Source organism: Carcharodon carcharias, chromosome 21 (genome assembly GCF_017639515.1).
Source record: "Carcharodon carcharias isolate sCarCar2 chromosome 21, sCarCar2.pri, whole genome shotgun sequence".
NCBI classification, from domain to species: domain Eukaryota; kingdom Metazoa; phylum Chordata; class Chondrichthyes; order Lamniformes; family Lamnidae; genus Carcharodon; species Carcharodon carcharias.
The window spans coordinates 66000091-66072179 of NC_054487.1; the positions used below are offsets into that span (position 1 = coordinate 66000091).

The 72089-nt window shown below is 43.3% G+C and overlaps 1 protein-coding gene across 1 annotated transcript; it reads right to left on the minus strand.

The window, feature by feature from the left end:
- Positions 1 to 12815: 12815 nt before the first annotated feature.
- slc6a15 (solute carrier family 6 member 15) lies at positions 12816 to 45135 on the minus strand. Its single transcript, XM_041215943.1, has 11 exons — positions 44764 to 45135; positions 43872 to 44029; positions 36738 to 36864; positions 36464 to 36645; positions 25385 to 25495; positions 23172 to 23413; positions 22891 to 23083; positions 21967 to 22159; positions 20008 to 20167; positions 18258 to 18420; positions 12816 to 15235 (listed from the first exon to the last, which is right to left on the minus strand). Exons 1-11 carry the CDS (start codon positions 45053 to 45055, stop codon positions 14867 to 14869), a joined length of 2190 nt encoding a protein of 729 aa, XP_041071877.1. The 5' UTR covers positions 45056 to 45135; the 3' UTR covers positions 12816 to 14866.
- Positions 45136 to 72089: the final 26954 nt, after the last annotated feature.

The following is a 72089-nucleotide window of genomic DNA, read 5'->3' on the forward strand; positions in this document are numbered from 1 at the left end:
AGGTGAGCATTAAACCCAAACTTAGACTTAGAGCTTTCCCATGTTTAGTGACACATGAGGCAGACAAAGCACATACTTCTGTTTATTTCCTTGGTTAGTTTATTTCCTAGAACAGGTCACTAGTCTGTTGCAAGAGGCTATAGCTTGAGGGGCACCACACTGCATCAAGCATAGCTGACCAAGAGACTCTCCTACTCTTATCACCTACCATGAGTATATTGGAAGGATTTGCAGGTTGATAATCAACCTATTTTGGCCATGTTATGAATGCCATCCTGTCTTGGAGGGGGACTTGAACCGGGAGCTTCAGACTCAGAGGCAGGGACGCTACCCACTGCACCGCAAGACCTTCCCATTAATCCCAAAACAGCTCCAAAAATGAATTACCCAGACTGTAATTAAATGTACGTTGTAATTCAGCTCACTGAAATCTAAGAGCAATTGGAGAGGGTCTCTGTCTTAGCGAAAGTGGCCGTGGAACCATGAATATGGAAGTCCAGCTCCCACACCTGGCCCCCGCAATTTTCGCGGTGAGGATAATGGGGATGGGTTTTAAATAGCACATTCATAATTTGCAGAGGTAAGTATACATCTTAAACGCAGCTGCCTCAGTCAGATCTGATTTTTATCAGTGGAATGTCCAAAACATGACTTGTGCAGTTTAGACCTGGTAGGGGAAGGTCTAAACTTACTGGAGTTCTTTGGAGTGATAGGGTACCCTTTTGGAGAGCTAATGTACCCTTTGGGATATGGTCCCGGGCACCTTTGGGAGAGGTCAGGTGCTCCTTGGGACTGTTAAAGTAGACATGAGTGTATGTAAAAAGTGGATAAACTTATTGGAACTATCGAACTCATTGGAACTGTCAAGAGAGCTGTCAAGCTATCAGGGAGTTTAAATCTCCTACGATTTAGATTTAAAAATAAACTATCTTCAGTGTTAAAACAATCAGTGCTTGCTATTTCACTTTGTCTGATGACATAAGCCTGAGGGGTGCCAATAAAGGATTAGTGTTGCGTGACTGATCTCAAAATCTATCATTATCACAGTAGGATGCCAGTTACTTCAGTTTGACTGACAGCTGTAAGCACTTATAAAGTCTTTGATGTGGGATTATGAATATGAATGCTTGTTTTTATAAGGGATTAAAGGAAGTTAAATGTAGCAAATGATTTTTAATCTCTGAGAGTAATTTTTTTAATGGTGAATTCATCAATAGACTGAAGACGTTTATTTAATCTCAGCATGGGTCCTGAGGTCTACCAATGGTGGATACTAAGTGAGTTGACATGCAGGGTGCAAGGTTAAAGGGTGTTGGGTGGGGGTCATGGATTGGCATGGAGGGCATGAAGTGCCAAGGTATGGGTGGGGGCTTCAGGTAGCATGGGTTGGCATATAGTGTATGAGGAGCCATGGTGGTGAGTGGAGGGGAGGATGAGGTGGCATGTGTTGGAATGGAGGGTATGAGGGGTTTTGGGTGTGGGTGGAGGCATAATGTTGCATGGGTTGGCATGGATGAGGCATGGGGAGTGTGTGTAACAGTGAGGGCATGTGTAGGATGAGGACTGCTTTTTGTTTTATTCCTTTCTTTCATAGCTTTCTCAAAATGCCAGGGCACCGAGGCCAGTTTTTCACCCCAGCATGCACCTACCAGCAGCCTCCAAAATCTTTCTGGGGTTGGCAGGTATGACTCTCATTTTCACGCCAAACTCCCCACCTGCCCCCCAACACCCCACTGCCACCCCGGAACGAAAATCCAAATTTCCGGAGCACTTTCTCCCAGATATGGATTGCAGAGTTGGGAATTGTCCCAATGCTGCATTCCCAAGTCAGGGGTGAAAAGTCAGGCCTAAATCTTTTACTTTTGTGGAATACAAATATTTTATTTGGCCAAAATGATATGGAGAGAAACAACTAAATTGAATGCAATAGCTTTAGCAAACACCAGATGAAAGTCATGCCATCAATTGCCATTTGTTTGAATGCCACACGATCAAGTAACACGTGAACAAATAACACAAGCTCAATCAGGATTGGCAATCGTGTCCCTAAAACAGAAAAGCAATTGCAGAGGTTCTGACCACAATCTTTTCAACATTGTTGGAATTGGAAATGGTGGCAGGGGATTGCAAGGTAACAACTCCCATCAATAAAGGGAAACAAAGCATGAAGCTATAGACCAGCAGATAAGCTTCTAGTTACCTTTAAACGGGTTTAAACTAATGTTCACTCAGTATCACCACCTTGCAAGTTTATTCACGTCCTCCTTTAATTTATTTCATTTCTCCTCAGCTTGACTATTCTGCCCTTTCCAATTTAGTGTCATGTGCAATTTAGAAATTATATTTTTGATTCCAAAGTCCAAATCGTTAATGTAAATTGTGAACAGCAGTGATCCCAGCAGTGATCCTAATGGAAAACTTCCCACGTTATGCTATTCGGAATAACTACCCTTTAATCCCACTCTCTGCTTTCTGTCTTGAAGCCGGTTAGCAACGATTCTGCCATTTGTCCTTTGATTCCATATTCTCTGACCTTATTCATTAGCCTATAAGGTGCACCTTATCAAAAGCCTTTCGAAAAACCAGATAAATTACATCCACTGAAGATAAGTTTCTCTCTCGCTCTGTACCGTCCCCTCCCCCCTGGCCATTTTCTCTCTCTTTTGTTTTTTAGAGAAAGAAACTGGTATTTGTGCACAAGGGCACAATATGATGTTTAGCAAAGAGTTGGCACAGATATGTTGGGCTGAATGGCTTCCTTCTGTGCTAAAACCTTCATTTCTTCCAAGTCATCACAGGTCCCTATTTCAATTGGAACAATGCATTCTGGCAGTTTTGATGCAAGTGAAAGGGATACCCACAATTAAGACAATTGAGTCATCGAATTGTGCACATCCATGAAAACCAATCTCTGCTACTGTTGAAACCACAAAGGTCATGGGCTGGGGGTAAAACTATGTACTTGCCTTGGGCTGCGCTCTCCTAAAGTAAAAAAACCTTCAGGGGATATGTAAAAGTGAGCTGGCCTCTCATTTCTCTGTTGGTCGTGGAGGATAGCACTATTCTGCTTCAAGCAGAGGAGCGACCTCCCAGCCTGTCACTCTGCAATACAGGGCAGAATTTTCACCTCGGTAGGCGGGTGTATGCCCAATTGTTGACATCCCAATTGTTGGCAATTTTACGTTGCCCATTCGATTTCTTGGCCGTCGCATGGGCAAAACGGGCAGGCGGGCAGGCCACAATTTGCAAAACCTCATCCAAGGGTGGGATAAGAGGGGTCAGCAGTATTGTCAATATGAGCAATGAGGAGTTTTGGAGATCACATGCTGCTGGTTACTCATTTGAACTGAACAGCTTCATCTCGCTTCAGAACTGCATTCTGAGCATTTCTAAGCTACATTTCAGGACTCATTGTTGTCTTCCAGGCGTCGGGAGGATTCAGACCGTGTGGACCCTTCCAGGTATCAGACAGCCTTCCATGACCCTAGTAATGTGGATTGTGGTGTCCGCTGGTGGCACCTCCTCTGAGAAGGAAGAGAGGGGCAGAAGGGAGAGGAGGCCAGGTGACCCAATGCAGCTTCCAGGGGAGGGACCTGTGGGAGGAGAGGCACAGGCACAAGTCCAAGGCAGAAGGGGCCACAGAAGAAGCCATTTTCCTTCTGCTACAGGCGGCGATACAGCTACCTCAATATGTCTGAGGTGCAATGCTGAAAGAGGCTCCTCAGGGAGACCATTAACTCCATTTGTCAGGTGATCGGGCCTGAGATTAGTTCTGACTGTGTGGGTGGGCACCCCATGCCAGTGGCTCTGAGGGTTACAGTGGCCCTCAACTTCTATTCCCCAGGCTCTTTCCAGGGCTCAGTAAGGGATCTGTATGGAGTCTCCCAATTAGCTGTTCACAGTTGCATCAAACTGGTGACAGAAGCTCTGTTCAAGCAGGTATTGACTTTCATTCATTTCCACATGGATGAGACCAGCCAGGCTGAACGAGCCCGAGGCTTTGCAGCGATTGCTGAGTTCCTCCGCGTCCAGGGTGCCATCGACTGCACACATGTGGCCAATAAGGCACCAGCGGGTGAGCCGGGTGCTTTCGTCAACAGGAAGGGATTCCACTCCATGAACGTGCAGATAGTGTGTGACCACAGGATGCAGATTCTGCAAGTCTGTGCAAGGTACCCTGACAGCTCCCATGACGCTTACATCCTGAGACACTCCCAGGTGCCGAGGCTCTTCAGTGCTCCAGCCCGACTGGAATCATGGCTGCTGGGCGACAAGGGCTATCCCTTGAAGAGGTGGCTCATGGCGTCTCTCCTCCAACCAAGAACAGAGGCAGAGTGGTGATACAACAGGAACAACACCTCCACAAGGGCGGTGGTAGAGAGGACCATTGGTCTTCTCAAGATGCACTTCCGATGCCTGGACCGCTCAGGAGGCACACTGCAATACCCCCCAGAGTGGGTGCCACTGATCGTGATTGTATGCTGTGCTCTCCACAATCTGGCATTGGCAAGGGGGACCCAGTGGAGGAAGAGGGTGTTGACGCAGCTCCACGGGCAACAAATGATGAATCCAGTGGTGAGTCCGAGGGCGAGCAAGGTGAGGAGAATGCTGAGGGCATGGAGGCAGACCTGGGTAACCTCCACGGAGGCAGGGACACCCGGGATGCTTTGATCTAACGCTCCATCAGCTAAACTACCAAATAAGAACCACCACCACATGCCAGGGCTGCTGTCTCCATCCTCAGTCCCAGAAAGGAGCATTTCCTTGGCCACCAAGATACGCTCAGTGTCTGTGCAATAAATTTTGAAGAGACACATGTTCATCATTAAATATTAGCCTACCCTGCACCTACAGAACAAATGAAGCATATTTAGGCCAATGACACAAAATCAAATGTCATTTAATTTTGGAAGTGACAGATTCCTGAACTAAAAAATAACCAGTGTTGGTAGTCACACCATTAAAAAACTAAAAGCAAAATGGGGGAACAAAATATCACCCATGACCAGCCCATCTTGTGCTTAAGGTGTTTTAAACTTATGTCTAGATGCTCCCCCCTTGCTGGCACCAGCATTGGATGCAGCCTGCTTTTGTTGCCTTGATGACGTTGGTAGTCGTCCTCTGGCCAGTGCAGCCTGTGGTGGCCCCGACTGGGAGGGAGAGGCCAGTGCCACAGCTGACATTTCCCCAGTCGCTGCAGCCTCATCAGATGGCATGGTCACTGGTAGAGGGGCAGAGGAGCTGCTGATGTCAACTGGAGCGCCCTGAGAGGAGCCCACAGAGATGACAGGCAGCTCGTGCACCAACATGAGGTCGCTCTAGACCTTCCTGCTCACCATTGATGGACGGACGCCTAACTGGGATACTGGGTGCCTCATCCAGCTCCCACACTGGCACTGACCACCTGAGGTCATTGCCTGTGTGAGGGCTTGCAGATCTGAGCACATCCCTAGGACCTCCTGATTCTGTCCCTGGAGCAGTCACTCCATGAGGGTCGCCATTCTCTCCATGGAGGAGGCATTGCGCTTGGCCATGAGGGTCAACGCAGTGGTCGTGCTCTGCAGGGACTCCTCCAAAACAAAGCCCATGGCACACATATCCTCATGGATCTCCACCAGGTCCTCCTGCACACCCCGTTGGACACCCAGCATCTGCTGCCTAATGAACAACTCCAAAGGCCCATCACCAGCCTTTGACTGAGAATCGTCCTGGTCATCAACAGTCCTTTGATTACCGGAGCCCTGGGCGCTCTCTGCCTCCACTTGCACCTCAAGTGAGTTTGAAGTGCCCTCACCAAGGTGCACTGAGATACTAGACGGTGATCTAATGCCCACTGAGGTGCTGGTATCTGCACTGGTGCCTGCTTGAGAGAGTGGGTGTGGCGCAGGTGTATGGGGAGCATGGTGGTCCTCTGGGGTCAGGGGTGGGCCTTCAGGGTGAGTGCGACCGCCTGCTGGTGAACCTAAAAGGGAGAAGAAGAACATGCCATTAGTTTAAGTCATCACACTGTCACTGTGCATGCCAGCACCCTGGTGAGACAATGGAGTTCTGCATCATGGTGCCATCATCTTTCAATTATCAATGGGTACTCCAGGTTCAAGGCTCACATCAATGAAGAGAGTACACTAATATGGTTGCACAAGCCAAAACTCCCTCCTCAGTGCACTGCGCTCTTACCTTCATCTGACATCCCAACCTCATTGTGGCTGGTTGACTGAGGTGCATGGTGCCTCTCAAGCTCCAAGGCCTCCTGCTCATAGCAGGAAAGGATGAGGAGGTGTGGAGCTCCCCTGACTCATGCCAACACAGTGCTCGCCCTTCCCGAGCGCAGCAGATCATTCAAGTGCTTCCAGGAATGGAGCCAGGTGCGTTGCACCACGTTGTGGCTGCTCACCCAGGATGCCACCTCCTCCTAGACCTTTCAGGCCTGTTTGCAGTGGCCCCTTTAAAGGCCCAATTACGTTGCTCAATCCTTGGTTCTCCCAGAAAGAACATGCAGTTTGCCCTTTGAGCCTCCACAATTGTGTTGGGTTCCTGCAAATGGCATCGGATCCCAAATTAAATATTTCACAAAGGGCTCCCATTGGCATCGGGCGTCATGATGGGCATGAGCGGACAATATGGCGGGGAGTCCAAAAATCGGTTTTGCGCCATTGTGAAACCAGTTTGCAATTGTCCACTCCACCTATCAATGGCGGGCTGCCTTTTCCACCACAGGATGGCAGGGATGTCATTTTAATACATCTGCCTTTCAAATAATTTCTGCTCGCCAGAATCATCTCCCCATGTTGGATCATCCGAACACGCTGGCGTGTTTCACGACTGTACCTAAGTGATGTGCACCTGGCAAGCTGCACTTTACTCGGGACTGCGATGTTTGTTTGCCTGCCTTTCTTCAGGCAGCGCTCATTGTCATCAGCGCCAGGCTTCATAGGCAGCACCACATCACTTTTAGGCAGGCTCACGGCCAGGTCTCTACCTACCAAACGTGCCATAAGGCAGGTGTGGCTTTTCAACTGCTGCAGGGCTAGGGCTTGCTTGGAGAAGGGAGAGAAATGGCCTCAGGCAAGGGAAGAGGCTGCAGGGTGAGTGCTGTACTGGGGAAGGGGGGCATCCCAGGGTGTGTCGGGGGGGGGGGCACATGTTGTTCTGTGCAAGTCGTCTCAAGATGGTGAGGGCTGAGGAGGCAGTCTCCAGAGGAGATGAAGCCAGATGGAGATGTGAGGGTGTACGTGAGAAAGCGAGTGTTGATGTCTCTTGAGCTGGCAGTGAGATGCCAGTGAATGCCTGATGCCTTGTGAGTGGGTGAGTTTAGAATGATGAGGTGGTTGACTTACTCTGGTGGCACGGATGAGATCATTCATCAGTTTTCAGCACTGGATGGCCAACCTCTTGTGTGCAGCATTGGCACTGACCGCCTCTGTCACCACCTCCCAAACCAGCATGGTGGGGCTGATGGGCCTCCTGCAGCCAGAGCTGGGGGTAGAGGACATCATGGAGGGCGTCTGCAGTGTCCAGGTGTCCCAGGGATGCATAACTGAATTGGGTGGCTGCACTCTTCTTGGCTTTTGGGGCCATGTCTTCACCGGTGCCCTCCTGGGCTGCAAGCATTGAGAACAGTGGTGATGCAGCAAGGTAATGGCATGGCGTGTTTCCTGTGGTTAATGAGGTGGGAATGGGACGATACTGCTCGAAAACCCACTATTGTGGCCGGCAAGTAAGACGGCCTTTCTTCCATCCGCTAACGCACTTCGTGCAAATCTTGGACGATTCCGCCCAAAGTCTCCCGCCTATTTTGTGCAGGAACACTGGCCATTTATTTTGAGGCCCAGTCAAGTCAGGGCAGGGAGCCCAGGGTGAACAGTAGGTTTTAATATTTTATCAGCTTCCTTTTTTTCAGCATGAATGGGATGGTAGCAGGTGTAAATCACTCTCCTCCTAACTCTATTCCAAAATGTACAATAAAATGAGTTACCTTCTCCCAAATGATTCTACAATGCTTCTGAAAGTGTACACCTCACATGCGTGAATTTAATTCACAAGTAAGGCTTTCCACTATGAGCACAAGGTTGCAAAATGATATCATTGCTTGTTGGAAGTTGAGGAAATAGGATACAGCAACTATAAGGGGCTAGATATTACTGTGATGAGTTAAAAAATATCCAAGGCCGGGATTTTCTATGCCCGCCAGCATCAGGCGTGTTCAGTGGCGTGAGCGGACAATATGGTGCAATCAATTTCATGATGGCGTGAAACCAGTTTGCAATTGTCCGCTCAGCCCGCCAATGGCGGGCAGCATATCCCACCATTGGACGTTGGGAACCTCACTGTATACGTCAGCATATCATTATAAGGTCAGCCCGCCGGAATCATCCGTCCATATCGGCGGGAAAGCACGCCGACTCATTTCACAACAGCAAATGAAAGGCGTGCACTTGACGGGCTGCACTTTGAGGGCAACTCGGAGGTGAGTACACAGCAATGATGTGCAGCACTCTCCAGGGTCGCCTGTTGGACTTCAAGCTTAAGGCCTGTTGGTGGGGAGGGTGGGGGCAAGGACTGCCTTGTTGTTGAATGTAGTGCACAGGCATTCAGGGTGGGAAGTAGGGTGGACGAGGGAAGCGGCCACGCATTAGGGACACTTTATGTAAAGTGACCATTCCTCTGCAACTGAGACAGTTCAAGCGCAGCCATTGATATGATTGGAACCGGGCTTCTAGCTTACCTGCCCACTCAAAAAATGCAGAGGCATCGAAGTGGCACCAAGTGCTCCAGAGCTTTTCAAACCCCAGGGCACAGACTGCAAAATCATGAGGGTTTTAGTGTACTACGCTCCTGATCTACGGGCACTTGGTGCGGAGTGGGGCTGGGAGGGAGGAGTATCTCCTCATGAACCTGCTCCTGGGCCTGGCCAAGTTGACCATTAACAGGTACAGGCAGCGGGTGATCGAGGGGGTTGTCTGGCCTGGCTGTCTGCCCCTCTTCTACGGCTATGTTCGCGGCCAGGTATCCCTGGAGAGGAGCACACGGTGTCTGCCAGCACCATCGAGGCCATCCATGTGCAATGGGCACAGTGGGAACTGGGGTGCTTTATTGAGCCTTTTCATCACGCTTTCGTTTAATGTTTGTAAGTTTCAATTAAAATTTGTTTTTTGTTTTTGCAGTTTTCCCTTTAAGGGGCTGCCTTTTACTTTGTCCCTGGTTTTGTTAATTTAGTTTATTTGTTTGTAACCTGAAAGAGTTACATCTTCGTACCCTTTAGCACAACGCGGAGGGGTTTCCAGTACAAGCTGCTGCTGCACACCCTTCGCTTCCTCGCCCTCGCCCTCACCCGGACACACCCTGGTGTGCCTTGTTGCTGTCCGGCAGCGGCGATCCCCAGTGGATGGCCATCTATGGGGGTGTCCTCCCACTTTTCATTGGGACCTGGGGTGGAGGGTGTTGCACGCAGCAATCCCATTCAACCATAGGATGTGTTAGTTCACAGACTCCCAAGACGCCTGCATTTTTTGCGACCTTATGGAGCCAGTGGACCACGCACATGTAGTATGCTGCACCCTCTTTTTAGTTATTTGAAAAACTTTTTGCCTTTGTTTTGTTTACACTTCAGTCCCACGCTCCTGACCTATGGACACCTGGTGCGGAGGGGGGCCGGAAGGGAGGAGGACCTCATGAACCTGCTCCTGGGCCTGGCCAATTGGCCATTAACAGGTCCAGGCAGCGGGTGATCAAGCGGGTCATTTGACCCGACTGCCTGCTGCTCTTCTGAGGCTACGTTCGCGGCCAGGTATCCCTGGAGAGTTAGCACGCGGTGTCCGTTGGCACCATCAAGGCCTTCCATGCTCGATGGGCACTGTGAGGATAGGGGTGCTTTATAGACCCCTTTGATTACATTTGATTTAATGCCTGTAAGTTTTCTTTGAATTTGCAGTTTCCCTTTAAGGGGCTGCCTTTTAATTTAATTTATCCCTGATTTTGTTAATGTAGTTTATTTGTTTGCAACTGAAAAGAGTTACATCTTCTTGACCTTCCTAACCTTGCCACTACATCTTGGTGCTCCCCAGACATCCAGAGCAGAGGTGCAGGCAGCCTGCTGTTTAAAACGCCCTGTCTGCAATTATCTTGGTGGGTGTCTTTTGGAGGGCCAAGGTCTGGAAGGCCCTGATCCGCTTTCGGGGACCTGCTGTGTAGCAGTGGCACCTTCCTTGGCCTGTGGAGCTGGAGCTGCTGAGGTCATAGCAAGACGAGATTCGGATGGGCTGGACACTCCTGATGTCACCTGGATGGATAGCACCGGGGTGTGCTCTGCTGATCCTCCTCCCTATGGGTGTCCCAGGGCCCCTGGCTGACTCCTGGAGGAGAAGGGATAGCTGGAGTGAGATCAAGCTGCCCTGCATCCCTCTCATGTACACACTGTTGGAGGCCAACTATGGCATCAGCAATGGAGTTAAGCCTGTGCTGCAGTGCAGGAGCGAATTCCTGGACCAAGGTCTCCATAACGGCAGCCATCCTACCAGTGTTGACCTCGGTGTGTTGGCATGCTGCGCTATCACCTCAGCCTAAAGACGGACAGACCCCTCCATAGTGCCTTGCAATCTGAGGAGTGCAGCGGGCATCCCTTCCTGGTGTTCCTGAGCTTGCCTTTCAGCTCTAGCAAAGCTGGATCCCACTGAGGTGTGTGTCTCTGCGCTGGTGGGGGGTGTGGGTGAGCGCTGTGATGGAGGGTGCCTCCAGATTCCTCTTCAGAGGTTTCGTCAGGGCTTGATCAGAGGCCCTGGGTCATGGACTCCGTTGACTGTTTCCCAGATGTGCCTGTAGAAGCAAGGGGAGATAATTATTGCATGGCAGTGGCCTGTGAACACATTACTCACAGCGTGATTGTCTGGCAGATGTTGCACAGCTGGACCCTCACTTGGTAGAGCATCATCGACCTCAGCGTCAGCACAGGACCGGTCCAGATCCTCGCTAGTCAGCTGGATGGCTCTGTTTTCAAAGTCCACGAGGACCCTGATTTCAGGCATTCTGCCACCAGTCTGAGACCTCTCCCTCTTGTTGTCTGTCAGCTTGTCCTGCTTAACTAATGATGGAGAGAGTGTAAGCAGGACGCCTGCCAGGCCAGATGATAGGGATGTCTGGCATGTGTGGGTGATGAGTGGTCCCATAGAGAGGATGAGAACACTGACGGTGAGTGTGAGACAGTGAATGGTGATGTCCCTTGAACTGGCAGTGAGTGAGGGCCCTGTCGATGTGTGATGGGTTTGTGAGTGTGTGAATTGAGAGTGACGAGAAGAGTGACTTACCCTGGCGGAACGGAGGAAATCATTCAGCCTCTTCCAGCACTGGGCGGCTGTCCTCTTTTGCAGGGCATTGGTGCTGACTACTGCTGCCACCCTCTCGTGAGCCTGGTTGGTCATGCCGTTGCCCATCCTGCGGCCAGAGCAGGGGTACACGACATCCCGGCGGGCCTCCACGGCATCCAAAAAGCGTTCCAATGCCATGTCACTAAACCTGGGGGCCGCAATCTTTTTTTGCCTTTCGTGGGCATCTTCCCTGCAGCACTCTTGGGCTTGAAGCACTGAGATGTGGTGCGCGCAGCTGGACTTTAAATATGGCGCCCGAGGTGATGAAACAATGGTGTGGCAGGTGAATGAGAGCCCGCCCAGCATCGAAACAGCGTGTTTCCCGGGAATGTATAAATAACGTGGTGGGTTTGGGACGATACGGCATGAAAAGCTGCCATCGCAACCGGAGGATAAAACGTCATTTTACCTGCTGCTAACACCCTTAGTGCAAATCTGGGATGATTCTGCCCTTAGAATGCACTGCCTGATAGGGTGCTGGATACAGATTCAATACTAGCCTTCAGAAAGGAATTCAATAAATACTTGAGTGAGAAAAGGTTGCTGGGATATGGAAAAGAGCAGGGGATTGGGGTTAACTGGATCGCCCCTTTGAAAGAGCCAGAACAGACTCATGGGCCAAATGGCCGCCTATTCTGTGATTTTATGTTGTTATACAGCCACCTAATTGAAAGGTTGACCTGTTCAAATTAAAAGAGAATTTAATGTGCAAACGTTAATCATTCACGAAATAATACTGCTGACACTAAGAGCGAGATTTTTTAGGTCCTGCATCAACGGAACTTATGCTGGTCCGTCAAATTTTCCATATCGCCCATGGCGATTCCCGTGGTGGACGGGACCAGAAAATATGCCCTAAGTTCCAGATGATGAAGTATCTATTTAAACTTGTTTTTGTACTTACTTCTCCTAAAGCTTTGGAGATAAAAGTCCAGATCATTCATTGCACTTATGCCAGGGATAGGGCATTACCCACACACAATGCAATGGAGCTCCTCACTTGCCCCTGCCATGTGGAACTTACTGTCAGGAAAGGCAGGTGGTGAGGGGATAGGTGTTTGCGATCGTATAATTCCATTCCAGTTTGGTGCAAGCATATTCATAAGCTATTACGAAAATGTTGCAGGTGACATCCTTTCCAGCTGAGCAAGTGCAAAGCATCGCAATGTACGGTAAAAGGAGAAATGTATAAATTTCAAGGCCTTTGCAATTGATCACAGGATAAGAGAAGGGAGAATTATGCCCGAGTGATCTCCAGCTTCTCCTGGTGACAAGCTGGAGGATCTGAATAGGCTAAACATCTCTTATTTCAATGGCAAATCAGGTGGAGAATGTAAATAGGGTAAAAAAGCAAATGATCAAAGCACACTAATTAAGTTCGAACAAACCTCTTTAGAAACAAGTACAACCACAACAATAAAATGCACAAATGTAGTCCCAAGCCTATCACTGGGTGTTTAATTTCACATGAATTATAACAAAGGCTACAGAGCTCCAGAAGAACTCAAGATCCTAAACCTTCCTCTGCAGGAAAAGTAAAGTGGTACCTTTACTACAAGGAAACCAACTTAACAAAATTAACAAAGAATTTAATCAAAGGCCTTATCAGTGTTGAAAAAAGCTTTTTTGCATCAAAATGTTCAAACAAATCCAGGCAAATATACATATATACACTTTGCAATATGCAATATAAATATATAGCTTATTCACTAAATATTCTAAACCACAATAAATATCTAAAATAATTAGGCACCAAATTAACTGTACTGATCAGTTTGATAGTAGTCAGTTTTGACTCTTGAAAATAGGACTTTACCTCTTCAAATTAATAATAGCAAACACTTTACACAAAATATACAGCCAGTTTTAAAATTACAGCTCCCTCTAGCTATCTGTAGCTCATGCCAGCCACTCACTTGTGGTCACACAGCAAAAAAAGCACATAACCTCTATTTTACATACAACTGTTAAAGGGTAGATGCTGTTATCAGTCTATCGAGGGAGAAGTTCCTCTCCTCAGAAACATCAATGGGAGTAAGCCTGTTTTTCATCAGAATTAACAAACTAGCTAAAATAAATTGTAGTAATGCATGGTGTTGATATATGTAAATTTTGAGAATATTTTGTTAGGTTACCAATTATGGAGTATAACTGGAATTCTTAGGGAAAAATTCCATGGTGCTGCTCCTCCTCAACAAGAGGCTGCAGTGTGGGTGGCCCAGAAATTCGACCTCCCCAGATACTGGACCTCAGCCTCATTGTAACAGCTCGCTGGCAAAGTGTAGTGAACAATTAGAATGCTGCTATAGTGCTAGTGGTACATGAATCCAGGGGAAAGGGACTGGAAAGTGATCTAGAATCTGGCTGGGGTGAGTGCAAGGGCGTGGGAACATGGGGACAGGGAGCTCAGCCTGGATTAGGGACAATGTTGGAGATCATTGCCTGGAATTGCAAGGATTGGGAGTAGTGGTGATTGGGCAGGGAAGTGAGGTGGGGGATCCTTTTAATAGAGTGTGCTCCTCCCCACTCCACAATCAAGCTATTTTACTTACACTTTTTGCTGACTCAGAATGAACCAATCTCGGAAAGGTGACTTTAAACAAGTGCTTAGACTATTTGCATATGCAAGTAACAGGCCAAACTCCTGCTTTGTATTCATTTGTGGGATGTGAGCATTGCTTGTAAAGCCAGCATTTGTTGCCCATCCCTAATTGCCCTTGAGAAGGTGGTGGTGAGCTGCCTTCTTGAACTGCTGCAGTCCATGTGGTGTAGGCACATTGCTGTTGGGAAGGGAGATACCTCTTAACAATCCTTATCCAGTACAGCAGGCAAAGTACTTCTGACTAGAAAACTGCCCATGCTCGCTGCCCACCATATTGGGCTTTAGTGGTCCGAGTAGCATCCAAAAATGGGTGCTGCGTGAATTAATTCCTGGGCTTGTGTGTCAGAGAACTGAAACCTCAACAACCATTCATGTCCCCTGCGGATAGGATTGAGAAATTACCCCTTACATGGCAGAAAAAAAAGTGTTCCCACTAAATGTCTTTTTTAAAATAAAATTCTGAGAACGTACTGTGGTTTGATAAGCTACTAAATAATTTAGGATAATATCAGTTTGTATATTGATTCAGTGTTGAAATCCATTTCAAATATTTGCATAAGTTACAGAAAAGTTGAGGAGTGAAAAACTCAAATTTACTAATCTCAGTGACATGGTGAGAAAGAATACTCTTAACTAGGAAGTAAATCGGTGTCCTTTGAGAAAAACAACCTTTCTTTTTCCGTAGAGGGAACACTGAATAAAATCTGTCGGATGCAGAAATGTATAACGTTCAATTTTGCTCACAGCTACTTGTATTTCAGACAGTATCATTAATATGGAAAAATATAGTCTATCTACAGGATATACATGATACGTGTGCCACATCAGTACTTTGCGTGCTTTTGAGTGGCAATTCTGCTCAATGTAGCAACATACATATAGACGGGCAAAGCTTGCTCAGACGCTACAAGTCTGATTCAGGCATGTCAGCCATTAAGTACCCAATGCCATAGCGGCCGTTTGGAGCTGTGTCTGCTTCTGGGGTGGGGGATCCATTTTGTTTGCGGTAGATGCTATTTCCAACCATTGGGGAGTGCATCTCACTTGAGGTCTTGCTGTGTAGAAGGCTGGCGTCGTCTTCCTCCAGGTTGGGGTTCTCTTTCAGAATCCGTCCTTTCTTGTATGAGACCGAGGCCAGGGAGTTGGAGCCATCATCGATTATGTTAAAACAACGGATGATAAAGACCACTGGGACAGGGAGTATTGCCACTACCACAAGGCAGATACAGACAGTCAAGCCCCATGTTGGGTAATTCAGAAATTTTTCACCGCCCTAGGAAAATGGATAGAAGAATTCTGTAACTGAGTCACTTGAATAATCAGTCATTTGGTTTTATCATGGATTCAGTAATTCCTCGATTTTGTTTTGAATTAGTACTAATTCTCAAGGGGAGTGAAATTGGTCTGCACCAGCGCTCAAAACAGGTTCATACAGGGAATGGGCAACCTCTCCTCGTTCAATGCAAAATGGCTTGAAGCAAGCTGCCGACTCACTGTAAGACTGTTTCGCATTCCTGCTGTAGACAAATATTGCCCCGCAAAATCTTAGATTTTACAATCTCACTTTACAGTTTTCAGTATTTCTAAAACTGAGTTCGACTCCATCGCTCAAGCACCTTTGGTGGAATCTAATGTGGAAATGACAGATAAACAAATGAGATGCACACAACTATTCAATTCAAAGATCTAAAGGCTTCACATAATGAATTAGGGACATTTCAGGTTTAAAATTTGCCAGGGCTTACTCTTAAAGCATGCAACTAACAAGGATTTGGCCCCAAGATGAACTTCTGACTGCACATCACCATAGACTATGCCTATTTCCACCTCTGTAACATTGCCCAAGTCCACTCACCTGCTACTAAAAACCTCAACCATGTTTTCATAACTTTAGATTTGACTATTTTAATGCACTCTTAGTTGACTTCCATTTTCCACCCTCCATAATTTTAAGGTCCTCCAAAACTGCGGCCTGAGTCCAAACCTGTGACAGGTCCCATTAGCCCAACATCCCTGTCCTTGCTGACCTGCTTTATCTCCAAGAGGCGCAATGCATTGGTTTTAAATACGGTCATCCTTGTTTTCAAATCAGTTTATGGCTTACCCCTACTACCCTACAACAATCCAAAATATCTGCGCTCCTCCAGTTCTGGCCTCTTACGCATCCCCGATTTTAATCTCCACCACTGGTGGCTGTGCCTTCAGCTGCCAAAGATTCAACCTCTGCAATTCCTTCCCTACACCTCTCCAACTCTCTACCAAATTTTCCTCTTTAAGTCACTCCAAGACAGAAAGCGACAGATTTCTGGAGACCACTGATATCAAGGGATATAGAGACAGTGCAGGAAAGTGGCATTGAGGTAGATGATCAGCCATGATTAAATTGAATGTCGGAGCAGGCTCAACAGGCCAAGTGGCCTACTCCTGTTCCAATGTTCTTATGTTCCTATGTTAAAACCTAACTCAGAACAAGCTTTTCACCACCCACTTGGAACGTTTTACTATATTAAAGCCACTATATGAATACATGTTGTTGTTTATTTTGGAGAGTAAGCTCTTCCCTGAGAGCTCTGAAAGTGACACATATAAGAACATAAGAAATGGGGGGGGTGGTGTCAGTAGGCCATTCGGCCCCTTAGGCCTGCTCCACCATTCAATACAATCATGGCTGATCTTATTGTGGACCTAACCCCAATTTCCTGTTTGTCCCCCCAAAACCCTCCACTCACTTGTCAATCAAAAATCTGTCTAACTCAGTCTTGAATATATTCAATGGCCCAGCCTCCACTGCTCTCTGTGGAAGAGAACAAGGTCCTCCTCATCTCTGTCTTAAATGTAACACCCTTTATTTTGAAACTGCGCCCCTTAGTTCTAGATTCCTCCACGAGGGGAAACACCATCTCAGCATCTATCCTGCCGAACCCCCTCAGAACCTTACATGTTTCAAAAAGATCATCTCTCATACGAGCACCATTACTTTCCAGGTCTTTTATGTAAATCTGGTGCCTTCCCCTGTCTAAAGCCAAACAATTTCTGCTTCATTTTGGAGTAGTATTAATTTATGCTGCTGACAAACGTACCTTTCTAAAACCCTATTCAAATAATTGGATGAAAATTAATTGAATCCTGATTTTAATTAAGGGGAAGGAGGTGGGTAGTGAATTGTGGGTGAGCGTACTGAAGCAGGCGGCAATCCGTTTGGCCCTCTATTTTAACCCCAGAGCCCTATTAGTTGTTTCAACATTGATTTCTGGCAGGAATGACGGCCACAGTGTCAGGCAGGAGTAGCTATTTCCAGGGAGTCCAGCTGCTGCCGAGGACCCACAGGAACAATTCCCAATAAGTTAACGGGACGGGGAGGGAATTGGAAAAGTTCACCTTTGGGGATGGGGCAAAGACAGAGGCAAGGGAGGCCTAAGGTATCTTTATGGGGTCCTTTATGAATTCCTGCTTCACCTGTAAAAAGCCAAAAGTATAAACCTGCCTGGGCGTCCTGTGGTCAGGATGTTGCCTCTCGCTAGCTTTTGTTGGCAGGTCAATGACTGCGACCCTTGGTTCACCCACCGTTAAACTGCTGTATGTGGCCTGATGGCATACATGCCGAACATACACACAAAATAGGAGCAGAAATAGGCCATTCGACCCCTCGAGCCTGCTCCTGTTTGTCTTTCGAATTCCACATTCCCATCTATCACCAATGACCTTTGATTCCCTTGCCTAACAGGAATCTATCTACCTCCACCTTAAAAAAATGTTCAATGACCCATCATCAAGATGTGATTTAAATTAAGCCCCGCTCCTTTGTGACAGGTCGATTTCGGGCAAGTTAGGATTGCGGGGGCAAATTGGCAACCCATTGCCAAAACAATGCTATCTTAATACCTAGCCAGTGTTCCCACTTAAGTCCCCCTTTTGAATTCAAACTCCGAACACAAATAAAATATTTCCTTTGTAGATCTCTAACTTGTCTATCCTTTCCTTAACGTAATATTGCTATGATACTGTCAATTTGTTCCATGACTGCACATATAAAATCCAAGGCCAACCTTGTCCTGACAGATTTTCCTCCTGCACTGATAGTTCCTGAAATGTTGGAGCTGTGAAGGCTAAATGATAGTTATGACTGGGATTCAAATTTATGGCCCTTGGAGCACCCTACCATTAGCGATACAAGGAGGTTATAATCCCAAATAACATCTCTGCATGTGTACACACACCCACTGAATCATCACCTGGACTCACAAGCAGAATCATAATGCAACTGAAGATCACTAATGGGTTTAAACAGCACTCACCAGTTCACTAATCCAGGCTTGGTAGCCTGGTGGACTCAAGCACATCTGGACAATGCTTGCCATAAGCAAAGCAATTAAAATAAGTGGAGAAACGTATTTCCACATGTAATAGTAATATTGGAAAGGCGTGAATCCAAGCATATCCTTCAAGTCCTCCATGAACCTAAGAAAATTCAACACAAAATCAAATGGCCCTTTCATTTGATTACTTTTAGCAACCTATGAAAAAAAGTTCCCAAAGGTAGAGCCTCTTATTGTGTTAATTAGTTGTGGCATATTCATTTGTGACGTGATTCTCCATAGGGTGAGCTGGGATGTTTTGTAAAGGGTTGAGTGGAGATAAAGTTCTTCATTTCAGAGATGGTGAAATAAATCTCAGAGCAGGTTAAGCCAGGCAGTTCATGCCCCGCTCCCAGCAACAATCTAGAAAATGAAATGGTCAGTGGTGATGACAGGACAAATCTATTTGCTTATAGTGGGAGAATAGAGAGAACAATAACTAAATTATAATGGGTCTCTAAATTGATTTGTTCAGGTTGCTCCAATAATGTGGCTTTTGTTGTAATGTGCCTTTAAGGGACAGCAGAATGGCATCATTAGAAGGGAAGTATGTCATGCAATCCAGTCTTAGTTTCATTTTTGCCTGTGAGCAGAACACAGCCCTGCTGCTGATGTCTTCAAGCTTTCTACCCATTGGGTAGAATTTTTCAGTCGGCATGCGGGGCAGGCCTGACACACCGATGCGTAAAATGATGCACAATGACTTCGGGTGTGCATCCCGAAGTCATCGCGCAGACCCACGATATCTCATTCGGCGGGTGCATGTTGGAGTCAGCTGCACACCCGCCGATATATAAACGTCCTATTAAGGCCATTAAGAAACTAATTGAAGTACTTCTTAACGTTGCCCATCCAAACTTAAGGTTGGCAGGCAGGCGTAAAGGCTTAGTGGTCTTCCCGTTTTTTAGGAAACCTCATCCATAAGCAGGATGAGGTTTCCAAAAGCTTTAATTCAATAAATAAAATTCTTTCATAAATATAAAAACATGTCCATCTCATGGGACGTGTTTAAATAAATTTTTGAACCTTTTATTTAATAATTTCAGAAGCCCTTCAATCTCCCTGCGGCAGCTCCAGTTGCGTCTTACACTGGGTGGGCCTTAATTGGCCCACCCACGTAAAATGGCAGCTCCGAGCCGATCGCGGGTGGCGATCAGCTCCGCAACCGCCCTTGCTCACTCCTGCCGAGCCCACCCACTGCCTGCAAAATTCAGGCCATGTATATCTGTTCACATGTTCTTAGTCTAAATAAATGAACCCACAGCACGTTTACCCAATCCCTTATGAGTGATGAGTGCCTTCATATCTTTATCATGACACATGACACGACACACTTCCCTTCTGGTGACGGCATGCTGCTATCCCTTAAAGGCATATCACAACAGGCTTGAGTTTGAATTCAGAAAGATCAAGCGTAATTTCACTCAGATGAACTCCAAGTTACCCTATAAAAGAGCGAGTATCGCTGGTTCTCATTGGTACCACTAGGTGGAGCAGCACGGAGCTACAAGATGTCCTACTGTCGGTCACAAAGAATAACCACTGCCTGTATGGCTGAAAAAAGATTGTACGATAAAACTGGGATATAGCTAATGTAAGAAGCAAAATTAGAAGAATCTATATCGTTCAGTCACTTTTTGTTACACATTTTACTAAGGTTTAGATTTATCATAGGACTGCTGGTACATACTTATTTGTGCCATAAACCCAAGCGATAACGACATTCTCCAGGATAACCACAATTAGTAGGGGAAGTGTGGCTGAGTAATCATCAAACATGGTTACAAAGTAGTTTCCAGAACGCTGCACAAAGAGGAGGCCTACACTGAAAGCCACGAGACAACAGCCAACTGGAGCAAAGGAAAATATATATTACAGACCTGACAGATGGCCAAAGTGCATTGCAAATCACCTACAAATAAGCTGACTGTAATCCTGTAATTGCTAGCAGAGTAAGCATGAAAAGGAAGTAGAATTCAAAAATCGTAAGACTTTTCCACACAGTACGATACTACAAGCAATGTTCGTTGAATAAAGGCACCAGTGTTCCTTGTCCAAACCCTTTCATGGGTCGACATTGAAAATAAAATTTATACATTGTCCACTGTGAGAGCTTCAGCATTTATTTCTTTCACGTACGAAGTCAGAGACAGAGAGCTCGCTTGTTGGCCGATTTTGAGTTTGAAAAATTGCCCTGAAGTCAAAGCTAGACAATGAGATGCTGAGTCTTTAAGATAATTCCCATGGAAGATCGAGCCACTGGATCAAAAAAAGGTATGCTAAGTAAGCAACTTTCTGTTAGCTCAGTTGTGGCTCTTTTTTAGTAACAACAGGAAAAAAAGCCCCTGTTAGGTTTGCCATAATTTTCCAAGCTGTTGATAGCAATATGCAGTCAGCATTCGTAGCCAAGTGGGGACGTGGGCAGAATTTTTAGGTGGCCTTGCGGGCGCGTGCCCTGCCCGATCGGACGCAAAATCACGCGAGATGACATCAGGCGAGTGCCCCGACGTCATCCAGCGCTCGCGCACGATTTCGGTCAGCAGGCACCCCCGAGTGTCAGGAGCACGCCCGCCGACAATTAAGAAGACAACTAAAGTTGCTGAAGTTCCAACTGTCCCCCGTTTTTCGTGGTCCATCCAACCTTATGGTTGGCGGAACGGCGAATCTGCCAGGTGGACTTTGCCTTTTTGATGAAGCCTCATCCAAGGGCGGGAAGAGGTTTCCGTTATTAAATAAAAAGTAATAAAGATCTATGGGTAGCATTTTCATCTTGTATATTTTCAGGTGACTGATTGTGACGCGTGGGCATTTTTTCACGATTTTTAAAACTTTATTGGTTGTTTTTAAAGTCTTCAGCTCCCTGAGGCAGCTTCCTGCCTTCGGGAAGCTATCATTCAGCGCTCACCTGCGCCCGCGCTTACAGCAGCGCCCGCCCTCCTCCCACCCCCCACCCCCCACCCCGGCAGCACTCATCATTTTGGCGCACGTTTCACGCTGGCTGGTCATTAATTGGCCAGCCAGCGTGAAATCGCGGTGGGGGGAGGGGGCCGACCACAGTTGGCGGCCTGTTCCCCGGCTGCTCCCAGGCCAGCCGATCACACCCACAGGCCGACCTAAAAGTCCTGCTTGTGGTGTTCGAGAGTCCCCATTAGAACAGTAATGGGTCCTGGTGGAGCTCAGCTTCAGTATCTGAAAGCACTGAGGGATAGGCCATGGAGAAAACAGACGGGCAGTATTAAGCTGATTGGGGGCTTCTTTAGACACTTTAAGCTTTAAAGTATATACTCCAATGTCTGCAATAGGATTAAGGGCGTTAGAAAGATCCATTTCTGCTGCAATTTCAAATCCAGTTGATACCTTGTGGGATCAATCTAGCCAACCAAAGGAGCTTTGGTCCCAATATACTAATTTTCTATATAAATATGACTTGCTATTTGACAGCCTCATACGTCCAGTAAAATACTATAAGAAAATCGGTTGATGAAAATATGCCCTCTGAATATTCAAAGTTAAAGACTAGCCTTCCTAAATCCTGTTCAGTTACGTTCAGCCAAGGCCTGGCGCATGCATCATACACTTATCATAGGTAAAAATTACAGCTTATTTTGGAACAACTCTGAAAGTTTCACATAGTAACGGTGCTACTTACTGGTGAGAATTTCTTTGCGCACTTTGAATGTATCTACAAGAGGTGTGAGTATTCCTTCAATAGTGCCAAACATGCTGCCCAGGCCCAGATTTACTAACATCAGGAAGAATAACACTGACCAGAAGGGGGACGCTGGGAAGTGAGTCATGGCCTCAGTGAAGGCAATAAAAGCTAAACCAGTTCCTTGCACAGCCTACAAAACATAAAACAAGTGAAGGGTATGTTAAGAATAAGATGGTGGGACGCTGCACTTGTACACTAAAACACCGCAGTGGAATCATCATACTCACGATTCTTGCAGGATATCTTGGACCCACAGGCAAATTTGACATTTTGCAGCCTGTCTGAAGGAGGCAATGAAGTTTCTTTGGGGCTTCAAAGACTATAGTTAGACATGTTAAAAGTGCCGCCAGAAGCTGAGCAATTTATGTTCATATGTCTAAATTGTGACTAGTCGTATGGGCACAGAGTGTACTAGCCACTAACACCTTGATCACGTGTGACAATCACAAGTATCAGACTTCTGTCCGTCTCAAGAGATGATGGGCCACACCACTTCTAGATGTCACTTCTAGATTGAGCATCATCTGTGTGGCTATAGAGGCTGACTCATGAATGGCAACCACAACATCTGCTTTATTCAGGCACAGACACTGTTGAGTGCATGACAGGTGAAAATGAAGAGATTTTGGATGGATTATATCATCCTGCAATTGTCCCATCATTTCCATACGCACGCTGGGAGCGAAGTGAACACCTCTTGCATCTGCCCTCAGTTCCAGCAGAATTTTTCATAGATGTTAAATGGTTCAGCATCCTACACCAAATCCCTCCCGTTACCCAGATAATGTCACCCTTGCTCAGAAAAACTGGAGGAACTTCAGGACTCTATGCTTTTATTAATCTATTTTGTTACAGACTTACCTGGTTAAGTTCATCCTCCAGTTGACATGAATCCAGGCCTAACTTTAGAAATTCTTCTTCCTTTACTTCCTTTATAATGTTGTACATCTGATGGTAATCTGTTGCTGAAACATCTGACAGGTTAACATGATGAGGGATAAGATCATGACTGACTGCACCTACTTTTAGCATTTCCAGGATCTTGTCTGCATTTCTGCAATATAACACATGGAGCTAAATCAGTGTGACAAACACATGCAAACATGAGCAAAACAGATATGGAATAGGGAATCAGTACCCACCTAGCAATGCATTTTTCATTGATAATATTTGCCTTAAATCCCAAGACAGCAAACACTACAAGGGTTGCTAAGACAGATGTGAAGAAATTGATGAAGGACACAAGGACTGCATCGAAATGGCAGTTGTTATCTCGTTTATTGTAGCTGGAGAAAGCAATCACACCACCAAATCCCAGCCCCAGGGCAAAGAATACTTGGGTTGCAGCCCCTCTCCAGACCTGAGGGTCCGACATGATCTCCAACTGTGAGGTTTGAAAAGAGTTTGTGATTAGTGCATTGAGTAAGCTCAAACAATCCCACAAATGCATGCCACAAACCATGCTTGAATCAAAACTGTTAAAATCAGTAAAATCAGGAACCTGAAGTTGAGGTTACGATCAAGTCAGCCATGATCTTACTGAATGGTGGAGCAGCTCAAAAGGCCAAGTGGCCTACTCCTGCTCCTAACTCGTATGCTTGTATGTAAAATTGTTCTAAGGATACCAAGCAAACAATAAATAGAAATAATTTGCATTCTTGCAATAGAGCAATGATTTTCAACATCTGTGAGATTTGTAGTGTTTGCCTGCACTGGCTGGGAAATATTAATATTTCAGCATTGGCATGGCCATTGTTAGTGGCCACTCCATATGAATTTTATAGACATAAAGGCCAATAATAATTTAAAGATAGCTGTTGATTGTCACAGAAGGTTCCAGCTGAACTTGTACTCATTATCTCCTTTTCCCAAAAAATCTCCCTCCTTGTCAGTCTCAAGGTGCTGGGAATTATTTGCATAAACAACTGCAGCTCGAGTGTCCTTTATCCAAAATCTTCGGGACCTACTGCACTTCGGATTTCAGATTTCGGTATACATTGCAGTGTATAGACTAGCCCTACTTACATGACAATGGCCTAAGTCTAGACTACCTATAAACCAAAGTAAATAAAATGCCTAGAAAAGCAAGATGTATCACTGAATAATAAACACAGGGTATCTGTAATAAGTTTCTTTTTGATAAGTTCGCCACAAAAACCACAAGGTAAGCAATGTGGACAAACAACTGGACTTCCTGTGCTAAAGGCCAATGAGGTTCAAAAAAAGTGCAGTTTTTGGATGTGTCTGGTTTTCAGGTTTACAAACAAAGGATGCTCAACCTGTACTATCTTCAAACTACTGTAATAGGAAGAGGTACTAAAGCGAAGTGAAGCAGGCTGCTTCCTTGAATAAGTGCATTAAGTAATAGCTGCTAAGCATCATTTTTAAAAGGGCACAATTATTCAGAATTTGCAACATGGACAAAATTTCACCATGGTCTTTTTAATTAAATTGTGTCTATGACAAATTGTATTAGTAACTAATTATAGTACAATATAAATGATAACGCTAGTATAGAATTATGTGTAATTTACAATACCAGAAATACGTTATTCAGCTCAACAGTTTATGCTGGTGTTTATGTTCCCCATGCGTCTCATCCCACATTATTTCCTCTAATTCTAACAGTATATCCATTTGTTCCTTTCTCCTTCATGTACTTATGTAGCCTCTTCTTACTATTCACCTCATCTACTCCACATAGTAGCAAGTTCTACATTCTAACTTCTCTCTGGATAAAGAAGCTTCTCCTGAATTCTTTATTGGATTTATTAGTGACTATAGTTTATATTTATATATATATATATATATAATATATATATTATACACATATTTATATATATGAGAACTTTGCATCTTGTAATTGTTATAACCAATCATGTTTGTCTACTGCGGTATGGCAACCTTTATAAGGTCTCGTTTGCTGATGTAGTTTTAATCCACTCCACAATACAACCAGAACCTGTTACTGAAATTGCGATCTAAAAACAACCATTAATTATATTGATTGATACGTTAATCACATAGCATATGCTTTTCTGAGCAATACTAGGCTGGTTTGTGATTTTCTGCTGATTTTTGGAATAACATTCTGTTAGGAAAAGAAATTAAAATCTTAGATTCGTTTATTATTTTTGAATCAGCTTGTGTGCACAGTTTAATCTGACTACATTTATTCTAGTAACAGAATAAACTGGTTTGCGCTCATTGTGATATAGATACTAGTATACTGTACCACTAGATGGCATGCAGCATAACAACCTTGAGCGTTTATCTGAAATCCCACCATCAGATCATACTGACAGAGTCAGCAAGAAGCAATTCCAATTTGACAATAAAACTGAGTAGAGCGTACCTTCGGGGTAAACATGTATCGGATGCCATCCATAGAACCTTTTAGAAGAAGACCTCGAACCAGAAAGCAGATAAGTACAACATAGGGAAACAGAGAACTAAAATACATCACCTGAAAAAAATGTATCAAGAGGTAGATTATTTCAGCAAAAGAATGACAACACCTTTTCTTCATGTCTAAAAGATATGTGAACACTTAACTGCATTTCAACCAAGTCTGCACGATCGAAGCTTTGCTAAATGTAATGATACAGAGGTATCAGGATTAGTCGTGTTGGTATCTCCTGTATAGTTGTGGGTGTTAATACAGCTGGGCATTAGGAGCAGTCAGATAACAACAACATTGTCTAGATTAAAGATGTACCGAATGTACAAATGATCAGCGATTAAACCTTCCTTTGTTTTATCCTCAACAATTTTCTCCTTCCCATCAATTTCCTACCAATCTCCTGAAGTCAATGGCTTTCTAACTGGCATACAAATGACATTCACTTTCTGGCATGTCACCTAAGCGGCTATTCTTCAAAATGAGCTTCACCAGCAAATTTTCCTGTTGTGGGGGGGTGGTAATCACACTGGTGCCTGATGTTCACACTGAAACAAAAAGGTGAATTTGTCTACTCCTTTTAACATGCTGCAACTTTTCTGGTCCAGGATGCTTGGGAGCAAGTCATTTCTGGATTTCAGAACTTTCTGGATGACTGAATGATGTTGGAATGCAGGCAGGTCAAAAACTGATTGCATCAATTTCACCCGCTGCGGAGATCATGGCAGATATTTACAGTTATATTGATCTTAATTTGGAAAGATGGATAAGCTGCAGGGCCTCCGATGTTTAAAATGTAGCAGCCTGAAGAAAACCTTTAGTATCTTAGGGCTACTAACTACTATAGATTACGAGCCTTGCATTATACGAACACAACTTTTGAGTTATGTTTAACACTTTAATACTGTGCTTGATACCCACTCAGCTTGCTGTAAAACTGCACTTCCAAAAATACTGTGCCCACAATAAGGAGGGATTAAATGTACATCATCTTTACCGAGCCTACGCCTTCTCAATTTGTTGTAGTGCCCAAGCAGTCGAGCGGCCAGTCAATGAGTTGCTTGGGTTTGATCAAAACATTTCTGGATAACCGATGTTTCCAAACAATACATTTCCAGACTAGACAGGTTACAGTGTATAGGGAAATGTTTCAATACTATTTACAGAGGCTTCATAAGACAAAAATCAATACCAGGCCAAAATAGTAAGGAAGGTAACCAAAAGCTAAGCCAAAGAGATGGGTCTTAAAGGAGGTTACGGAAGGAATTCCAGCAACTAGGGCCTTACTTGACTGAAGGCATAGCTGGCAATGGTGAGGCAAAGAGGTTTTGAGATGCACAGCGGTCAGATTTGGCGGAAGGCACAATTCTCAGAAGGTTGAAGGGTTGGTGAAAGTTACAGAGATAGGGATGGAGCCAAGCAATGGAGGACTGGAGGTCTGTACAGGTCAGTGAGCATAGGCTGATTGATGAATGGGACCTGGTTCACATTAGGACAGCATCAAGGTTTGGATAAGCTGACGATTAAGAAGATTGGATGGCCGGCCTAGACACCTCTAGGATGGTAAAGTCCAGAGTAGACCAAAGGTACGGATGATGGTTTTGGCAGCAGCTAAGCTTTGGTGGAACAGGGACGTGTGATGCTTTGAACGTGGAGATAGTTGGAGAGGATATGGGTTAGGAGCTCTGTTATCAGTCAAACTGAATGCCATAGTTGAGAACAGCTGGTTCAACCTGAGACAATGACTGGGAAAAGTGGTGGAATCAGTGCTGACAGTATGAACTTTGTGGGAGGGCAATGACTGCTGTCTTGCTATTGCTTAACTGGAGAAAAATGCGGATCATTCAGGCATGCATGTCTGATAGTATACAGTGCAGGAGTCGAGGTGGGTGGAGCTGATGTGGTCCACATATGTGTGAAACTTAAACCCATGTCTTTGGATGTTGTCACTGTGTAAATAATGTATATAAATAAGAAAGGAGGACAAAGGTAGATCCTTAGGGGAATCCAGATGTAATGATCTGTGGATGGAATGAGAAACCATTGTTTATGATATTCTGTCATAGTTGGATAAGGAAGAATATAGTCCCTCACAAATTCACTGAGGTGTTAGCCTAGATTATGGGCTCAAGTCACATTTAGTTGACTGGAAGGTGAGCGTTAGGAAAAAATATGGTTTCCGGGATAGGGAGAGGAAGCTTTGGTGGAGGTGCAGCTCGGTGGGCAAGAGGAAGACAGCCATGTGGCAGAAGCAGCTGAATAGATGGCCCGAATGCTGTTGACAAAGATGACCAGGAGCTCTTCATACTTGTTGACACTGTGAGGGAAATGGGAAGATAAGAGGGGTTTATGGAGGTGATTAGTAATGGAGAAAAGGACCGAGGGATTATCTTTGTATTCCAAGATCATCCTGTAGTACAGGAAGTTTTGGCAGAGCACAGCAAGACCCAATAGTGACTGATGTAGCCTAGCAAGGTCTGACGATGGATAGTTAAATCAATTGTGAGGGAATATAAGCAGCTGGAAGTAATGGTCTCAACGCCAGCCAAAATGCACACATGAATGGATATACAGGAAATTCAGGATACAAAGGCATAGCAAAGATCAGGGGAGACATGCCCTGGTTATAAATAGATGATAGAGAGGAAAGAACCCAAAATTAAAACCTGAGATCCTGTGTGGGATGAAGGTAACTTTAGACAGGGTAAAGTTGGCTTGGAACATCAATGAACAAACGTCCAGGTTAGGGCCCAGTTGTGGACACAGGCAGACTTTTATCAGGGTTTGCTTGATCGCAATAAGAAGGGGCAAAAATGGCTGCTTGCCCTCCGCATGCTACAGCAAACTGTAACTTCCCTCGGGCTGAGCACAGATTGGGAGGTCAAACCTTGGACCTCCCACCTCTGCACAGTCAGCTATTCTATAGATTCATTTTTTCTGTTGTTTTATCAACATCGTTTTGACCTTTGATTTTCCACTGAGTTGTCTTAAAAAATAAATCTTATCAATGCTTCATTTTTTCTAGTGGTTTTAAATGTCACAGGTTCTTTAAAAAAAACCATTTATATTAGATCACTGTCATAGCTTTACATCAACGAAACATAACCCTGGAATTGTTCAAGGGTTCCATATCAGTGACTTATTTTGGTGAACAGCATGCTCTCTAATAATCTTTCCTATCCAGAACATAGGTTTCACTTGCTTTTGATGATCAAAGCCAAGAATCACCTTTGAACTTCTCTGACGAAATTACGAGAAAACCCAAAAATATCCATTCAGCCTCCAGACACTGGAGCCAGTTCAGCTTCTATTAAATCAACCTATTTTATTACATTTGTTGAATGAGGAGATTTGAATAGTTAGCATAGTTTCTGTCTATTGACTATGCGTGCACCAAGGGCATACTGCACAGTCCTCTAAGATAGAGGAGTCTGTCTATAAGCTCATTTCATTCTTTAAATGAGAATCTGAGGCTTCCCAAGGGGCTCTTTTTTTAATGAACTCAGTGCTCCTAAAATATCTTGGATGCTTTTCCTCTGAATATGTCCTTTCTATGATTTCTACTCTGAAATTAGGTAAGGATAGCTGTATGGGAGCAATCAAGCCACTTTCAGCCAGGGGCCTGCACAAATACTAATCTGAAGGAGTTCTTGTGGTGTCCGACACAACAATCCTTTCAATGCCACCAAAAAATGGATGAACTACTCCATTCACCTCCTTGATGTCCACTGGGCATTGCTAACTACTCCACAACAGAAGTCGCTGCTCTCCAAAAGTCATTACTTGTGGTGTTATGAAAAACTACACAAACACGTCTTTCTAAAAATCACATAAGATATTTTTTGTAGCTCCATAAATTAAGTTATTCATTGCTTTCCACCACAGAATTGCCTGATACTTCATTAAAAATATGTGGAACATTGTTAACCAGAATGAGGGCAACTATGAAGGAGAGACAGCCCACCAAGCGGACGGCAGATAATTGGTCTTGTTTGTATGGCACAGCAAAATCCTTGAGACAATAATAAAGGAAAATATAAATGACAACATTTCAATTTAATCTTTCTTTGAACCCTGAGTTGACTTATGCAAAACAGGGCAGTTGTTGAGCCGTGAAGTGGGAACAAGGTATTGGAAAGGCTGGCTACTCTTGGGGTAGATAAGTCACCGGGTCATGGTGGCTTGCATCCCAGATTCCTAAAGGAAGTGGGGGTAAAGATAGCAGAAGGGGTTGGGCCTGTACTCATTGGAGTTTAGAAGGATGAGAGGCTACCTTATTGAAACATACAAGATTCTTAGGGGGCTTGACAGGGTAGATGGTGAGAGGTTGTTTCCCCTTATGGGAGAGTCTAGGACCAGATGGCATAGTCTCAGAGTAAAGGGGCGCTCATTTAAGACAGAGTTGAGGAGGAATTTCTTCTCTAGAGGGTAGTGAATTTGTGGAATTCTTTACCACAGAGGGCTTTAAACGCTGGGTTGTTAAGTATATTCAAGGCTGGGATAGACGGATTTTTAATCAGTAAAGGAATCAAGGGTTATGGAAAAAGACAGGAAAGTGGAGCTGAGGATTAGCAGATCAGCCACGATCTCACGGAATGGTGGAGAAGACCTGATGGGCCAAATGGCCTACTTCTGCTTTGATGTCTTATGGTCTAAGGGCTCGCTTTAATTTTTCAATCTTTAATAGATAGGGGTGCCTTAGAACAGAGGGGGCTAAGGGGTAACTTAATTGAGGTGTACAAAATTATGACAGGCCTAGATAGGGTAGACAGGAAAGAAAAAACACAAACACAGAATTACCTGGAAAAACTCAGGTCTGGCAGCATCGGCGGAGAAGAAAAGAGTTGACGTTTCGAGTCCTCATGGAAAGACTTGTTTCCCCTAGCTGAGGGGTCAATTACAAGGGAGCATAGACTTAACATGATTGGTAGAAGGATTGGAAAGGACATGAGGAAAAACTTTTTCACCCAGAGGCTGGTGGGCGTCTGGGATTCACTGCCTCAGTTGGTGGTTGAGGCTGAAACACGCAATCCATTTAAAAAGTACCTGGATCTGCATCTGAACTGGTGTAACTTTCAAGGCTATGGACCAGGTGCTGGAAAGTGGGATTAAAATGAGCGGCTAGTTTCTTTTTTCTCTTATTAGCCGGAGCAGACATGATGGACTGAATGACCTCTTTCTGCACCGTAACCTTTCTATATTTCTAAGGTCTAGACAGTGGTGTTCCCCAAGGATCAGAGCCAGTACCACTTCTTTTTTGCTATATATAAATAGCTTGGATCATGAAATATGTAGTAGAATTTCAAAATTTGCCAATGATACCAAACTTGGAGGAGTGGCAAAGAGTGAGGATGATATGAATCACCTGCAACAGGACAGGGAGAGCTTAGCGGAATTGGTAGATAGGTTGCAGATGGAATTAAATACAGGGAAGTATAAAGTGATGCATTTTGGCAGGAGGGAAAGGAAGAGGCAGTATGGACTTAATGACAAGTCCATACTAGAATTAAAAGAGTGTGCAGGAACCCACGAATATGTGCATCAATCTTTGAAGCTGGCAGGACATACTGGGAGGGTGGTTAGCGAAGCATATGGATACTTGGGCTTCATAAATACAGGCATTGAGTACAGATGCAGGGAAGTTATACTGAACTTGTATAATGCTCTGGTTAGGCTCCAGCTAGAGTATTGTATCTAGTTCTGGTCACCACACTTTAGGAAAGATGTGCAGGTCCTTGAGAAGTGCCACCGGGAGCAGACCAGGCAGGGTCTTCTCATGTAGGTGGCCCTTTGCCACAACTAGTACCTCTGTTTGAGCATAGGCTGCCAAAGTGAGAGGGCCACCCCTGCATCCCCCCAACCCCAAGCCACAGGCATGCTCCCCTGAATTTACCAGAATTAGGGGGAGCATTAAATTCCATCCATTCTATGTAAGAGTTATTCTGCAAAAAATCTGGTGGAAAACAAGGAAGGGAATAATTGGATGCCCTACTATATCACCATCAATTTAGGATCTGGAAATCAGACTGTTATCTGACCAGCTCACCTTTATAGTTATAGATGGATCACTGAGGTCCAATCTACATCTGTATGAATTGTGTGTATACAGGGAAAAGTGTTTTGTTGAAGTGGCAACACTGGCAATATCATAACTCAAAATTTAAAGTGGAATTAAACAGAACATGCTAGAAATACTCAGCAGGTCTGGCAGCATCTGTGGAGAGAAAAACAGAGTTAAGGTTTCAAACACTCCTTTCAAGTGAAGCAGCATTTCACTAGCACTTCCCTCAATTTAGTCTACTGCATTTGCTGCTCCTAATGCGGTTTCCTCTACATTGGAGAGACCAAACGCAGACTGGGTGACCGCTTTGCAGAACACGTTCGGTCTGTCCGCAAGCATGACCCAGATCTCCGTCACTTGCCATTTCAACACTCCACCCTCCTCTCATGCCCACATGTCCATCCTTAGCCTGCTGCATTGTTCTAGTGAAGCTCAATGCAAACTGGAGGAACAGCACCTCATCTTCCGACAAGGCACTTTACAGCCTTCCGGGCTGAATATCGAGTTCAACAATTTCAGATCATGAACTCTCTCCTCCATCCCCACCCCCTTTCCGATCCCCTATTTTTCCAAATATTTATATAGATTTTTCTTTTCCCACCTATTTCCTTTATTTTTAAATGTATTTTCATTCATTGTTTTATCTCTGCCTTTTAACCTACTTCGATCCCTTCCCCCTACCTCAACCCCACTAGGGCTATCTGTACCTTTATTATCACATTCCTTGGATAATATCACCAGTTTCGACACTTCTTTGTCCTTCTGTCTGTGACATCTTTTCGTTATCTCCACCTATCACTAGCCCTCAATCCAGCTCTACCTGTCCCACCCCAACCCCACCCCCCTTAAACCAGCTTATATTTCACCTCTTTTCTATTTTTCCTTAGTTCTGTTGAAGAGTCATATGGACTCGAAACGTTAACTGTGTTCCTCTTCGCAGATGCTGTCAGACCTGCTGAGTTTTTCCAGGTATTTTTGTTTTTGTTTTGGATTTCCAGCATCCGCAGTTTTTTTCTTTTATCCTAAGGTTTCAGGTCTCCGACACAGATGTTGCCTGACCTACTGAGTATTTCCAGCATTTTCTGTTTTCATTTCTGATTTCCAGCATTTGCTGCTTTTTGGCTTTTGTCCTGAGAATGGAATTTGCGAATTTGTATTTATCCTTTGTCTGCAGAAAGAGACTGATATTATCTAAGTTACTTGACAGAAGAAGTCAAGGAACGAAATATATGAGTGTGCTTTTGTGAAAATCCACTATCTGCAGTTCAACAAAAGCAGCAAGTAAGCAGTTTAATGTTTTTCTTGAAATCACAGGCAATGGATTTCCATACAAACACATGTCCTTTACTAATATTGGGAAACATGATTTCAATGCCATAGTATTACATATCGCAAATAATTTTTGTTTCACTAGAAAGACAGCTCTTATAAGGCAGGACACTGTCAAGCCCACTGATAGAGGCCGTAGAAATGTATATTCTGCTCATTCTGTGAAGACAGATCTGAGATTATCAGGAACTTGTTTATTTTTTCTGGTAATACATCCTGGGAATTATGCTGGAAAACAAAATCCCTTCAAAGGCCACCTGCTTATCCTGATATGTTTGGATTATGATTTCTTGTGGTTGTCACGTGTGATCAGGCTGTCGGCTGCTGATAAGTCATGATTGTCATGTCTCTCTGTCAATTTGCTCCTTCCTGGAGTTTAGTGTCTGTGTATTCCTTTTTATTTATGTTCATCAATCATATTGCACAAAATAATTCTTCCTAACAGCACATCCTCTAGGCAACCAAATTTGAGAGAAAATAGTTGAACACCAGACATGACAGTTCCTCATCCCCATGCAACTCTTCCCAACATACTCTCAAAATGAGTTAAACGTAACATATTCACATAAATCATAAACATACCCATTAACCCAGCTTCAATTCCTCTCCCCTTATGAACTTCAAGTACAGTCTTCTCTCCCATACCTCATGATCTTCACCTATCACCTAATGTTCGATGTTCAGAGACTCCCACATAAACAGATAAAATATATTTTCATGGGAAAGACTATAACTCCTTTGAACTTGTGCAAAGCTGGGGCTCAAAGCCACAAAACAAAGGGAGACCTTTCTTTTTTTCATGTGGGATAGACCCCTGAGGCACGTATGCTCAGGGATTCTATCTCCAGTGAATAAGCTCCTGACTTTATTTAAGTACTGCTGCCGCCTGGCAATCAGAGAAACAAACACATGGGGCAGAATTTTCTGTTCGGCGTGCAAGGGTGGGCCCCACACGCTGATGCGTAAAATTATGCGCAGTGATGTCGGGCATGCGTCCCGACCACACCGCGCGTCATTCCATCTTTCATTCGGCGGGCGCACACCGGATTCGGCTGCGCGCCCGCCGAACTATCAAAGGCCTTTTAAGGCCATTATAAGCCAATTAAACAAGTTGACAGCGCTGCTCATCCAACCTTAAGGTTGGCGCGCAGGTGAAGAGCCCAAGCGGCCTTCGCATTTTGCATGAAGCCTCATCCACGAGCAGGATGAGGTTTAATTGAATAAATAAAAATTTTTTAAACATTTTATAAACATGTCCCAGCTCATGTGACACTGTCACACGAGGGGACATGTGTAAATGATTTTTAACTTTCTTTATTTTAAGCGTTAAACCCGAACTTAATCACCCTGAGGCAGCTCCATGCCTCAGGGAGATTTCTGCACTCTTTTGTGCGTACGCAGACCCCGACTCTCCCTCCTACCCCTGCCCACACAGGTAGCATTGAGCGCTACCAGGTGCACGCCACGCCCATTGGCCTGCCCATGTAAAATGGCGGTGCGCCGCCGATCACAGGCAGCGATCGATTCCGCGCCTGCCCACGCCTGCTCCCGACCGGCCCGCCCAACAGGGAGAAAATTCTCCCCAACGGGGGTCAATTCTTATGTTCACTGACAGTGTGATCTGCAACCGAGACCAAACTCCTGCCCTTTGTAAAAGCTTTCTGGTTTTCATTCCATGACTGCCATTCAGGTGGCGAAAATGAAAATTTATCCCATACTGTTGAGCGAAGGGAAAGGAAGAGAGATCCAACTGAGGATGGATGCGAGAGGAAGGGGAAGCTTCGAGAGAGAAAGATAGAGTGAAAAGATACAGTGGCTAACTTGGGTGCAGCAGGAATGCCTGAGAACACTGCCGGGAGGCCTGACTGATTTTAATCGTTATAGTCACATTTAAATGGAGAAGGCACGCTATCAGTGAGTTGCTTGTCATTTGGGGAGGTGCAAAATCTGGCAGGGCAAATGCCTAACAGGGGTATACAGCATGCAGCTTAAAGAAAGCATTTCGACTTACATAGAGCAGCAGATTTCAACAGCATATCTGATGACAGACAGTAGCAAAGAGTAGGACTTATAGCAGCGTTTAAGGCTCAGAACTCCCGAGAGACTGAAGAAATCATGCTTCCAACAAGGGGGCCTTTAAATTGTGCCACATTAGCCTTCTTTTGACTTGTATCACCTATGGTTTGTGGGCAGGTCAGGAAAGTAATAGTTCAGTGCAAATTAACACATAACTGGTATAAGAGTCCTGGCAATGTCACTTGGCTCCTGCTTGGATATTTTAATTATTCTTCCACCTGATTGTACTTACAGTTGTAAATGTTGGGGTAATGAGACAAAAATTGGCATTGTTTTCTTGGAGGCTAAAAAAAATGCTTTTGGTATATGGAAGGAAGAAATGTGCACTATTTTGAGTGCAGCAAGAAGAGAGGAGATACCACGAGCTGTGAGATGGATACTTTAAAACTGCCTGGGAGTGGGAGGAGATAGATGCGAGCCAGGAATGTTAAAGCAGGATTATATCTTGACCCTAAGAACCAAAACTGCAACTGAGCTATTCTAAATAAACAAAACATGTAACAAACCTGAATTTTTACTGGTGAAGTCCAGGAAAAAGGAGACAGTAATCAAATTTACATATAAGATTAATCCTCATTCTGAGTGAAAGGGATCTGTGAACGAGTGAACAAGCGAATTCCCTACCCCAGAGGATTATGGATGCTCCATGGTTGAGTGCATTTTTGGCTGGAATAGACAGATTTTTGGGCCTCTCAGGAAATTAAGGGATATGGGGAGCAGGCAGGAAAATGGGGTTGAAGCCCATGATCAGCCATAATTGTACTGAATGGCGGAGCATGCTCGACAGGCTGTGTGCTTTTACTCCTGCTCCTATCTCTTATGTTCAAAGAGGCTGCAAAGTTGCGAGGGATATAGCTGGAAGGGCACAAATGTCACGTTGCTTCACTAACTACTCCGTTGTAGTCTCTCTACCTATTGTTCAGTGGTTGCTGTAGTATTCTGATTAAGTGAATCCTCATATAATTCAACTCAAATTCAAATCAAGGACATACCATAAATTAGCTTAAGCATTTAATTTGTGAAATTTCCCCTAACCATTTTGTGCATCAAACTTAGTCCAAGCCCAGGTTAGAAACATAGTAACAAAAGCTGCTAAAGTTTTGTTCATGGCTTGGCTAGGTCTACTTAACAGCCCATCAGCCCGAAGTGAAAGGGTTGATTTTGGAATATAACTTGTATACATTAATTAACTGTTAAGAAATATGAAGTATTCTCGCCCCTAAATTTAAAATATCTAGCCAGGTTGACAATTCTTCATGCTAAATGAGGACTAGATTCCCAGAATATTAAAATTAATGACCAGAACATAGACAGTGCTACGAATTAAGCACACTGATTTCTAAATCCTCCAATTTGTGCTTCCACTGAGCAAGTGTCAAAATTTTCAAGACTGTAATTTCTACTTGACAATATTCTATATAAAAATGACTAAATACAGTCATTCATATTTTCAGATGTGAACAGGAAGGAAATAATTTGCCTCATTGGGAAGAAGGTCTTTTAAACTCAAATTAAAGGCAGAAATCTTAATTTCTTAATTAACTTAAGCAGCCAAGAAAACCACAAACCTTTCCTGAAGATTGAATGCCTTTGATCATGGCAAGACAGACCATAAGCCAGGCTATGAACAGGCAGATAGTCATCTTCCAATTCAGACCCCCACTTTCTGAGATGGAGTTAGATATATCCAGCGCTTCTCGGTACCAGAAATAAGTAGTGGCAGAGCTTTTTTCACATTCAGGCACAACAACTGAAAGAAACAGGAAGACATCACATTGTTCACATGACTTAACACAAAATGACATTTCGTGTAACAACAGGATATTACTGTTGGATACTCACAGGTCTTTGTGCCATTTTTCTCCAAGGGACACTGATCCCATGGTAATGGATGCTGAAAGGACTTGGACAAATAAAAGAAGCTCCAGCCAATAATGACATTGTAGTACAGAGCTACAAAGAAACACACCTACAATCAAAACAGCAAGACATATTTTATAATCCTTTCACTGGGATGAATTGAAGATACCCCACTGACTTTTTTCTAACGAACAATATTTAAAAATAAAATCCTTTTCATTTAGAACAATTATAATCTGCAAATTATGCTGTGCAATATCAAGTACTTAAACATAGACATATCAAATGTCTTCTACCAGAGTTAATGCCTCTTAGCGAGTTGATACAAGTGCACAAAATTAAAGCATTCTATATTTTTCCAATTTTCTAGATCAAAAATTTGTGCCTGTCAAGTCATCTGAGTCATGACCACCAAAATTGTTGTTTGTTATCAACAATATGACTTTTGATGAATGAGGAAGAAATCACCTTAGTAGTCTATTCTATTTATTATAACCACTGATGAAAGGATTGCAGCAATTTTATTCGGATCTGATCTGATCTCCACATATTTAGGTGTAGAAAAACAATAAGCACTCTTTGGGATTTTTGCACTTCAATTGAATGTGAAGACCTTCAAATAAGTCAATGTTGGAGTGTGAAAGCAAAGCAGGATTGTGTCAAACTGGGGGGAAATCTGTGTTGTGCTTTGTGTATATGAAGGGCAACTGAGAGATTGAAGCAGTGACGCAACTTTGACAGGAACCTGCACTGTGGTATGTACCTTTGTGTATATATCTTTTATTTCTAAAGGATTTGGGGCACATTCATTTCTGTGTCAAGCTATCAAACGTGCAAATTTCTGGTTCAAAGTTAAAAACAACAATTATTTATTGCCTCATCAACAGGAAACGTTTTCTAATTGATTTCAGGATTTGCAGTTTAAAAAGTACAGAACAACAAAAGCCAATCTGGCCTGGAATTGGCCTAAAGATCTGGATCATACAATTAGTTTCCAATTGAACAAGAAGGTACCAAGAACCAAAGGCATCTTTTCACCTTAAAAGCGCACACTAAAGTTTCGATATTTACTTGGCGGGTGCGGGTGGCAGTGGCGAATTGGACATCATGGGGAGCTTGGACATTGTGGCAGTTGAATCGGAGGGGTCAACTAGTTGGGATTGGGCATAACACTCCTGCTTTTCCTACTCTCTGCAGTGCAATGAAGACACTTGCCACATGTATCCAGTTCTTCTCACCTCCTTTTGGCATTCCTGAGACTCTGGACTCACAGGTTCCATGTGTTAAAAATTAGCGTCCAAATGAAACAGAGGCGCATGCAACCCCCTGCCACAACCCCTCCCTCATTAAAATCAGGAGTGGGCAGGTTTGAGGTCAAGTTTGAGGATTTAAAAATTTTTACCTCCCACCTGCCCTTAGGTGTTAAAATTTCTCCCGAAGTTGCATATAGCTGCACTTCAACAGCAGAATATTGGTGTTGCACAATGTATTATCCTGTTCTTTTAAAATAATCTAGCCTCTGTTAACTGTGAACAGCCATGGGGTGTGTATTTCCCAAGGCACTGCTGACATTCAGAGAATATGCCATTTTATTTTAAGGAAAATGTACCAAACGCCAATTTATGGTGATGAAGACAGCCAAACTGGATTTTTAGTGCATTCTATTATCGAAGATTTTCCAGTTTGACTGGATAAGTCCATATTTCCCTGAAGTTGTAAATCTGTGAGTCTTGATCATTATGTCTGTTTAGCTATGCACTGATTTTTTTGTCTAAATGCTTCTTAAAGTGCAAAATATACAGAAAGATGATAGAGTATCCCAGATGATTGGTAGGTAGGGGTGACATTGGGAGAGTGGTTCTGGAGCCTGAGACTCCTGGGAGAGTGGCGGATCAGAGGGGTGTTGAGGTTTAGGAATATTACAGAGAGGGGTTTCTTGAGCCTGGGAGTGAGGGATCTAGAGTATGGGAGTAGAAGGAGAATCTAGAATCAGTGGGAGGGAGGTGCTAAGGCTGCGCTGTGTTGGGACCTGGGTATTCGGCAAAGTAATTGGGTGTGGAGGCATGGGAGGAGGTCGCATGAGGGAGATTCTGGGAAGTGGGGATGGGAACATTGACTGGTAAATTATTGGAATTACCAGGGTCTGGAATCAATAGGAGGTGTATAATGAACTTTATGCCAATAAATAAAGTATAAGCAAATATATATTATCAGCAAATGCAGTATATATGCTCTAAATGTGAAGAACACCTTTTGTGGTAAGCTGCCACGGCTCATACAGAGGCCCTATTGCTAAGTTCCCAAATATGACCTAGCTAGCTTGAAATTCCCTAAAGCACTTAAGGTGCTTTTACTATCTAAATAAAAAATGCAACAAATGACTTGAAGAAATTAATGCTGGCTCCCAGTTCACAGGTGAGGATGTGGCATTGTGCTCTCCCTTGGGAGTGGGGTAAAGGGCAGCAAGCAGTGGCGGCAGCAGGGTTGTTGCGGGGCGGTGGGGGGTTGTGAGGGGAGGCAGGGGTTAACAACCAGCTTTTAGATGAGGCAGATTGGAAACAGGGAGACAGCAACAATTCTTAGGCTGGAGCATGGACAAGGAAGGGATATTAGGCAGCAGCTAACAGTGGGGAGAGACAGTAAGGCTTCAAATCGGGAGTCTGATCTTCATATGCCTCAGGCAAGTGGAACTATTGAAAGCAGTGCAATCTGCAGCTCGGGGGACTGAGGTTCAAGTGAATCACATGGGAAAACGAAATCAATCAAGAGCAACTAGATGAAATGCAACTATAAATCGGAAGTTTAAGCAAGAAAGCTTGAGCCTTTATGTGCTGTGCCTTTTGTTCCTACATTAATCATATATGTTATCTTTGGTACTATATTACAAATAGTCAGTGATAATTCTCATAATGGTACAGCATTACGAGAATGTTTATAATGAATGGAAAGAACTAAATCAACAATGAAGACAAATTCAGCTTTGTTTCTGATATCATTATGCAACAACCCTGATGGGCTAGAGGGTGAGAAAGTGGAGTTATGACCCTTCCTAGCGCTGGGCAGAAAAGAGAAGCTAGACATATAAGACCAAGCCCAGGAGGTTCTGGGGAGAGAGGGATAAGAAAAGTGAAATGCTGATCCAGATACTGACCTGTATCACGGGCCAGAATTTTTCCCTCGTCAGGCGGGCTCGGCGGGGACAGGCGGGAGCGGTCGAGAAGCCGATTGCTGCCCGCGATCAAGGCCGGACCGCAATTTCACGCTGGTGGGCCAATTAAGGATCTCCCAGCGTGAAACACGTGCCTCAGCGCTGCCTGTGCGGTGGGGGGGGAGGAGGGCGAGAGCGCAAGTTTGCACATGCGAGTTTTGACAATTAAAAACAAAGATTTTTTGAAATGTTAAAACAGGTGTCCCCTCATGCGACTGTTAGACATGTTAGAAATTAGAGCGAAATTTTTAAATTTCTTTTAATGACGGATCGAAACCTTAAGGTTGGACGGGCAGTGAAAAATTTTAATCAGTTTCATTGGTAATGGCCGTAATAAGCCTTTTCATTGTCGGTGGGCGCGCTGCCGATTCCCGCATGCGCCCACCGACCGAAATATCGTGCGAGTGCGTAATGTCAGGACGCTCGCCCGACATCATCACCCGTCATTTTATGCTCGAGTGGGATGGCCGCGCACCCGCCTGCTCAGCAATAACTCCTACCCCATGGTTACCAGTTATTGTTAGATACACTCGGCTCTCTCTACAACTTCACAAGCAGGATTTTACCAGGCTTATGGGGATGGGCTGCAAAGCAGGAAGTCTGGCAAAATGGCATAGGGAAAACAGCAGGAGGCATGTCCATCATTTTCCCACTGCCAATGGCAGCAAAGGTGGCATTCTGGGCATTCTGCCCACCCACCAAAGCTGAACTGAACAACTTAAGTGAACAATTAAGGGCTGCTTTCCTCTTCTGCTGGCATTTTACCAGCACTTGGGGATCCCTCCACCATGTGGAGAAACCACCAGTTACACCCTGACAGCCTCACAGTGAGCTCTGGGGAGGAGGAACACTCCTTTTTGCTAACTCTTTGGCCCACAGAGGTGCCCCATCGCCAACCCCCTACCCACCCCACCCCACCCCCCCCACCCCCCCCCCTCACCTGGGGACAATGGCCAGCCCATTTCAAAAGCACCTCCTGTGCTCAGCAACCTCCCCACCACCACCACCACAACCACCACCACACCCCCATCCCCACTTGTTCAAGCCTGCCTGATTGGCCTTGACATCACCAGACCTACTTACCTGACCTTGAGGGTGTACAGCCATTGATGCGCCCTCACCCTGCAAGTGCAGCCCCAGCAATGGTCATTGCTAGCAGGGGTGCTGCTGAGACCGCTGACCTGCTGGCCCTCTGATTGGTGGGCAGCTACTGGGGACAGCCCACCATCCTTCATAGGAACAGCAGACATTTAACAAACAGAATTAGAACTGTTTCATCCTGTGGTGTTTGCAAGTTTTTCCAACCCCAAAAGCAAAATAGCAAATAGCAAAAAAAAGTATGAGATTTTTAATACTAACTTTTGGAGAATTACAGTTCATGAAATAACAACTAGTCTTTGGTCAAACAGACATTATAAGGTCGATTTACCCATCAAGCACTATATCAAGGCCTTGTGGAGAGTAATGGTTGAGAAGTCATGGGTCCACAGTCCCTGACTTTGCAGTTGTGCATTTACATTGGTTTTTTGCTGCTGTTTACTTTTCATTTCTTGTGGTGTAAGATTTTGAAACTCTTGCTTCCTCTAAGCCACTAGTGAGGGCTAATTGGATTATCAGGAATTTTTAATCAGGTTGCAAGTAGACTTTAAAAATAATAATAAAGCATGATTTTTCGGATAACAGGATTTCCCACCCTGCTTCCCGGAGTCGGTTGGGAATACATCCCCGCCCATCACTGCAGCCCCACAGCCACTTAAAGCTGTGAGGAGCATTACTGGCTGGAGACGGGACTTGCTCACTTGATAGGAAGTCAAGAGAACTGCCAACCAAACTGATTGGCTAGCAACTCTGTAGTCCCACACCGTCAGCAACAGCAGTATCCGGGCTGGGACTATAGGCAGTCTTCAGATTCTAAGTCCCATAGTCCAGGAGCAGGTAAGTGTGGGAGATCTGATGGCAGGGAGGGAAGTGAGACCAAAGGGAGTTAGGGTCTTGATGGAGAGGCCCGGGGGGGTGGGTAGCATCCTCAGGGAGCAGACCTTGAACGGGGAGGGGCGGGGCACCCAATGTGGAAAAGGGGGCCTTGAAGCACCCTGCCATCCCCCACCTTCCTTCCTAAGGCCCAAATAGGATGATCTGCTGGCTTCCCCTCTGTCCCTGAACTTCTCCCGCCAGCCTCTTAATTGAGGCCAATAATTGGCCACTTAGGGGCCTCAGTTGAGGCTAGGGTAGATAGACTGCTTGGGCCTCACCCCCGTAAGGTTGCAGACAGGTCAGGGGCAGGCAGGAGGGCAGTGGGAAGGCCACCTGGGGAATTTTACTGGCAACTGCCTTCCCACCCCACCCCCACACCTGCCAATGTGCTGGCGGAGGACTGTAAAATTCCTCCCATAGATTCATTGCTATTTATTTCTTCAAAAAGGGAACCCGATGTGTAAAATACAAAAAAATGATAATATAAGACCACCAAATGTACAGTTATTCATGTGTTTAATAACTTACTAACTCTTTGTACTGACCTCCCGCTTGCCAACCTTCCTGCTTACTCTTGCTGCTTCTCTCTGCTGTGAGCAGCCAGCGAGAGAGAGGAGGCGAGTGAGGGAGCAAGAGGGGAGAGTCAGTGAGTGGGAATGAGGCAGCAAGCAGACCGCACTAAAGACAATTGAGGGCCTCAAGTGGCCCACAGGATACATAATGGCCAGGATTTCCCAGTCGGTGAGTGGGGGGGCGGGGCCCGCTCAACGATGCTTAAAATGACAAGGGATGACGTCGGGCAGAACTCCCAATGTCACCGCGCCCCATTTAAATTTTCAGGTAGGCGGGGGCTCAGCAGAATCAGCTGTGCACCCACCGACCTGTCAATGGCCAATTGAGGCCATCTACAGAGTCATTAAACTAATTAATGGACCTGCCTGTCCAACCTTAGGGTTGGCGGGCAGGCCGGGAGCCCTGGCGGGCATTAGAAAAAGCGTGAAACCTCAACCGCGGGCATGATCAGGTTTCATGTAGGTTTTTAAAAATGTAATTAAAGTGTGTGTAAAAGTTATGGACATGTCCCAACTCATGTTGCAGTGTCACATGAGGGGACATGCCACGGATTTTATTTTTCTATTTTTCAGATTTTTAATTGTACAGCCGATCTCCCTGAGGCAGCACTTAGCCATGCGCATGCGCGAAAGAGTGCACTCTCAGCTCAGAAAATCCCCCGCCCCCCCCCCCCCAACCCACCAGCCTGCACAGGGAGTGCACAGCGCTTCCGTGAGGACGTCATGCTGGGCCGGCCTTAATTGGCCCTCCCACATAAAATGGCAGCGCACCCCCAATCGGGGGGCACCAAATCAGAGACGCGCCCGCTCTTCAACCTCCCCCCAACGGGGGGAAAATTCTGCCCAATGAGTACCATTGCTCTAAATGGTCTTTAAAATTTATCTTGCTGCAGTAACTCTGATGTTGCTGCAAAAAGACACTGCATTTCACATCAGGAAAGCAGCTAATGGAAGGCCAAAGCTGCACTGAGATCTCATGCTAGTTATTCAAACAGCCTGACCCTCACATAACTGCAAGCAATCACCTCAGTGCATTTTTGACCAATTTGCAAAAAGAGCTGGCTATTAAATTGCATCAGGAAGAAAGAACTTTTTATCTCTGAACCAGAGTCATGCGGACTCGAAACGTTAACTCTATCTTTCTCTCCACAGATGCTGTCAGACAAGCTGAGTTTTTCCAGCATTTTTTGTTTTTGTTGCAGATTTCCAGCATCCGCAGTATTTTGCCAAGAACTTTTTATGTTCTATGAAAGAGGAACTGGACTGTGGGGAAAATCAAATTATTCCCAGGGGCATTACTTACTCATGCTTTGTAAATTTACGCAGACAAAACAAAAAAAAAATTTAAAAAAATCAACATACAATGCAGCTTGAAAATCCTATTCCTCCAAGTCTTGGGCTGATGAAATTCCACACACCAATGCTGCCTCGTCTGATTCTTTGACCCACTGCAAGCTCCAAGAAAAACAGTGGAATCCCAATAACAAGCAGCAAAAGCAAATAAGGCACGAGGTAGGCACCTGAAGAAGAGAAAATATGGTTTTATAACCTGCCTTCACCATCCCATTGTAATCCTTTGTGCAGCTTAGTTTTAACAAATATCTGATTAAATAAAAGGTCCTACAGAGCAATAACATCATATTTTTATGAAACTTGTTAACTTTGATTCATCAATTTTGTGACATACTTTTCACTTTGGTAGAGGTTGCTTATAAGATCAGAATTTCATTCTCTTGTTTCATGTAGATATATTTTCACCAATGTTAAAAACCATTTGAATTTAATATGCAGCTATTCAAAGTGAGATGCATTCACACAATCTGAAATTTTTTAAACTGTGTGCATAACATTTCATAAATGTGCAAGAAAAACTGTTTTATTAAAAACAGAGAATTCCTGTGTCATTATACAATAAGCAGGCTTCATAATACACATCTTAGGCTTGGAAGTGATCACAAAACTCCACGTCCAATTAAATTATTAAACTTGGCTGCACATACATTTGAAATTGGAATGCAGATTATAATCCTCCCAACCATAAGGAATCTAACTATGCTTAAATTATAAGATAACGCAGTAAGTTTTCTAAATTTCAAACACAGGACCCAGTGGTCACAGTAATGACAAGGTTTTGAAAAATACAAAGAACTATTTTATGCAAGCTAAATCATGTCTCCATTTAGGAGTACACTATTTTATTGCTTAATGTGCTTATTAGATCTAAGGTGGATTATTTTGGTGGTTTCACACTTACCTCCACCATTTTTTTGACATAAATATGGGAATCTCCATACATTGCCTAAACCAACCGAGAATCCAACCTGTGCCAGAATATATTGAAGTTTGCTATTCCAGGCAGGCCTTTCATCTTCAGTATCAGATCCTTCTTCAATGTCCACATCTTTGTCAGTCTGGGGATCATCAACATATAATGCACTCTTCTTAAAATGATCATCATTCATGTCCTCATTGGAAAGAAGATCCTTGACAGACTCTGTGACATCTTCATCCAGTTCCCTCTTTGCAACTTTGCTATTTTTAGGCATTGGAAACACTAGAAACGGATTCTGTAACACTGTACAAAAGTCTAGCAACAACACTTTCAGCCAAGTGTAACTTGATGCAAACAGGCGAGGGATGATTACCAACAGACAAACAGAAGACAGCTACTGAAGGTCTGAGGTGAAGTGAGTCTGAAACGGTATTCTGTACTTCAAAACCTGCTGGAGAAAACAATTACAGTTTGGTCACCAGAACAACAAATATTAGAAGCAGTAGTTGATCCAACATTTTAAAAACTTGTAATTGACACAATAACTTGCACTCTTCATATTATTCTTGAAGATCGTCTGCAAAGTAATAGCTTTGCATTTGTATAACACCCTTCACCTACCATAAAGTTTCAGATGCTGGATGAGCAGTGGCAGGAGGGATTAAAGCAACGGACCAAAGGCATGGTCCAAGAGTTTTAAGCAGCATTTGAGAGCAAGTGGGGGTGTAGTTTGGGGAGATATCCCGAAGGAAGGAGTGTAGTGACTGAAGCATCTATCCCAAATGACAGAATAAGATAGAATAAGGAGTCAGGTGAGTGGAAGATGGATGCCAGGTCACATGGTCGAAAGACGCTGGTCAGTTTGAGAGATATAAGTTTATGGGGTAATTTGAAGACGAGGTCCTTGAAAATAATATTCTGGGGGTTACTGAGCCAGTTGAGTCTGATGGGGATGGACATAAGTATCAGTAAGAGGGCATAGGCCACAGAAATTTGATTAATTGGAGTTTCTGAATTATCAAGGAGAGGCCAGTCAGGAGGTTAATTCTTGATGTAATGAAAGTGGGAAAAATCCAGATACAGAGAAGTGCAGTCTAAGAAATAGTTAATGTAAGTTGTGTATTTCATTAGTAAACTGTTCCTGTTCCTACTGCGCATAACGATTGTGGCTGTTTGGAGAAAGCAACTGATCAATGCAACTCTTGAATTAATTAGATTAAAGCAGCAATGTGTGAGCTTTTCCCAACCAAGGAACAACGCATTTGCTTTGCTTGCACAAAAAGATGGCAAAACTGTGTAGTGAAAGCATGTATAATATTGGCAATTTAACTGCTAAATCAAAAGAGTCGTCAAGTCTCAGCAATTCCTGCATTAAGTGCTGTGAGGTGTCCAACCTCAGAGCAAGTTGTTCCTAGCCACCAAAGGTACCTTTTACAAATGGTAAGAAACGAATTAACATAAAATAGTTGTGTTATCCAACATTGCAGGAGTAAAAAAAAATCTGAGCCAATTAGATCAAAGGCTCAACACACAAAAATCTTTCAGGATCTGTAAATTATTTAAACAGTTCTTGTGGTTTCAAATGCTGCGTGAGAAATGCATAACACTAGTAAGCAACACATGACATTTGAAGAATGGGATTGTAATAATAATTCAATTTCGTCAAAGAAACGTTCAAGGGTAGAGTAATGGAGGTTGCTCTTGCCAAGGCATTGCTGTCCTTTATTGTAAAATTAGCTAGCTATAGACTGAGTAATCACTGAAACTTGTAAGTGACACTCCCCAAAGTAATGGAAATGGTTTGAAATAAATGTGAATTTCCTACATTGCAAAAATCTTTGCACTGGCAGCAAAAGGATTGATTTTGCTGATGGAAAAGTTATACATTTTATCAGTTGTTTAATGGTTTGCCTTGTGTTCCACAAAAAAAATGGAAAACTGTTTTCCATCTGAGTTATACCTGTCCAGTATCGTCTAAGAAACTGTCATTCTTTATCTAACCAGCAGCTTGTCAGGGGTGATGGAATATGTAGTTTTTTTTTTAAATAATTCTAAAGAAGCTGATTTAAAAAATGTCACACTGTACAAGGGCAAGAGGACTGCATCCCATTGAATGCTCCCTCCTAATCTGTGTAACTATGCCGAGCTCAGTTCTACTGTAATTATGTACTGAAAATTACAAGATGGTAGTTGGGCTTGAGTCCAAAATTGATTTTATATAGAGATTTTCTCCTCCCGTGAATTAATGTCTGATTTCTTAATTTATTTTCTGTTCGAACTAAGGTTAGACAATCATGCTGAAGAATGGTAAAATGTGTATAATGTGCTGTTAAATAAACTAAAATGATTTGTTTGTAGAATACACTATCTTAGGAGGTCATTAATCAATTGCCGTTATAAAAGGAAAACAGATGCTTACTTGGAAACAAGGGTATTGAAGAATATAAAGAAAGGCTAGGAAATTGTGCTTTAAAAAATAGATCCCCCCCTCTATGGCTAACAAAATGGTGGATCAGATTCAAAATGTGTTGAAATCCTAACCCTGCTCCTTTGTTCCTAAATTTGATTATCGTGCAAAAACTTGATTGTAGTATTCAAAGCATTAGCTTTTGAAGCAATAGGGGTATTTTGGTGTCCAATCTGAGCAATTATTTTGTTTACTTAGCAGTGTGTATAGGAAGGGATTATGTGAAGAGATTATAAACCTAGAAAGACCAATAACAATATTTATTTTTTTAACCATGTATTTCCATCACTGCACCTCAAACTTGAGTTGAACAAGTAACACCTCCGGCATAAGCTTGAGGTTTATCACTTTCTATATTCATAAGCTTTTAAACTTATAATATTCTCAATATGAGAAGCTTAAGACGAGATGTGATAAAGCCCACTTAAGAGAGGTTTCGATAAAATTAATAGAATAAAACTATTTCTGCTGCTTGTAAGGAAATAACCAGCGGGCTTGAATTTCAGATTGTCACCAAAGAAAGGGTTAGGGTTTTTTAAAATGCAGAGGGTTATTAGGATATATGTCTATAATAATATTTAAATGGAAAGTTGATAATTAGTGGAAAATATTTAAGAGTTTAGGGGGAAAGGGAAGGGAATGGGCCTGAATGGATAACTCTTTCAGGCCTGATGGCTGAATGGCCTCTTCTAGGCTATAAAATTTTATTAATTTGGTCATCAAGAAAATGAAGATCTAAGCCATCTCCAACCTTCAAAGACACTACCAGATGCAATGAATGGCCTTCAAAGGTGAACCACACCTTAATGATTCTGGTAGATTCTGGTAAATGCGGTCTCCTCTACATTGGAGAGAACAAACACAGACTGGGTGATCGCTTTGTGGAAAACCTTCGGTCTGTCTGCAAGCATGACACAGACCTCCCTGTCGCTTGCCATTTCAACACACCACCCTGCTCTCATGCCCTCATGTCGGTCCTTGACCTGCTGCAATGTTCCAGTGAAGCTCAACGCAAACTGGAGGAACAGCACCTCATTTTCCGACTAGGCACTTTACAGCCTTCCAGACTTAATATTGAGTTCAACAATATCAGATCATGAACTCTCTCCTCCATTCCCACCCCCTTCCCAATCCCCCTTTTTCCAATAATTTATAATTTTTTACAAATATATTTTTCTTTTTCCACCTATTTTTAAATTTATTTCGATCTATTGTTTTATCTCCACCTTTTAGCCCATTTTGATCCCTTCCCCCCCTTTCCCCCCACCCCCACTAAGGCCATCTGCCACTAGCTTGTCCTGCTTGCTGCCCTTAATGTCCCCATTAGCACATTCCTTAGATAATAGCCTGAATTTTTCCGTCGGTGATTTGGGGGTGGGGCCTGCTCGTTGACAGGAAAATTAATCAGGATGACATCGGGAGGAACCCCCGACGTCATCCCGCCCCATTTAAATATTCAGGAAGGCGGGTGGACAGCAAAATCAGCTGCCCGCCCGTCGACCTGTTACTGGCGGGATGAGGTTTCATGTCCGTTTTAAAAATCTTAAATAAACTTTATGTGAGATTTATTAACATGTCCCATCTCATGTGACATTGTCACATGAAGGGGGCATATTGATTTTTTTTTATTTTTCTATTTTGACACTTTGAAGCACTGTCAGCGATCTCCCTGAGACAGCCACAGGGAGCAGTGTGCATGCATGCGTGAAAGAGCGCACTTTGACAGTTGGGGAATCCCTCCCACGCACAGAAATCGGGTAACTCTTCTCGTCAGGCAGCCTGCTGGGCGGGCCCTATTGGCACGCCCACTTAAAATGGTGGCGCGGCCCGTTTCAGCGGCCGAGTTCGGCTGCCCGCCCGCCCACCAAGGGCAAAATTCTGCCCAATATCACCACCGTCAACACCCCTTTGTCCTTTTATCTATGACACCTTTGGCAATCTCTTCTTTGCCTTCACCTATCACTGGCCCTCTATCCAGGTCCACCTGTCCCACCCCACTCTACTAGCTTATATTTCACCCCATTTTTCTATTTCCTTAGTTCTGATGAAGGGTCGTATGGACTCGAAACATCAACTGTGTGGCTCTCCGCAGATGCTGTCAGACCTGCTGAGTTTTTCCTGGTTTTTTTTGTTTTTGTCCTGGTAGAGAAACTGTTGGGTACTCTTACATTAATGTTGAAGGTGCCGTGAGTTTTGAAAGAAAAATAATAATGTTTTTCTTTGTCAGTATTATGTCTTTTGCATCAGTTTCTCATGGAAACTAGCAGTCAAAAGTATGTTTTTTTTTCCATTATGTTACCTTTTCTCTTAAAAATGAATGTTGACATGTATCAGAGCTTGCTAACAACTTCTTGACAATGACTTCAGAGAAATGAACTGGTGTCCTGCCCCTGCCTCCAAAGCTAGGTGACCAATGTGCATCTTTGCCTTGCATACTGGAAGTGCCTTGGGATGTTACACTACTTTAAATATGCTATATAAATGCAGGTTGCGTTGTTTAATTGCTTTCCTAAATATAGTATGTTTATTACTGATGCATAGCTAGCGCCATATGATCTTCATGGCCACAGACCAGGGATATGGGAGTAATCTGTGTAGATACTGCTCCATGTCAATCAACAAGAGACATCCTTGGAATGAAAGCTGCTGGTGTCTTCCATCCATATAATTCCTGAGATGTTCAGAATTTTCCAATTGGATATAAACCCACTTCCAACCCCCTTGAAAAACTTGCATAGAAATGGTACAACTTAGAGGGAGTACAGGAACAGAGACATTTGAGGTTTTATGTATCTTTGATTGCTTTAATTAAAAAAGCATACGGGATCCTTGGCTTTATTGACAGAAGTATAGAATTTTTATTAAAAAAAGGAATTATGGTAAGCTACTATTAATCACTGCTCAGCTAGAGTATTGTGTCCAATTCTGGGCACCACACTTTAGGAAGGATGTCAAGATGTTGGAGAGGGTACAGAAGAGATTTACCAGACTGGTACCAATGATGAAGGATTTCAGTTATGTGTAGAAGGTAGGATTATTTGCCTTAAAGCAGAGAAAATTAAGGGGAATTTGACAAAAGCATTCAAATTTATGGGGGGTTCTGATCAAAGCAGATGAGTTTTCATTAGCAGCAGGGTTGGAATCAATGGACACAGATTTAAGAAAACTGGCAACAAAAAAAAAATCCAGGAGCAGTTGAGATTTCTTTTTTTATATACAGCAAGTTATGATCTGGAACACACTACCTAAAAAAGATGGTGGAAGCAGATTCAATTGTATCTTTCAACCGGGGATTGGAAGTATACTTGAAGAGGAGGAGCTTGCAGGACAGTGGGCAAACAGCAAGGGCATGGTAATAACTGGATAGCTCTTTCATTTAGCCAGCAGAGACATGATGGGCTGTTTGGTCTCCCTCTGTGTTCCAAGCTCCTGTGAAAGGCGATCCATCACTTTTGTACAATACAAATGGTATCAGCCTTCAAACAGTTCACCAGGAAAATATGCTCCCTCAATACTGCACTTAACAACATCATGAATCCATTTATAAAGAGCAGGCACGTGATTCAGGTAGGAATACATGAAACCCCAACCCAACCCACCTGGTAGCTCAATAAAATAGAAACATGTGACCCATTATTTAGTGATAGTTCTGAACATTTCCCATGCCAGGGGCCAAAATCTCTACAATATTAGATCTAAAGAAAACTTTATTTGTACAGAGAGTTTATTTCCAAATAATATATCATTTATGCAAAGATGTGATTAATTCAGGCATGTTGATGTCAAGATGTAGACATTAGGGAGGATTAATTGGTCTGCAGGACAATTGTTTAACCACATTTATCATCTGTATGGTTTCAAATGTCTAAAATACACAATTTTACCTACAAATCTGTGCTAAAAGCAAAATGTGTTAACATTTGGCAGGATTTTTAATGGTTGTTTTTAAACAGAAAATATGGCAAGCAATCAACTATCGTCTTCAGCAAATTGACTCCTCTCTAGACTTAATTGCACCGTCATTAACATAAACCGGGCATATTTATGTGTATTAGCAATCTGCAATTTTTAAACAATTAGTAACTATCATGTACCTCGTCAAATAAATTTTTCCCAATTCAATAACTATTTAAATCTCCATGCCTTGCGGTAGTCTCCCAATGGTAAATGGAGACTCCGCTTCTCACATCTGAAATCTTGCTGAAACACCAAACCAGCCGAACCAAACGTCACAATGTTCCCTGTTAATATCTGAGAACGAAACAGGACGTTGCAAAAATGGGGCTGGCCGCTCGGGGAGGCGGTTTGTGGTTTTAAAGCAGAAAATGATAGTTTAATGTTTTACAGCCTGTCGCTTATTTGATCAGGAACCAGCGATTATGATATCAGGAAAGGTGATGCAGTTATTCCAAATGAAATGTATTTTTACATCAACTGCGTCTCTCGAGAAGGAATCAAACAGATTGCACTCCAATCCTGTCAAGTTGTCCCCATGAAATCAATAGCCTCTGACATCGCAGTCCGATTGAAGCCAGCCAGCCCGCTATCGCATTACACAGGCTGACTGGCAAATCATTTCATGGGCATTAGACTAGTGTGTTGAGTTAAAATGAAATTCGCTGCAAAAAAACATGCACACTGTCATTATGGCAGGTGTCAGAGTGAGATACTCAATGATTCCCCTTGCATCACCCTAACACATTCAGGAATTCATCATTTTATTTAATAAGCAGGTTACAAGAGTGATGCTCGCTGCTCCCCGCAGTCACGGGATGCTGAAAGGCGAAGGCGCAGCTGGACCAGTAATGTCGTGTCCCTGGCTGCAGCTGCGTCTGCACAAACGGACCTCTTAGTCTCTTCTATGTACACACGCTGAAATCTGTCTGAGACCTTCGTCCTTGACAGGGCGGTTTGTCAATCCTTTAAACCCCGCGTTTGTCCACAGAAAGATAATCGGTTCTGGGGAACCGCGTCACTGACAGATATATCCCCTGTGATCATCACATAGAAAGCAAGAGGAAGCCAACATGATTTGAATCTAAGAAAGATTATCGTTCAATCTCGACAGGTGTGGACCAGACAAACTGAGAGGGGCGGGCTGGGGTGGCAGGAGACACCGTCGTGTCACCTTGGATGGTAACTTGCCCAATATAGGGTGCCGCAGATCAAAACCAGCGCAGACTGCAGAGACGGACAGCGCGATCGTATGATCGAGGACAGAGAAAAGATGCCTCTGTGCAGTGTGCGAGCGCTGGGCGTGTGGGTGGGTGTCTGTGTGTATGTGCATGTCCAAGCATTTACATTTACATGCATGTCCTTGTATTGGGGTGTGTATTTGTATTCGTGCCTGCTTGCATCTGAATGTCTATGTATGTGTCTTAGGTGCTGCAGTTATTGTAGGTGCAGCACAGGGAGAGGCGGTGGGCTGAGCAGACAGCACCGCTCCTTGAAATTTGCATACAAACCCAAACAGACAGACACCGTCAATCCACGGTACCGAGCACCCAGACAACTCCGCCGGGTTACCAGCCGGTGCAGGGCCAAATAAAAATAAAATAAACTAGATTTCACCGGCCTCTATCCCGCCCTCGCCAAGAAAATCGTTTCTTCCCTTCAATGCAGTAAAAGTGCAGACACTGCAGCGGGATGCATGGAAAGGCTGGAAAGCCGAGCTAGCGCCTCGGCGCACTGTCAAAGGATGGTTTCCCTTTACAATTTTCAAACGCACGGACCTATTCCAGGGGATTCACTCAGCCTTCATGTGCCATTGCAATACATCCAAAATTACAAATTCGTTGTGAACTAGATTTGGCTGCAAGTGAAAACCGCGTTCTCTACAAAAGAAAATTCCGATTTGAGCTATGATTTACACATTTGCGCATCATCTTACCTCCGTAACGATTGGGAAATGAGTGAGTGAGTCCGAATCCGGGTGCAGGATGTTTGTCGGTGTACTCGGGGACTCAAGTAGGAGCTTTCACATGATAAGAGGCTCAGTGTTTCTAACAGACAGCCACACCTTCAACTGAACTCCAACCCTCCAGAGTGACGACAGGCAACAACACAAACCATTCACTTAAAGGGAAATGCTTTTCTAAATCGGCTTCAAGTAACGTCAATCCCACCAGTGATTTTCGATTTCGTGTAAACAAGAGGTTTTTTTAAAAATAATTTAAGCAATGTATACTTCCCTCAGGTTAGTATCATCCTATTCGAAGGTTTGACCACCAAGAGCCTGATAGTGGACAGGATACGACTGCATTGTAACGGTTTACAACTTGCTGTGTTATCTACTTTGGGTAAAATGTCAGGACCAACTCATTCCCCTAAGTAGAGATGCTAAGTGTCATATTTCAGATACCCCTCAATCTCAGCAAAACTTTTTATTTTGAGTCTACAAATTATCTATACAGTGGGCATCTCATCTCCATAATAAATCACGTTTTTAAACTTTTTTTGACTACTTGACTACTGTGAAGGGATGTTGTCTTAGAAACTGGCCAGTGGGATTGGGGATTATTCCAATGGGAAATGGAGGTCTTGTGGTGCAGTGGGTAGTGTCTCTGCCTCTGAACCAGAAGCTCCAGGATTTGATGGCCAAGCAAGGTGTGCTCATAATTCAGCCAAACAGGTTGAATATCAATTTGCAAATCCTTCCTTCCAATCTACGTCAATGGCAGGCGGTAAGAGCGGGAGAGATTCCTGGTCAGTCATGTGATGGAAAGAAATTGGAGCCTGTACCATCACTATTCATAGCTCCAGAATACCGCATGCATGTAAAAGTGTATGTTGCCACAGCAACCTAGACTCCTTGGGGCATCAGTTGGCTGGTCACATCTGTGGATCAGATTGGTGCCAACAGCATGGGGTTCAGTTCTTGTTCTGGGGTAGATTTGCGACCTGCCTCCTTGCCCTACTTTGTGGTGGAAGTTGTGGTGATATGGGTTGGACCTGCCTTTGAGATCAGAAGTAAGCCAAGCCATCACAGTACTATCCATCTAGCAGGTTCAATAGATCCAGCTATGCTTTTCAGCTCCTGTTCTAGGAGCTCTGCCTCAGGAGACTGTGCTTTAGTCATTAAGCTTTAAGAGAAGTTCAATTTGCTGCTGCAGCCAGATCTGCCATTGAGATCCATAGCATTGTGGCAGAGAAAGTGAGCATGACCGTAAACTTCTATATCATAGTCTCATTCTGGGAGGCACAGGGAATTTGTGCAAGATTAATACATTTGCTGTGCACTCTTTTAAGACACATCACCAATGCTGTCTTCACAGAATCACAGAATTGTTACAGTGCAGAAGTAGGTTATTCAAACCATTTTGCCTGCACTGGCTCTCTGAATGAGCAACTCATCTATTGTTATTCTCCCTGTAACCCTCCATATTCTTCCTTCTCATTTAACAGCCTAATTCCTTTTTGAATGCTTTGATTGAATCTGACTCCACCATACTCTCAGGCAGTGCATTCCAGACCTTAACCGCTCACTATGTGAAAACGATTTCTTTCTTGTTGCTTTTGCTTCTTTTCCAACTACTTTAAATCTATGCCCTGTTGGTCTCAATCCTTTCATGAGTGGGAATAATTTCTCCCTATCTGCCCCATCCAGACCCCTCATGATTCTGAGTACCTCTATCAAATCTCCTCTCACCCTTACTTTCTCCAAGGAAAAGAGTCCCTACTTCTCCAATCTGTCTTCATAACTGAAGTTCTACATCCCTGGAACCATTTTTGTGAATCTTTTTCTGCACTGTCTCTAATGCCTTCACATCCTTCCTAAAGTGTGGCATCCAAAACTGGATGCAAAACTCCAGATGAGGCCAAACTAGTGACTTGTACAAGTTCAACAAAACCTCATTGCTCTTGTACTCTATGCCCATATTAATAAAGCCTAGGACACTGTATAATTTATCAACCACACTCTCAACCTATCCAGCCACCTTCAATGACTTGTGCACATATACATCCAGGTTCCTCTGCTCCTGCACACCCTTTAGGGTTGTACCCTTTATTTTATGCTGATTATCCATTTTCTTCTAAAATAAATCACTTCACATTTCTCTGCATTTAACTTCATCTGCCACCTGTCTGCCCATTCCACCAACTTGTCTCTGTCCATTTGAAGTTCTACACCATCCTCCTCATAGTTCACAATGCTTCCAAGTTTTGTATCATCTGCAAATATTGAAATTATGCCCTGTACCCTGAAGTCCAGGTCATCAATATATATTACTAAAAGCAAGAGTTGCAACACTGACCCTAGAGAACTCCACTACAAGCTTTCCTCCAGCCTGAAAAACATTCATTAACCACTACTCTCAGTTTCCTGTCACTCAGGCAATTTTGTATCCATATTGCTAATATCCCTTTTATGCCATGAGCTATAATTTTGCTCACACTTGTGCACTGTATCAAATGCTTTTTGGAAGCCCATGTCCACCATATCAATAGCATTGCCCTCATCAACCCTCTCTCTTACCTCTTCAAAAAATTCCAGCAAGTTAGTTAAACATGATTGTCCCTTAAGAAATCCATGCTGGCTTTCCTTAATTAACCCACATTTGCCCATGTGACTGTTAATTTTGTCCCGAATTATTGTTTCTAGAAATTTCCTCACCACCAAAGTTAAACTGACTGGCCTGTCTTTGCCAAGTTGGCTCAATTGATAGAATTTGATAGGTCTCCAGCATTCTAATCCTGAGACATAATATCAGTACATTACTTGTCCACCATTGTCACTCAAGAGAACCAAACACCAAGCAATAGTCCAACGATTCATTGTAAATATTTACAAAAACATCAATCCTGATTTGTAACCTAATTTGCCCAGTGGGAACAAGGCGGGTTCAGATCAAATACTCATTTTACACCCTGCCTGATGTTACTTTCCATTGAAAGCATTGAATGCCTGCACATTGAGTTAACTGATTTGCCTGGATCACTCGTGAAGTTTTGCAGATGCTCCTGCAGCTGTCACTTTCTCCAGGCTGTCCTGCACTGAGTTGAACCCTTTTCAGATATTGGCACACAGGACTCCATCATTAACCCAACCATTTGTCACATATCTTGAGAGAGGACACTTAGAACCTCCATACCTGTTTGAAGCTTTTCTAGCATAATTACCTTCATGGCAAAATCTATTTGGTCTCCAGCCAGGAGTTACGTGGCTTTTTTTTTCTCTCAGTTACATCAGTCCTCTTTTCCACATCTGAAACCTTTGGTTTCCTTGTGCTTTGTGTCTCATCACATTTCAATTCTTTATATTCACTAAGCACACCATCTCAAGATGCTGTCTCTGATCTGTTGTATAAGGAAGAGGGTGGATGACAAGGTGGTTAACAATGTTGCCAGATGTAGACAGGACTACAAGGTCACATATTCTTCAGCAATGTTCTCCACTGTCTTGTGGCTTGCAACCTCTGAAGAAAAACATAGTTCAATTAACTTTGATGTGTTTTGTTGTATTTCTATCTTTCTCGGTTGCTATGTGGATTTCTTGCAAAAAAGCTGTAACTGGTGAAGAGATTGAAGAATAAGTACAAATATTTTAAAGAGGTAGACTTTCTTACAAGTTCACTGAAGGGACATCTCCATACTGAACTGCCAGCCATTATAGCCATTATTCCTATTCATGTGGTGTCACATGCCAGATGGTGGTACATTATGTGCTGCCCTTTGAAGGAGGAATGGATAGTGTTAATTGGCTGCTGCTGTCTCTAGATTGTAAGAATTCATGGAATGGTTGGAAGTAATGATAGTTGTCAGGGAGAAAGAACCTAGATTTTGCTCACATGGATAACAGGCACTAAATGTTGTCAAGTGACATTTTTTCTGGGGCAAGGAGCATTGTGTCATGTGATACCTTAAAAGGTAATCCTTGACTACTGTGATTGTTGAATACCATTGCGCTTCACTGAAGTTTAGTTAACTCCCTTGCTATTCATCTTATAATATTATTGTCTTTGCTGACCTATGAATTTATTAAACTTCTTCCACCACTGCATGGAAGTCATCTGGTGTTATGGGTTGCCCACTCACAGCCGCATCCATCTCCTTTCTCATGTCCTGTCCTGTTACATGTGATTCCCATTTCCTGGCATTGCAATAAGAAACTCCAGCTTGTTTAGCCCCTTTTCTAAGAACTGTCTCAGCCATTTAACGGTATGAAGCTCTTTAAATACAAAAGTTCTGCCCTTATTAGCTGACCCCAGAATTCCTGACAGTTTCTCCAAACCCTTTGATGTAGTCAACATTTAACTTTCAACTAATAACACACGAAAGCAGATTAACTAGTCACTTATTATTTGTTGTGGGACCTTGCTGTGAACAAATTGGCTGATGCACTTCTTTATATTACAATTGTAACTGCACTCCAAAACTAATTCATGATTGTGAAATGCTTTAAGATGTCATGAAACGTACTACGTAAATACAATTTCCTTCTTATGCTATTGAATTATTAGTTATGCTTTCTGAATATATCTTCTTATTCCAAAACCATTACTGCAGTCTTTGGTTATCCTTTTATCTAGGTTTCTTGTTGAATTAAACAGTAGTGATTTTTTTTCTCTGTTACTGTTATCACTTTCTGCTAGATTCACATTTGGTAGCTTTATCCTACGGTTTGTCATGCTGCCTGTCTCTTGTGAGCAATCCCAGGCTGCTCGTTCTTATCCTTTTATTTCTCACTGCCGGTCTGATGCAACACACTTCTAATCATCCTACACTGACCATGCTCATTATGCAGTTTTTTTCTAGTAACAGTGATTCACTGATCAATTTTCAGCTATTTGTTTTTTGGAGTTATGCTCTTGTGCACTTTTTCCAGTAATGGCAACATGCGGATTGGGTTTATCCTGCACTTTCTTACTGATGGTATGACTCTCATCCTTCAGCTTCTCACAAACAATGATTCACTAATCAATTTCATCTCCCACATTCCTGTTAATATAGGTAATTTATACTTTTGGTTCCAAAAGCCATGGATGAGTGAAATCAATCATTGGCAATGATGAGAAACCAGGATGAGACAAGCATTTAGTGAGAAACTGTGAGATGAGTGAAATCAGGAAATTTAAAGTGTGCCACAGAATTACAAATAAGTGTTTGACCATGGAAAAATAAAACTGTGATTTTAGTAAAATCAACAATAAAAGAGTTTGTCAGTTGTATAAATGTTGTGATGGTTGTGGGGTGTTGGTTACATCTCGTTAGGTTTGATGAAGTCTTTGTAGTCTTTAGCAGGTTAACTGTAAGTCTTTATTAACCACAAAAACTATTTACAAGTATACAGTAAATGCTACAAGCTGGGAGCTGTCTTCTGCTTAGGTCTGCAGGTGGCTCTGTCCAACACCACAGTGGCCCAAGGTGCGGGTCATGTGCTCTCTTAAATCACTGTGTGACGGTACTGTACCCAGCTCCACATTAACCCTATATGTGCCAGACCCTTATACTACAGTGATCAGTATTTGCAAGTTGCAGCGCAAATGTTCTGCGTACATATCACACAAATTCTCACAGGTAGCACAACTACTTTCCCTTAACAAGTTGGATTGCCAACAATATTCTGTATTTCTGTGAGTTATTGCACTCTAGTAACACTGCCCCCAATCTGGTTCTTTAATAACATGTCTATAAAATATCTAAAATAACACACCTGTAACATATATTTAATTTATTTATTTGAATTCTATGTAGGTTAACAGGAAGGTTGTGCTGAGCAATTTGTTAGTCAACAGCACTGTTAAATCAGTATAGCAAATGTCAGCATTGGTGAGTTCTTTATAAAATGCATGCTTAATTGGATGTACTTTATATAGTATTTTTATCATTTATGCACAATATTCTTTTATCTCAAATAATATTAATTTATTTTAAAAATATAAAAACATGTGTAACAGACAGAAATGTTTATTTTATGTTGCTATATAAATTGGCAAATAAATAACTCCTCAGACTCTTCCTTCAACAGATTGACAATTATTCTTCACTTTTCCTTGGGTGGGTTAGTAATTCTTGATCTGGTGAGACACATTCTTCTCTCAGGTAGAGGGGTGGTCCACTATCTCCTGAACACCCTGCTTATATCTTGTTGTAGTTGTCAATCGGCTTCAAGTTTGGAACCCAAAGTTGTCTGTAGATTGTATTAAGTTAGCAGTGTCATTTAGAGGCCATAATAGTAACTATTGTGAGGAAAAGAGTATCACATTAGTGCAGCAGTGACTACTTTTGGAGATTAGCTTTAATCCACAGTATTGACAAAAATTAATTAAAGATTAAAATAAAAGCAACATTCACATTACTGGCATATAAGAAATTGTTGAATAATGTAGATTTGTATAGAATGTATCCTACCTGGGTAGTCAAAGGTGTCAAAAGAATTTATTTAGCTTTAAGGGGAGCACAGTTTGTATGCATATTAAACTCTGCAATTTAAGAGCAGTAAATTGTCGCAGTTTAAGATAGAATCTCATGCATTATTTGTTAAGTGTCATGTAACACAATGTATCTTTTTGATCATCATCATATGGCCATAAGGAAATGGAATACTACTAACACAAACTAATTAAGTGAAATAAATCAAATTAATGAGTGGAGAATTATAAGGATTCTGTCCTGTGCTCTCGATAGATGACATTCCCTGCCAGATGCATTAATTCAGAAAATAACATAATTTAATTGAAATTTGATAGATTTGCCTTCATAATGCACCTTTCATAACCACAGTATGTCACACATATGGTATAGCCAATGGAGTACTTTTGAAGTATAGTCATTGTTGCTGTAATTTCTATGATTCTAGGAAATAGCCTATGATATTTTGGAAGTAACTATTCCTTCCAGTATTACATATCCTTGGTCTGATATAATCAGTGAAATTGCTGACAGTTACCCTTACTAAAATGAGCATATAAAACAATATCTTAGAATTTCAATTGTCATAAACCAAAACAATTGTGAACTATGGCACAACTGAGTTATAAAAGCAAGATCTTCTGTAGATCAGTGCCCACCTAATGCACTATAGGCTGTCCTGTAGCAATGACCAAACATTTTTGTCTACTTTTTTCCTCCAATGAAGCAGTGGCAGTGGGACCAAACAAGTTTGCAAAGCCTGGATCCCTAATAAATCTACTGATTTTCCCTGCAAAAGGAAATAATTGAGCCTAATTCAATAAATGTATATGCCAGCAAAGACTCTGGATATTTCTGTGGTAGCATGGGTATTTGCCATGTTAATGAGATGATCTCCCCTGATCCCAGATTGGGGGAGGGGTCAGGAACATATGTCAGAATGGGGCTGAGGATTTCCTGCTCCATTCTCCATGTTTGTTTAATCCTAAAGTACAGAATACTGCTTGGTTTGTTTTTTATGGACGCCTAGTTCAATGTTCTACCCAGCTGGTGTTCAAAAAATCTTTCACCCTTCACAAATATTAATTGCAATGACAGTAGTTTATGCTGAAGCACTGAAAAATATGATTGTTTATTACATTTTTATTGATGTTTACTACCATTCTTTCATTGGAAAGCTAATAAAGTGTCATTATGGTTATAAGGCTCCTCCACATTGAACGCTGATGTTTCTTATTACCTTTCTAGGCATATTAGGAAACATTTACCACTGTGTATATCTTACAATGAGCAAAATGCTTGCCTTTAGCAAGGTATTTTTTTACACAAATAAAGGATGTGAACAATTAGTAAAAAATCAAATTGGAATTATGCCCTGATTTAGCCAATTTTAAAGATGAATCACAACACATCACGAGGAAAATAGTATCATCACTTTACTGCAATCAGATGGTCCTCCATTTCACATCTTGTACATTATCTTAAATGATAGTCAAACAATGATATTGACTTTGTTTCTAGTTGAATGTTTAACTGTTCATTAGAGTTCAACATACCTACCTGCACATATGCCAGCAATTAACTCAGGCTTGGGATCCTGAATAGAGCAAGTGGAGAAAAGTGCCAATAGAGGCATAATAAAACTGTATGGCATTTAAAAAGAAATGCACAAGAAAGGAAGTTATGATGATGTGACAAAATAAAGCTTGTTTGCCTATTCTTAGGCCTGAATCTTCTGTTCGGCGTGCGGGAGTGGGCCACGCTCGTCGACATGTAAAATGATGTCACCGCGCGACATTCCGATCTTCAGTTCAGCAGACGCGCACCGGAGTCGGCTGCACTCCCGCCAAACTGTCAAAGGCCTATTAAGGCTGTTAATAATCTAATTAAGCTGGCTGTCTGGGCTGCCCATCCAAAGGTTGGCGGGCAAGCGAAGAGCCTAGGCAGCCTTCGCATTTATCGTGAAACCTCATCCATGGGCAGGATGAGGTTTCATGAAGGTTTTTAAACTTTAATAAAAATGCTCATGTGACACTGTTATATGAGGGAACAGGTCCGAATAATTTTTTAAAATCTTGTATTCACTTTTTGATAATGAAATTAAACTCCCCGAAGCAGCTTTGTGTCTCAGGGAGATTTCTGCACATTTTGCGAAAGAGCGTAGGCCCCGACTCAGCCTCGTCCCCCCGCTCACACAGGGATCGCTCAGCAGGTTCGTCTCACACTGTAATTAAGGCCCGCCCACATAAAATGGCAGGGCGCAGCCAATTGCGGGTGGCGATCGGCTGCGTGCCCGTCTGTGCCCGCTCCCATTCACATCCCCGACGTGGAGCAAATTGTCCCCTCAGTCTTGTAGCAGTTCCTTTGATTCAATCACAATACCCGAGGTAACATTCTCTGCTTTGAAAGGATTCCACCAGATCTGGGATAGAGCGGAACTTCTATCTGCCCCAATACCCAAGGTTACCCCAGCCATTTACTTGGGGCCAGCTTAATTATTTAGGTCCATGGTAAATTGATTTATCATTTGAGTAAGCACACAATGAGAATCCTATCCATGAGCATCAGAGAGAACACCTCAGGGGAAGGTGAGAAGAATAAAATTACTGCAGTAGGTCTTGGGCAACTGTTGTGGTGGTGAGTAAAGCTGCCTCTGCAGCAGATAAAGAGGCGAGTCCATAATTTGAAAAATTGTCTTCCATGTGTAATTGGTCACCCAGTGACTGATTATGTTCCTTTGGAGGAAGTTACATTTTAAATCCCTTCCTTCCAGCCTTAAGAATGGGCAACTACATCCTACTGGTGTCCCTGGTGTCCAGCATTACTATGGTGCTAATGATGGACTATGTCAAATGACATCATCCCACCATTAATGCTCAATTTGCACACTCACTCTGCTGTAGAGTTTGGTCTTTGAGGTAGGAGCCAAGTCATATTCAAGTGAGCATTAGGCTCTGAATTTTAACCTTCAGAGCCAGCAGTGTGTGGGGAGCCCAGGCTTTCAGCAGCACATTTGATAGTGCCTTTTTAACCCAGCCACTGCGTTTGCATCTGACCTCCAGGTTTCCGGGACTGATTAGAGCTGAAAGACATGATGACGACCTGCATCAGTCTGCTCCGGCTCCAAAATTTAAAGGGACCCTGCCAGGGTCAGAATTGAAGAATTCTAGATTCGTTATGACAAGACCGCAAACTGCACAAATGGACACTCAACAGTGACAAGGGAGCGTCATGTTTCAGCAAGTTGTTTCCCTGAACATGATGCAGTGGGCTGGGAGGGCCAGCAGGGAGATTCTGTTCCCTGCGAATGGGAGAAAGAAAGCAGCCTCAGAAAAGAATGAGACATTGCTGGAAGTAGCCAAGAAGATCAGCAGCAGGAATGAGGTGCACTGCTTCTGAATGCAGTGCCGCAAGAGCTGATCAGGACAGGAAAGGTGAATGGTATGACACATTCAAGTAAAAAACTCCTCACTCTACTTACCTCGGTCTTCTCTTCTTATACCAACACACTTTGCTCACTTTGCAAGCACCCCCATTCTCCTCTGTTGAGGCACGTCCTTACATCCCCATCTGAGAAGCCATCACTGCATTTAGTCTCATTTTATGGCAATCTCACACCCACCCCTAACAGTGGGCAGGATTTTCTGACCTCACCAGCAGCAGGCATCATTGCGAGCAGGATGGGAAAATTTGGAGATAGGCCAAAAGTCAATTGACCTTTGGCCGCTCTTGAAATTTCCCTATCCCACCTGCAACGATTGCGATACCGTAAAATCTCGCCCAGTGACTCTCCGCAAATGTTCAACTTGGATTCTCTCAATACTTTCCACCTCTCATATGCTTGGATGTCTTCTCGCTCTCCTTGCAGTAGAAGAGAGCACAGAACACCAGGGAGAGGTAGACAATCAGAGGTAGTCATCTCCTCCTTGACACTTGCAAAGGAGGACTCTCCGGCGATAAGCCTGGTTGTTGATGATGGAAAGGTAGGGATTTCCCGACTACATGGTGACAGAATTAATTATCATCCAACCACATGGTGACTCATTCATGCTGACTTAATGTCAACAGTCACTGAAATATGATGACCTGCGCAATAATAATGTAGAATTCTCTCATCTTGTCAGTTCTAATTCATGTCTTTCATCTCCCAAGGGATCTTCAAGTACCCCTTGGGAAGTGGTGCCAGAGAAGGCTAAAGACCCCTCAGAGGAAAACTCATATTTACCCTTCATCAGCTAAGATACAAACCTCAGTGGGGCCTCGAACGCAGGGAGTTGGGTTGACAGATGTTGTTAAAAAAAATCACAAGTGATGGAGATAGAGACGCCAGTGGGGAGTCCCTATCAGAGGGGGCAGGGTCCTCCTAACTCTGCGCAGCTGCAAACAGATGCTGAGCCTCTGGGGTCAACAGGAGCAGAGAATGTGTGAGCTTCCGTCAGCATTTCCAACACAACTGGAGAGAGGTTGGAGGACTCCATCTCGAACTTGAGTACAGTGATGTTGCAGGCCTTCTCACTGAAAGAGCAGCCGCCTGCATGAAGCATCAGATGTGGCAGTCTACCTGCAGGATGGGCTCAACCAACGACTTGCACACTCAGACTGTCATCTTAGTGAGGGTTATGGAAACTTCACCCTGGCCAGTCAATGCCTCACTGATGTGCAGCAAGGTGTTCTAGTTCTTAGCTAGTGGGGAAATGTGGGTGGGCCAGGAGAGAGAAAATGGAGAAAGGGACATAGAAATGGGGACTCTGCTCGAAGTGCAAACAGCACTAAATGTTAGTGGACATTTAATTTAGTTGGCATTTTCAACTCCACATAGGAGACCTTCTAGAATGATATATTGTTGATCCAAAAGTATCGCATCTTTGCTGCTGCCTAATATTAACAGTTGTACATCATCGCTCACACAAAGACTAGCAGTGAGAAATTAGAGGAACAGTTTCTGAATATGAGCCCACAAAATTAAGAGGATTTGACTAGCATTTAAAATAATACAAGTGCCCACAATATCTGCAAGGATGCCTTATTAAACCGTTCAGCAATAGGACAAAATTAAACAAAAGGAACTAGTAAGAAAAGGGGATGACGTACAAAAAAAAACAAAGCTGATGAATTAGCAATGATTCCAGGCAGTGCATGAAAAACAACAAACAGGAGTCACTCTCTCCTCAGCCGAGAATCAATCCAGTATTGCTTAATTCAGTTATAAATTTTTACATGAGTGGAATAATTCTACAACACACCATGAAGCAACAATAAACATTGAATACCACTGATTTTCTGATTAGTTGCATCGATTGCTCAGTACTGAATGGGGATCAAAAATTTCATAACAGGAGGTAACAAAAATATATTATTTTTGTTTGTCCAGGATGCGCTTGGGAATCAATGTTAACGTTGGAAATTTACCCATTAAGCACCTTATACAATATACAACAGAGTTACTTCACCAAGATATTTGAATTTTAATTTAGGCTGAGCTCAAGCCAAGGTAATCAACAACATTTGAAAAATTGCCAGTACAATGATGTAGAAAGCAAACATGTATCTCTAAATTGAATTGCATATGCAGCTGCACAAAGACCAGTACAGCACAATAAAGAAAACACACTGAAATGGCTTACTACATATGCTCATAGAAACACTTGTTTGCCCTAATATGCAGAAATACAAAAATCAACTCAAAGTGATAGTTTTATGAGTTACCCAAGTTTCCAATGTATGTCCGGCCCCTGCTGCATGTCCTCATACAATTGTCACTTAAATTCTCAACAAGAAGTCTAATACTAAACAGTGTCTGACTGGAATCTTTAATCACAAAACCTTTACAATTACTAATGAATCAGATTCTACATTTGCAGTTTGATTCTGAGTGTTTTTACAGAAAATTAAATAACCAAGAATAGTTGGATACTTCGTAAAGTGATAATGATTATGCAGCAGAACCCCCAAAATAATTATTCTTCAGCTCTCTACCTGAAGGCAGGTCCGACCACAGCATCACAATCTCCACCATGGGTAGGGTAAGGAAGCCAATCCAGCTGGATGGGGATCAAACCCTGTGCTGTTGGCACCAATCTGATCCACAACAGCCATCCAGTCAACTGAGACAACTGGCTCCCCCAAGAAATCTGAGTTGCTGTGGCAACACACACTTTTACATGCATGTTGTACTCCACAACTATGGATAGTGATGATAGAGGCTCCAGTTTTCTTTCCATCATACGGCTGACCAGGAATCTACATAGGAACATAGGACTTAAGACAGGAGTAGGCCATTCAGCCCTTTGAGTCTGCTCTGCCATTCGATAAGATCACGGCTGATTTGATTGTGGTCTCAACTATATTTTCCTGTCTGCCTCTCAGAACCCTGACAATCAGAAATCTATCTAACTCAGGCTTGAAATAACCAGTGAGCCAGCCTCCACTGCTCTCACCACCTGCTATTTGTGTGTGTTAGAAGGATTTGCAGATTTTTACTCAACCTGTTTGGTCATGTTATGAATGCACTCTCTTGCTATCAAATCCAGAGTAGGAGTTAAACCTGCAGCTTCTGGCTGAGAGGCAGGGATACTATCCATTGCATAAGACATCCTTCCCCAAAATAATAGAAACTCTTTATGTAAACAGCATTGCACTTAAAATACAAACATATGAACATACTAATTTGGTGCAGGAGTAAGCCATTAGGCCCCATAAGCCTGCACCGCCATTCAATAAGATCATGGCTGATTTTAATGGTGGCCTCAACTCCACATTCCCGCCGATGCCAGGAACCTTTGACTCCCTTGTTAGTCAAGAATGTATGTAACTCTGCCTTAAAAATATTCATTGGTCCAGCAACAGTGAAGCATTTGCCACTTCCAGTGCCTAGGTCAATGTCCGGTGGTCTGTCCAGTTTCATTCCTTTTTTTGTGACCTGCTCAACCCAGTGCAGGTACAGACCAGGTAAGGATGACAGATTTCTTTCCCTGAAGGACATTAGTGAAGCAGATGGGTTTTTACAACAATCAACACTGGTTCTATGGTTGTTCTTCAACATTTTTTAATCCCAGATTTTAATTGAATTTAAATTCCACCATCTACTGTAACAGGATTTGAACCTAGGCCCCCAGGACATTACCCTAGGTCTCTAGATTACTAGCCCAGCTGTCTTACCACTACACCATCACCCTTCATCATGTTTAGCCATAGTAAGCTTGGATGACATTCATGACTTAATCAGTTTCTGTAACACTGTAAAACTAGCATTTTTATTTCTTTCTGTTTATGTTTATAAACAAAAAAATACCAGAGACATCACAACTCACTTGCAACTTTGTCAGTTGTTAGATAAGCATTGTATCCAAGAGGAACCTGGTATGTATCCTCCATTTTCTTAATTACTATGTTGGAATTCTTCTAATTCCATTGTGCAGTATTAACACAGTTACTGATTTTCACAATATTGACATCAGATTATGAAAATGTTATTGAGAGAATAAAGAAATAAATCTTTCTTAAAACTAGATCTGAATAAGCAGGAAAAAAGAGTAACAAACATACAAAGCTCCTTCAGAAATTACGGGGTTACAGACAGTTCACAACTGTTACTTTCCTGTGACCTTGGCTCGTACATTACTAAAAATTGAATCTTTGTTGTCAGCCTTTATCAATGCTTCAGCTTCCATATATTCAATGGATAGTTATCCAGCTTCCTAGGGGATGGTAGCATCATGGCAATGTTACTGGATGGGTAAGACAGAGGTTGGGCTAATACTCTGAAAACATGAGTTCAAATCCCACCATGACAGTTGTGAGAATTGAAATTCAATTACTAAATCTGGAATGAAAGGCTAATAACTGTCATGAAACCAGTGGATTGTCTGTTCATTAATGCCCATCAGGGGAGGAGATCTTGCAGTCCTTACTGAGTCTGGCCTACATGTGACTCTGGACCAACAATAAATCTTAACTGTCCTCTGAAATGGCTGAGTAAGCCACTCCATCATGTCAAACTGCTACAGAAAGCACAGTGAGTGTACCTATGCCACATGGACTGAAGAAGGCAGCTTAAAGGCAACAAGGGATGGGCAATAAATGCTGGCCTTGCAAGCATGTATGAAAAAAAGGTTCATTAGGTATGTGCTATTCACATAAATATTGACTCAATAATTTCTTATTGAGCTTATGCAATGGCCAGTGACATAAAAGCTATGGTGAGTTGATTTGATAAACCTGGTAGTGAAATGTACTGCATGGTGAAGGGGCCACCTTTTCAATTTCTACATCATCAGCTTCTAATTTTAGTTGGATCATTCTAGAAAGCAGGGAGTAAGGGCTGGTTTTAACCCAATCGCACTATTGGTTGTAACTGTTTGGAGCAAGGGGTATTAACTCAATTTGGAATGTCAACTTAGCACACAGTCCCCATAATTCTGCGAGCCATCAATTTAATTCTGACTCAATTTAGATGGCCTATGATGTATTTAGGATCCTGAAAACTATCTATGGGCCCCAGTCTACTGATTCATCACCAATCCTCAGTGCTGATGGGTCAGGTCTGCTCACAAGCAAAGCCCAAATTCTAGAAATATGAGTGGACCACTTTAACCACATCGTCAGTCAGCCTTTAGCCATCAATGAAAAAGCAACTAACAAGCTGCCACAAGTTACCATCAACTGATCTCTAAATGACCCTCCCATGCTGTTAGAATCAATGAATGCAATCAAACTTCTGTTAGCGTCAAAGCTCCAGGATCTGATGCTAAGGTCTTCAAGGCTGGAATTCAAAGTCTGATCAAGAAATTCACTGAACTCTTTCAGTCCATGTGGGAGGAAGGAACATTACCACAAGAGTACAAAGATTTCTCCATGGCCCATCTGGCTTTTATTCGCATGGCTGGGGAAGCCATATAGTTCAAGGTTAACAATCCATTCAACAGCTTCAACTGACAGTGTGAATGGTTGAGTTTCCACCAAGAATGGATCTCTCAGGACAGGAGCTCAGTATATGGGCAATGGTCTGACATGAATTGCCAGAGTCACAACTTGAGCTGTTCCTCATGTGGGACAAGTGGTCACAACTTCCCTGGCCTGTCATTAAGCAGTTGAGGGTTGTCCAGATTTCCCATGGAAGATTGAAACCTGAGACTTCACCACTCGGATCAGTTACCAGGTTGCAGCTGGTAATGTTTACAGTCAACCAGGAGGTGGGTCATCGAGGAGCAGGCTGTTATCAGTTTTTAATGAATGGAATGTGTACAAGGAGGGGCCCCATGTCATTGTTTGCTGTCAGCTGGTGGTTTGAGGAGGATGCTTTCCCTATGGATATCAGGAGTTTCAATATGTGTTAATATATTAGGAAGCCACTCAGGTTGTGTTGGTCTCAAAGTCCCAGGAATAATCCTCATGACTTCCCAGAGCTCCCTTTCTACCACATTTGTGTGGCAGCTCCTGAGACAAGCTGAGCTGCAGCACTCTGCCATTGGAGAGACCGGGGGAGTGAAGCAGTGAGTAGTGTGTTGGCTCCTCTGCAGCCCTAGGTAGTACCTGCCAGTTTTTATATCAGATTCACTCTAGCCTTGACCTTGGCTCTGGTGTTCTGGAAGTGTTGCTGATAGTTTAATGTATGGTCAAGAGTGATACTAAGGTACTTTGGCATTGGGTCATGGCTGAACATTTGGTCACAGAGCGGAACATCAAGTTCTTCCCTGGCCTTTGAGTTGGGAGGCTGAAATGGCAGTCTTGGCAGCATTTGGTCAATGTCTCCATTTTCTGAAGTAGGTTTCCAGAGAACATAGATCTTCAGTGAGCACTTTCTCAATGTCCTGAAGTTCTTTAGACTGGGAAGCCAGAGCCAAGTCGTCAACAAATGTGAAGAGCTGTGACTTTGTGGGTGTGAAGTCACTGATATATATGTTGAAGAGAGCATTGATCCCTTGTGAGAGCCCTTTGTTGGTAGTGTGTGGGTGGCTGATTTGATCTCCAATATATACGTGGAAATATCAGTTGCTGATCATGAAGTTGATTAGCTGTAGGGTTTTCATACAGCAAATCATTTTGGAGTGACTCAGTATCCTGCCAGTGGGCCACAATATCATTGGCACAAGATAAATCAACAAAGGAGGTTCCTATCTTCAGGTCTTTCTGGAAACCAGCCTCAATATGTGAGGTCAGTGTCAGGGCCTACTCAGCGCTATTGAAGCCTGTGCAAAAACCTACTTTTGGGATTCATCGCTGCTTCCAGGCTGGGACTCAGTCTGTTTAGCAGGAGGCATTCCAGGACTTAATATGTTATTGAGGGCAGGGTGATGAGGTGGTAGCTGTGTGGTTCATTGAGTGGTGTTCCTAGCTTGTCAATGGCCACTATCTTAAAGTTGTGTCAGATGATTGGAATGGTGCCTGTGCTGTGGTTGTTGATCCATTGAACTTCAGGAATTTTGGGTAAATCCCATCAGTTCCTGCTGCTTTGTCTGACTTAGTTGCCATCGGTTTGCTATCCACTTCCACTTATATGTAAGGGCTTGAGAAGTCTGTCTGCTCTGAGGCAATCTTGAGAGACTGCATCAGGGCCATTTTTATCATCTGCCCATCTTCCTTGCTGGCCAGTATCATTGAGTTTATTAGGAGCTGTGAAACAATCGCATCACTGTTGACTCTAGGCCATTGGTGTGGTTGATGCTCGGCTGCTCCCAAGCAGCGTAGGAGTTCCACGTTTTTCAGCTTGAGTGCATGAAGTCAACCTTCTCTACTGTTTCCTACCATCTTATCAGGCATTCTTCATCAAGGGGCTTGAGGAGTGCTGTTGTCGGTGTCTTCACTTTCCCTGTATTCCTCATGGAGCTCTTCACTTTCCTGGGTCCACCATAGAATGAAACTTTTGTTTTTAGCCCTGAGGAACAAATTTGGTGGCTGCCACTTTGAAAAGTCAAGTAAAGCAGTTGTAGTTTTCGAGAGGGGTGGGATCTGATGAATGGTAGTTTCTAAGTATCTGCTGTAGGCATCCCAATCTGTCGTGGTCCACCTGTACAAGCAGATAGGAACTCACCAATATTGAAATCCTGTGGTATTGCTACTGGACAAGTCAGGTCCCAGGAGGAACCTGGCTTGTTAGATCCAAGCTTTTGTTTTTTGTTTAGAAACGTGGAGGGCAGCTACTGAACAGAGTCACAGGAGTCGCTGATGAACTTTTAACAACAGAATAAAACATCTATTAAATAAGAAAAGATGAACTATACACTACTCCTTCATCCCAACTATACTTTTACAGATACGTACAAATTGGTAAAGGTAACGCAAGTTACAAAATTTATCTTATACTCTAACGTTCACAGTAAATATATAGTCCATGTAAACTAATAGGCAAACTGTGGTCAGACACCACCTTTGGTAGGTAGGTCAGGTGTTTCTCACATGTCGGTGCAGGGTCAATGGGCCGAAGGGCCTCTTCTGCACTGTGATTCTGTGATTTCAAAACCAAGTTTCTATAGATTCCTCATAAACTCCCCCCAGACGCTTGTCACACTGTGAGCCAGCTGCTCTCACTGAAACTCTGTCTTTCTCACCAGGATTTCCAAACTCCAAGCTTGAAGAACTTGCTTTGGGATTCTCTCCCAAATGACACTTCCACCCGAACATCTTCTCCAAGGTTTCAAACCTTCTTTCCAATGTTCCATTTCCCTGAATCTCTACATGCATTCAGGCTTCACCCTCCATGCACACTCTCAGACATTTGGCTGTGCCAAACAGGATACCAATGCTCCAACCTTCGGCTATCCTCTTGGATCTTCTGACTTCGCGCAAGCCCATTTTGTTCCAAGGCTGCTCCCTGCAGCTCTGTCTCTTTAATTAAAACTCCTTACTCTTAACTTCACTTAACAGGACCTGTTTCTGATTCTGTCCTTGTTCCTTGACTTAACTGTCTTCCTTGTACCTCTTTCTGTCTGGCTCCCTGGTTTTTGGGACTTAATTCTTTTCTTTGGGATCTGCCCCCGTAGCTCCCATCCTGCCTCTTCTGGCACTCTCTGCAGAATGGCATGCTCTTCTGTGTCATCTGACCCTCTTTTCACACTGTTTCACTTTTATTTTCTTCTCTTCTTCTGCGCAAGTGCTGAGTTGGCTTCCAAACCCCCAAAAAAAAGCAATCTGCGGATGTGCACAGGGCCACTAATCAGCTTGAAGACATTGAAATGGACCAACTGTGCATGTGCAGCCATTTGCCAGCCAGCACATACACAGAGCCACCAAAGATCAAAAATAAGAATGCTCTCCGCATGTGTGGCCTTTTCAGAGCCAGCACTTGCCCAGAGATCACCGGGGCCCGATGGAAACTCTAGATCCCAAACTCTGCATTCGAAAGGTAATTTTTTCTTTTTTTTTTCTGGGGTTTGTCACAGAAACCACCGTCCAGGAATCTCACTCCTCCTCATCACCAGCAAAATCTTCACCAGAATCCTTCTGAATCCTTAGTGCAAAATCTTAGCCAGGATCTGCTACCAGGCAGTCAGTG

What these genes read in the sequence shown, in the direction of transcription:
- slc6a15 (XM_041215943.1), bottom strand. Translation starts at nt 45,055, where the DNA reads ATGCCTAAAAATAGCAAAGTTGCAAAGAGGGAACTGGATGAAGATGTC. An exon ending in GCGCAAAGAAATTCTCACCA is followed by an intron (nt 20,168 to 21,966) that starts GTAAGTAGCACC and finishes CCTTTGCTCCAG; the next exon opens with TTGGCTGTTGTCTCGTGGCT. An exon ending in AAGCCTGGATTAGTGAACTG is followed by an intron (nt 15,236 to 18,257) that starts GTGAGTGCTGTT and finishes CCATTTTCCTAG; the next exon opens with GGCGGTGAAAAATTTCTGAA.